We start from the raw sequence: 72,089 nt of genomic DNA, 5'->3' as shown, positions 1-72,089 counted from the left end.
TTTCAGTTCACCATTGAATGTAAGTTTTCCATGACAATTCTTCCGATGGAAAATCTGCATAAAACCTTAATAAACCCTAAGCCTTATTTATTCTGAACCAAAATCTCTATTACAAGACTAACTCCCTCTGAGATATTAAGACCGGAGCAATTTTCATGTCGTATCACTGAATAATGGTTCCTATGACTAAATCTGAAATCATTTTTTGAATGATATGGTTACATACTGTATGCGAGAATTTTCGTATAAGGCATTATGTGAGCTAAATAATAATTTTGAAATTATAAAACATTGTATGCGACAAAATCGTACGAGGCAACAAAAAGGCCAAGCCCGAGGATGTTTTCTTTATGTATTATGTATTATGTATTTATATATTTATGCCAAAACATATAGAATTTGCCATCGAGAACACTGGAGAAGTAGGGGGTCGGGGTGGGCAATATTCTTCCTCGCTGTATACAGGTTAACAAACCTAAAACCCCAACACGTTAAGGTTTCTGAAAATTATCTGTCATTGGTACACTGGAAAAATAAAAGGTGGGTGCAACTAAGTACTGATCGAATTTGACACATTTCTTCGGGAATTCCTTTGTCGACTGAATGTTTTAATAGATGAGCTACACTACACGGATATAATTCAAGGTATGCACTATATCACTCGATCTTAACAAATTCTAAATCGTACACACAGCGCAAGTGAGTTCCTGACCGTCAATATAGGGTCCACAAAGCCCACTTCCAGCCACACATGAAGCTGTTACCATGTAAAAGAGAGCCCCATCTTCGTTTCCAGCTGTACCAGGCACTGCTTCCATGTCACGATCGAAACAAACGAACTCAGTACGTGCGTGACCAAAAGAATCTGACATGAGGTAACCACTATACTCCAGGCGCCACTCGTCAGAAGGGCACTTGTTCCGCGCAGGGATCATCAATTTGGTAGATCGTCCTGAGGGCGCCCTGCAGACTGCACATTTTGGTGTATGGTCGTGGATACCCTGGAGACGACCGATGGCGTTTATTGTCTGATATTCGGCAGAGTACAGCAGACCACGAGTTCCACCAGACTGATGTTCATCATAAATAGGGTCAGGTGGCAAACACAGATAGTTAGATCCACTTCCTGGATGTGTGTAGTGAGCTCCTGCTGCAATACCTACAAATTGCATACACAACAATGCTTATAAGTAGGGGAAAGCAGGGTAAGTTGAGCATAAGGGCAAGTTGAGCCACCAGCCCCAGGCAAATAATGAATGAGTCAGGAATTGTGTTAGTGAAGTGTATTGATGACCCATTGCATAACCCCTAACCCCACCATATTGTTTTCAACTTTTAAACAAAGAGTACTTTTTTAGGGCTAAGGAAAAATACAAATTTCAGCCAAAAAAGAAAAAAGGGATGTGAAATAAACAAGTGCTTACACACACACGTCTTAAAACACAATAAAGACAAACGAATAACATTGTTAGTCCAAGTATGGATCTTCATTCTTGTAATAGTGTTTTACATGATGCATAAGAAATATATGGATGCAAAATTACCGCATTAAGTTTGGAGTGGGGTGAGTTGAACCAGCCAACATGGGGTAAGTTGAACCTTAAAAAGCCATCGATATGCAGGCAGAAAGTAGTAAATTTACATGACTGTTCTCTCTTTTTTTAGAGGAGTTATAATTTATAGAGGATTAGCAAGTGAAAAGACTTTGAATAAAAAAAATGATGGTTGTTCCTCCATACATTTTGTACATTGTTTTTGTAGCTCAACTTACCCCCAGAAGGTGGCTATACTTACCCCACAGATGAGGCATGTTGAGCCATTTGACATCTCTTTTTTAAAGGTGACAATGACTTTCAGTGTGGGGTTTAGAAAGTTACACATAGGTGTAAAATATTTCAAAATAAAGAAATTTTAAGGCAAAGTACTTATTTCTACAAGATTATCAAAGGGATGGTCCGGGCTAAAAGTATGAATAGCTCAATAAATAGAGTAGAATTCACTGAGCAAAATGCCGAAAATTTCATCAGAACTCGGATAAAAGTTATTGAATTCTAAAGTTTAGCAATATTTTGTGAAAACGGTCGTCATGAATATTAATTGGCTGGGCTGATGATGTCACATCTCCACTTGTTATTTTGTATTTTAGTATTTGAAATTACATGTAGGTTTATTAAAAATAAAATCCTCCAAGAACTAGAAAAATTTGATTGACAACTGATATAGTGCATAAGACATTTATTGCTGCAACTTATTTCATTATAAGGGAGACATATAATTACACAAGTATAAAATAATGCAAAAATTATGATTTTATGTAATAACATAAAACGGAAAGTGAAGATGTGACATAATCAGCCCACTTAATGAATATTCATGACGACTGTTTTCCCAAAATATTGCTAAACTTCAATAACTTTATTATTTGTTATCCGATTTCAATGAAATTTTCGGCATTTGCTCAGTGAATTCTACTCTTATTAATATATAAATATTTTCAGCCTGGACCATCCCTTTAATTATATCAATTCTAACATGCAAAAAGCAAAAATGTTAACTTTTCCCGCCTTCCCCTATACAGTTCAGCAGAAGATTATATAACATGCTATTCGATTATCTACTTGCCGTTGGAATGTGCTGTACTCTCTTGGCCAATGCCACTTATAGAACCATCTTAGTATTCTCTTCACTTACATGTAAAAACAAATTTTACATTTGTTGCTGTAAATCTCCGTTGAAATATTGTGACTGTGTTGCACCCCGTTCCCCTTTTTGAGCGGAATTGCACATTCTTATATCAATTATCATTGTTATTATCCGTAGTTATTGTATATTCTAATTTCCATTATCTTTTGAAAAAAATATTCTTATATTTGTTGCCATATTGCGTTTAACTCTGTCGCAAAATACAGTTACTGTTCCCCCCCCCCCATCGCAAAGCTTTTCGTCCACTGAACTGCGTGAATCAATGAAATTGAATAAAATGTAATAAATAGAACGTATTTTCAAAAATGTTTTCTTACCAGCATAAACCAGTTCTGATCCATCAACACAAACATCTCTACCCCATCTTATATACACAGCTCCACTACTATTGACATTGATTACTGTATTATTACCACTCGTGTTTTCACTGCTACCATCATTCGTTTGATCTACAGGACTCGGCATTCCTGAAGAGGGGGGAACAAATGTTTTGATATAATTATGTATATATATATATAATATATATAATATATATATAATATATATATATATATATATATATATATATTGTGAAAAAATGAATGAAAAGAACAATGAAAGGCGTAGCTTAAATCAAGGTTCCCCGGAGCTATCTACCCTTGGGAACACTGGTGAGGCCGAAAAGCATTTCTGCCGGGAATCGAACTCGGGGGCCCCCAGCTTTCAACGCCGGTGCCTTAACTACTAGACCACAGAGGCAGGCTATAGTGGCTAGGGCGCCCCCGATCCGATTGACCGTCAGATTAACATATTTTCGACCCCACCAATTAATTTTTCCTTTGTCGGGTGTAGATAAGTTTTAAACGATAACAAACGGCCATGCCTCGGCTGAATCAAAGCAAGTGCTTAGAAAGAACTATTATCTTTGGAATCGTTCTCTCCGTCAATATTTCAGAGGGTCAAAATTTTATACAAGCTCGACCCTCTAAATTTGAGGTTAAGAAAATGCATGAATAACACCACGTTACGATTATATTCGTCGCTCGCTCGAATACGATGACACTAAAACTACATTATGTCAAAATTTATACATCAAGGTCTACATGTTTTCTTTAAAATGTTTATAAAGCACAGACCAATCAAGTTTTAGTGTTGATTTTTATTCTAATTCTTGGGGTTGCTTCGAGTATGCCATCAAACCAATGTAAGGATTTTCTCCTTAGTTTCGAAGCTGCCTAAAATCCATCTCCAGTTGGCTCCAGTTATGGCCAATGCTCGCTAGTTCGGTGAAAACCTATAACCTAGATAGCATATTCCAATATTCGTTAAACAAAATAAATTATTACGAGATACAGCTGCAACGTAACGCGATTTCAGAAAGCAACCAGTACAATTTTTTTTTAATGTTATTATAGCGCATTTTACGTTTTTTATAAAATGGTTGCTGATTAGAATAGGGTTATCCACAGCATTAAGAACTCCATATGGTTTTTATATTCTATATAGAGGTCCTTGTACAAGCAAGAACCGGATCTAAAGAACTGTTTAGGACCCTTTTCTGCTCCTCTAAAGGTCAAGTCCAACCCAGAAAATTATTGATTTGAATCGAAAGAAAACAAAAACAAACATAACGCTGCAAATTTCGAAATCGGATGTAAAATAAGAAAGTTATGATAAAGTTTAAAGTTTTAATTTTCGCTTATTTTTCACAGACAGTTCTATGCGCAACTCAGCGATATGCAAATGAGAGAGTCGATGATGTCCACTCATTATTTCTTCTTTTTTATTGTTTGAATAATACAATATTTCACTTTTACAGATTTGACAATAAGGACAAACTTAATTTAACCATAAACTGTTAAAATAATGGTAATTGCACCTGTTCAGGAGAAATAAAACTTTTGTTTCATTTGACAAGGAGAAAATTAGAATATTTCATATTTCGTATAATAAAATACAAAAGTATAATAAATACATTCATATAATAAATAAATAATTCGTATAATAAAATACAAAAAATACAAATGTGGAGCGTTGTGGCCCAGTGGATTAGTCTTCGGACTTTGAAACAGAGGGTCGTGGGTTCGAATCCCAGCCATGGCGTAATTTCCTTCAGCAAGAAACTGATCCACAGTGTGCTGCACTCAACCCAGGTGAGGTAATTGGGTACCGGTAGGAAGTAATTCCTTAGAAAGCTGAGTGCGCTATGAACGCCTAGCTTAGCCTGGTAATATAGGAGCGCTTTCAGCACCTAACAAGGTGGATATGTGCGCAATATATAAAATATCCTATATTATTATTCAAAGAAATATGAGTGGGTGATGTCATCAGTCTGCTAATTTGCACACTGTTGAGGTGGACTTGTCCTTTAAAGAACATTCAAGGTTCCACATACGGGACAAAGATGCTGAGTTTATAATTAAGATGATATATAAGACATCTTTGAAAAAGCAGAGTGACTTTCCTCGCTCTCTCGATTATGACAGTAACCATGGGCGACAGTTGGGGGACAGGGGCACCATTCCACATAAGGAATATCAAAGTCTTTGATGAAAAAGTTCAGAAAATTAAATATAAAGGCCTGTGTCGTGTCATTCGAAATTACCCTTCATCAGTTGAGAAAATAGCAACGTGGCATTTAATCGCGGGGCCAAACGTTTTTACGCTCTGTTTTTCCAAAGCTTTTTTTCTTCTAATACTAGCCAAACGTGTTCCCCCCCCCAAGCTTTTTCCCCCGCAGTCATATTCTGGCGGCAACTTGTTTAGGAGCCAAAATGTGGAATTAAAGCCTGCAAAAAAAATGTATAGAGGGTGATTTTGCACACAGAGAAAACCTCGTTGACTATGGGGCGCCAAGTGTCCGCCAGTATATTCTGTGCAATTCAAGCAATTCCGTACACAAAATGTGTTTTTATTCAGACGAAAATCTTTTCGTCATGACGCTGTTTTATTTCGTACACGAAATTTATTTTGTGTCACACAAAATTAATTTTGTCTCAACGAAAAAAATTTCGTCTAGACGAAATGTAATTGCGTCCACAAACTTTTTTTGGCGTGCCATACTCCGTCCAATTCACGCCATTCCGTACACAAAAGTTTTTTTGTTCATATGAAAATGATTTCGTCATGATGCAATTTTATTTCGTATACGAAATTATTCTTGTCACACAAAATAAATTTTCGTCGAGACAAAATGTAATTTCGTCCACAAAATTTATTTCGTACACACGAAATGAATTTTGATCTAACGAAATGGCACCCCAAGTGTTCAAAGGAAAATTCTGTAGGAAAATTTGTGTTTCACTCCAACGAAATTCATTTCGTCATGATGCAGTGTGATTTCGTATACGAAATTTATTTTGTGTCACACTTATAATCAATTTCGTCGAGACGGAATAAAATTGCGTCCTCAAAATTCATTTCGTTGCGATGCGAATATCTATTCTGTCGATGAAATGATTTTGTGTCACATCACAAAAAATTCTGTCGACGAAATGATTTTGTGTCACATCACAAAAAATTCCGTCCATGTAAAATAATTCTGTCTCTAGCTCTTTCTGGCAGGGTATATGAGATCGTCGCTGATTGGCTGCACCTTGCTCAAGCCGATCTTCGATCGATCGATATCCGGCCGCGGGACGGTCACACTCACAGGTCGGCATGTTGGTGAACCTTTCCTGTTTAGCTTAGATTTCACGTTATCATGGTTATTCATGCCAACAAGAGCTGCAAACAACTTCTCTAATTAGTAGAATGTGGACGGACATTGCATTCGTAAGTTCAGCTATGTTTGAATTACGTTGAAAACAAAATGGGAAATCGTAGTGGTTGCCATACCTGCTACTTTCATTTGCAAGAAGCTGTGTACTGTAAAAATTATAGTCCCATGTATTCAAGTTTGTGTACTGTAGTCAGACAAAGGGGGGGGGGGGATTGGTCTTTTCTGCACACCTAAAATGGTGAGGAATTATACAGGCTGAAGATATTTTGGCCTAGAACTTAGCAAATAATGTAAAATTCATACAGAGCAAAATGCTGAAAATTTCATTGAAATCAGATGACAAATATATTTTTTTTTAATTTGAAATAACAAATTTATTCAACAGTTTGGGCATGTTGGGCGGGCTTGGCCGCAACTTGGCGCAAGTTTACCCAGCCTCACTAACCTCGTACCCCGGGGCCGGGGCACTTGAACAAAAAAGTGGTGGGGGTGTGCCGCAGGAGAGACAAAAACGGGGGCCTTGGGCTTGGAGCGGGAGTATTGTAAAAAGGAGGGTCCTCGGAACAGGGTTTGGAACTAAAATTTTGTGAAATGGGGGTCCTTGGAAGTTGGAACGGATCGATCGCCAGCGTGTGAGTACGTGCGTATGCATCCCTATGGAACGGGCATCCGTGATGCAGCTAGCGCAGCCTCCGCCGGGTGCGCTCGCTCAGAGACGATGGTCGGACAGCGCTCTGTGGCCGCTTTTCACCAAAATTGCAGCAGATCAATGCGACCGGAATGGCGTAACGAAAAATATGCGAAGCTTTGGAGCGAATTTCTTTTTTCTAGATAAGAACAAAATGCTTTGCCTTGGAGCAGCTTTCTTTGTTTTTTTCTCAATAAGACAAAAATGCTATGCCTTGGCTTGGAACGGAAATTTGGGTGTAAAAATGGGGGTCCCCTCCGCGGCACATACCCACTATGCATTATATACTGAGTGCCCCCCCCCCCCCGGGCCTCGTACTAGTGTGAGTGCCCTAGCCTACTCCACTTACACGTATTGCGATGTTTCAGTCTTGATTCAGGCCCTCTTCAAATTCAGCTCCTCTGTAATTATGCTCTCGCAGACAAAGTCCGGAGGGGGCATTAAGCGTTCCACCTGTCCATTGATTTGCCTGCCTCCCCCCCCACCCCCACTTGGTTTCAGTGCAATAAATTGAAATATATTTGATTTTTTTTTTTTTAAATTTAGGTGTGTTGGTAGATGACACTCTAGGCACCGTGCCTATTAATTCCTGTGTTAAAAAAGTGAGTGCACGCGAATTAAAAGTTGGACTTAAATTACTAGATTTTAACATGGAACTCCATTAAGAAAACTATTTTTAATTAGTCCCTAGATACTACTTCTTTTCTTGGGGTATTGAAGCCTATTCGTCCAGAACTTGCTCAACTTTTGCGACTAGCCTTGTCGCCATAGGGTTGTACACATCCTCGTTTAATACTGATTGTCACGTGACACGGCAATGTGTGTGTGTGTGTGTCGTTAGGCTGTTTGGCCTGTATTCAAGGCGTTCTATCCGTTATGATTTTATATTGAAGCAGAATACATCAGGTATAGGCCCATGTCAAGTCAAATCGATACAGGGATCGAGGAGGGGGGGGGGGTAGAGCAAAAAATTCCCAGTCACATGGTATGAAAATGATATTTTTTAATGATTGTTCATGCATTAGGGCAAACCCCTGTGTGGCAGGAGCATGATGAGTAAAAAAAATGAAATAGTAGAAAGAAAGAGGCCGAAACATATGGCACGTGGGAATAAAGTTGCTTTATATGTTCCAAGCGAATGAAGCAAGCGAGAAAAAACCTTTCGTGCAAATCTAAATTTGAGACAGATATCTTACCTTACACTTTTCCTAATTTTGGTTTCTTTAATTCCCTTCATTTTTTTATATCTTGGTTGTACGTAGAACATTCGGGGGGCATGCACTGGGCATAACCCTGGCTTGTGTACCCCAGTGCTAAATCAGCAGGTGGGTTTTGATATCTCTGGATCTTTAGCAATTTTAAAACTTTTTATAGTTGTAATGGATGAGAAAATCCCTGCAATCTGATTGGTTGAGAGCAATGCAAAAATTTTACTGGGCTGCATGAACGATATCCCGATAATCAAAACGCAACGATATCCACTGTAAACAAGCAATCGTCCGAAAAGGTCATTGTGATGTCATCGCGCATGTACTGTTACCGTCGCTTGTTTACGTCAAAATTTGAATTTCGATCAAAGCAGAATGAATCAAAGGATGCAAAATGATCTGTAAGTACAAATACGGTACCGTAATTGTCATTGGGATTAAAACTGCCCACATACTCGTTAGTTGAGAAGTCCAGACATACATGTACGATCTAACGTTAGATCTATACTGCCCTGGGCTGGCTGTGCACAGCGAAATATCCACTGCAGGCCCAGGCAGGCGCTGGCCCCGGCGCGGCCCGCATACACACACACAGCTACATGTATTGGAGGTCGGAGGCTGCCTCAACTGCTCAAGATATAGTCAATGCAAAGCTGTATCTGGCATTTTGGGTATAACAATATCTTTGTGGCAACATTATCCAGTTAAGCCCATATTTATGTTGTCCAGGGTTATCAAAGTGTCTGCGCTCTGCATTAGATTTTGGAATTTTCATGCATCGATCCGGTAAATAAATCATGCGTCCAGTAAATAAATCATGCGTCCGGTAAAAAAAATCATGTGTCCGGTAAATTAAATTTACCGGACGCATGAAATTATCATGCATCCAGTAAATCATTAATTTTTGTGGTTTATTAAAAAAAAAATTCCATTCTATAAAACAGATGATGCATGGGTTTCTTTCGTGGGTCAGTGGAACTGTGTGCATGTGGTTACCTTGTACACAGAGTTCCTACTGACCCACTCTAACGCATCATTTGTATATAGATGGCTACTATTTTTTATTAAATCGCGAGTGTAGACCTAAATGTAATTATAGAAAAACATTTCGTTAAGGTTTTTATTTTTTTGACCCCCCCCCCATAAAAGAAGGAAAAACAATTATAAATGAAGTTATAATATACACCCCTTTAATGATTTCGCTTTTTCTTCTCTCTTTTCCCCTCCTTTTTTTGGGGGGGACCTTTTCGTTTATTTCCCAGTCTTCCCTTTCTCCCCCCCCCTCTCTCTTTCTTTCTTTCTTTCTTTCCTTTTCTCTTATCTGGATTTTTTTTCCGGTGAAATCCACTAGGGATCAAGGGCCAGCCTGCATGCCCCTGCAGCGGTTTACGCCTCTGCCGTGGTATACGCATGATCTTAACCCTAAAAAGACTGAATCAGCCCCCCCCCTCGACATTTTTCGTGATAAATCCGCCGCGCAAATCTTTTTGACCGCGTTGCTCGCTGACTTTTTACTTTCAAGTCTCGCACAACTTTTGAGACCAAAATTGTGACCCCCGGGTACACACTTTCGAAATTACGCAACATTTCGTTCGTGCATGCAGACCCAAAATTACTCAAAAACGTGAATTTGTGTACAAATCCAATACAAATAGTGTTTTTAGCCAAAATTCATAAATGTATTATTATTTTTCCTTTTACTGCTTAAAATCAATTTATTTTATCTTTTTCATGGTCAAAATAAAGTCCCTGACAATTTCCATTGAAAAAACAATGAAAAACAAAGTCGAAAAACAATGAAATACATAAGAAATTTAGAAAACAATAGAATACATAAGAAAATAAACATGATGTTGAAATTTTTTAAAAATAAATTTGATCAGATGCCTATCTAGAGTAGGTGAAACAAAAATTAGCATTTCAGGGGCATTATTTTATTAATTAGAGCAAACTAATGATTTTACGCAAAAATTAGCATAATTAATGAAACATGAGATTTTTTGCATAATTTGATGTGATAATTTGGTAGATTATGCCATGGGTAATGTGTGCCAATTTTCGTCGCGATCGCGCAATCGACGTCCGAGATCATAAGGGGGCGCTGAATCAGCCCCCTCCCCAGTCTTCTTAGGCATCGAAATAGCCCAGTCTATTTAGGGTTAATCATGATTAAAACTAGAGGTAAATCCAAGATTTTCCAAAGTAGGGGGGGGGGGTGGGGTGAATTTTCTCAAGTACAATTAGACAACTCCCAAAAAAGGTTCTCACTTAAAAAAAAACGGTCATTTTGTCTCACGTAAAGTGATGGTCACTAAAAATGAAAGTCATTTCGTTCGCGTGATATTCGGCAAGCTCCCCCCAAAAAAATAAATAAGAAAAGGGAAAGTCATTTTGTCCATGTTATATTTGGCAACCCCCCCCCAAAAAAAAAATTAAAATTAAAAAAAAGGTTTTAACTGTAATAATGATCGAAGGTAATTTTGTCTTGCGTAAAATTTGACAAATGAAAAATAAGATTGTCACTAAAAAAATGAATGTAATTTTGACCCACATAAAATTTGGCAAGCCCCCCCCCAAAAAAAATGAAAAGGTTTTAACAAGCAAAAAAAAGGCTAAAAAGAGAAAGAAGAGACAAGAATATGAACGAAATATATCCCCATTACAAATAATGCTGTGATCATCATGAGGGAGGGGTCGCATAACTAATATAATTCCAAAATATTTACTATAAATCTCAATAGGGGGATCGTGTAGAAATGCTCACCAACAGTGAGCATTAATATAATCCATTTTAATTTCAACTAATTTTATAAAGTATTAAATGTCTTCCCACCAAATGAAAGTCATATCGCATAACTCCAATTTGTATTAAGGCGTACATTTACCAAAGTCTTGAGTTTGAAATCAGATTCAGAACAGCATTGTCCAACCGGCAACCCATATTTTGGGTAATGTCGCCTATGAGGTCCAAACATTAACATTAATCATTGGTACTAGGAGTGTGTGTGTGTATTTTGAGTTTTTGACAGACGTATATCAATCAGGTTTGATTATTTACGTCTGGGACCGACCTTTAATGTCACAATCCGAAAGACGTGATCAGGGCTCGAACCTCTGCATCAATGTGTAACTTCCCCACAGCTTGGAGTGGGTGACACCATAGGAGTGGATGACACCATAGTAATAATAATAATAATATTCCACATATTTATATAGCGCTTAATGCATCGGAACGACGTCTCTAAGAGACTAAGCGCTTTCCAGACTCAGTATTACCACGGTCATCAGAACCTTGTATGCCTGCGTACAATGTATGCACCTTCTCCACTCCCTGGGGAGCACTCCAACAAGAGTTCCAAGACTCAATTGCTAGGCATACTACATTATACATAGGCTTTCACATCCTACCAGGTACCCATTTAACACCTGGTGGAGAGTGGCAAAGTGGATTAACGCCTTGCCAAAGGACGCTAGTCCATGGCGGGATTCGAACACACGACCCTCTGATAGTACAGGCCAAGTTTGAATTTGGAGTCGGCAGGTCAAAACACATTAAATATGCAATTTAGTTTCCGCATGATAATGTCTTTTTTATGAGTTATGAAATATTCTACTTATTTGAACAAATTTGGGTGTGTAGGTAGATGATACCAATACAGGCTAAGTTCGAATTCGGAATATGCTGGTCAAAGATCACAGCTCATTAAATATGCGAGTTGGATTCCTCACGATATCTTATCAAAAGTCATCAGATTTTTTAAAATTTGGGTGTGTTGGTAGATGATGATGCACAGCATTTATATAGTGCCATATATCTGTTAAAGACATTCCAAGGCGTATTGGAGGAGCCAGCCAATCTGGGTCGCCTACAAGGGTGCGCACACAGAACTGTGACCCGCAGGTATCTCCTCCCAATTACTGGTTGGGGGTATCCGGGTGGACCACTACACTGGGTCATTAAATATGCGAGTTGGTTTCTTATAAAATAACATCAATATGAAATAATCACGTAGGCCTTATATAAAAAGTGCAAAGGCAAGCAATTTTTTTTCTTACTTTTTTTGGAACTTTTATATATGTATTTAGGATGTATTTTGTCCTGAAAATTTAACATTCTAGGCACCGTTTGTGATCCTGAACAAGATGTGTGTGTTCTAGATAATTACTGAGAATGCCAAGCACGAACATAATTTTTAATAAGTGTTCTAGCATGATCCTGTTAAGGACTGTTTAACCATGAGGATGGTACATATTTCAATAATGGGAATGCGAAGCACGAGCTGAAAATTGTTGACATTCCGACCTAAAAAAAATGGTCATTTGTTCTATGCACTAGATCATAAAATGATAGGTACGTAACTAAATAATTGATGCGAGTGCAAATTGGGAATTTGAGTGTGGCAAACTGATTCTGTTTGGTTCTGCTTGCGTAGACTGGGGCCCGTTTCTCAACACCGTTAAGTCTTCTAACTTCTTAACTAAATTGGAAATAGTTAGCTACCTGTTAGCGAACTGTTTCACGAATCCCTCTTTGCCAAGATCGGGGACAACTTGACCAAATAGTTATGACATCTCCAAACCTGTCATAACTTACTTCTTTCTTAAGGGTCAAGTCCACCTCAGAAAAAATGTTGATTTGAATCAATGGAGAAAGACCAGACAAGCACAATGCTGAAAATTTCATCAAAATCGGATGTAAAATAATAAATTAATGACATTTCAAAGTTTCGCTTATTTTGAACAAAATAGTTATATTAACGAGCCAGTTACATTCAAATGAGAGAGTCGATGATGTCACTCACTATTTCTTTTGTTTTTTTATTGTTTGAATTATACAATATTTCATTTTTTACAAATTTGACAATTAGGACCTCCTTGCCTGAAGCACAAAATGTTAAAATAATGTAATTCCACGTGTTCAGGGAGGAATGACACTTCATTTCACATGACAATGACGAGAAATAAAAATAATTCATATTTCATATAATAGATTACAAAAGAAATAGTGAGTGATGTCATCAGTTTCTCATTTGCATATCGACCGAGATGTGCATAACTGTTTTGTGAAATGAAGCGAAACTTTAGAATGCCATAACTTTCTTATTTTACATGCAATTTTGATGAAATTTTCAGTGTTATGGTTGTTGAATTTTTCTCTTTTTATTCAAATAAAGTTTTTGTTGGAGTGGACTTGTCCTTTATGTAGTGATATCATGTGGATAGACTGTGACATTCAAATGAGCCTCGAAATTTGAAAATTTTATTACGTAATAATTTAAAGAAAAATGAATTATATAGCAAACAAGTGGGATAAATCATTCAATAGTAATTGTAATGCACAGAAATTATAACAAGTGTTAATTTAAGGTAGTAAAATAATTGAATTGACAAAGATTCTACCACTTCAGGTCATCCATAATTGGACTCGTTTTCAGACCCTTATCAAAATTTTAATAAATTCTTCCTCTAATATACGCATAGCATTCATAAAATTGTGCGTTTAGGTATCTAAAGAGTTTAACAATCCATGATAATATATTTTTTGATGATGTTTGGAATCCTGAAAATCTGTTTGATTATCATCATGTTAAAGGCAAAAAGAAGCTGCTGAAAACTGCTTATCTAAAAAAAAAAAGAGCCAATGGAGTAAATTAGAGTCAAAAGGGGGCCTAAGCTTTCGATCCTAGCAGAATCTTCGTCGGAGGCAAAATGACAAACATATAAAGTGGAACAACCATGATATAGACCACAAACATCCAACAGCAACACTAGAAACCATCATGTTAGGAAGAAAGCCTTATGGTTTACTTACGTAAACTATTCAAATTTTATATCTTGGGATAAATATCTCAATGTCCACTTACATGTGATTTTTTTTATCATGATATGAATTAGTGTTAATTTCATTTCCTCAGAAATTTAATGCCCATGTCTGCATGTTTAAGTACTTTTTAAGCATATTTTGCCTCTATTTTTTGCAACTTTTGGAAAATTTGCTATTTTGTGACTAAGGCTACGTCTGGTATGTACTTTCCACCAATAGTATCAATATGATATTAATGGATTCTAGTTAATCCTTTTGGGTAATTTTGGAACTAATTCTGTGTTTGGTAGATAAATAGGACTAACTTGTCCAGGTGTTGAGAAACGGGCCCCTGCTGATGAGTAGGCCTAGAGTTTTTATGCCCCTGCAGATGAAGCCCGGAGGGGGCATTAAGTGTTGCCCCTGTCAGCCCCCCCCCTTGGTTTCCGCGCAATAACTTGAAAAACATTCAATGGATTTAAAAAAATTTGGTGTGTAGGTAGATGTCACCAAAATACAGGCTAAGTTCACAGCTCATTATGCAAGTTGGTTCAAAATTTATTTTTTTGATTATATTTATATGCGTATTGATTTCTGCATGATATTAAGTTCAATCATATTGAATGGATTTCTGATCGCGTTAACTGGGGCCCGGGTTGGCACGTTTTAACCAGTGTGTTTTAAAACACATTTTTTTTACTTGTGTGTTATAAATAAATCCTCTTTCTCTTCCCCCCTTTACTCTTTCTTGATTGCTTTGTCATGTTCCTCTTCTCCCTGTTCAATCTTGCACAGCAATCAATATTAAGAATATCATTTTAACAAACAAATCTATGTGATTAGCTCACTTTTATCTACAATAAATTCGTAAACATGGCAGGGCCACACAACATTCAAGACTATTTTTGGAATGCATGCATGGTTACGCAGTTATGATATACACAAGTGCATATTATCAGATCCCGAATTGCTTAAAAACTTGATTTCATGTACAACTCAATGTGAGTCATTGCCAAAATTTGTATCTGTATCATTATTTTCAGAAATTGCTGAAAATTTCTATTAGTAATAAATTTGAAAATCTGTACATAAGAAAAATGAAAAAGTAAAAAAAAAACATTACCAGTAACCTACATAGACTGGGCTATTTCATTTCCTAAGAAGACTGGGGGGGGGGGCTTTATGATCTGGGCAGTCAATCATGGGATCACAGCGATGATTGGCAAACGCATTACCCATGGTATATTCTAAAAACTATAATCAAATTTTGCCTAAATCTCATTGCTAATTTACGCGTAAAATCAAAAGTTTGCTCTAATTAACTAAATAATGCCCCTGAAATGATCACTTTTGGTTCACAGACTCAATATATTTCAACATCACACTTATTTTCTTATGTGTTTATTGTTGTTTCAATGGAAATAGTCGGGGACCATATTTGACCGTAAAAAAGTTGAAATTAATTGATTTTAATCAGTAAAAGGAAATATAATGGCACATTTATGAATTATGGCTAAAAACACTATTTCCATAGATTTGTACGCAAATTCACATTTTTCCAGCAACTTTTGGTCTGCATGCACTTCCAAAATGTTGTGTAATTTCGAAAGCACATACCAGGGGGTCGCAATTTTGGTCTCAAAAGTTGCGCGAGACTCGAAAAAGTGAGTGATGCTGTAAGTCTGTGAGTGATGCGGTAAAAAAAATTGTGCAGTGGATTTATTGCAAAATATGACAAGGGGGTAAATCAGCCCCCAGTCTCATAAGGGTTAAAAACATTATATAGGCCTACTGATTGTTTTTAATATACATTTGATCAGAATTCCTGAATTAAAAAAATAAGTAGTTCAAGGGCTATATTTATAGGTTTGAATTGAATTTGTATTTTATGCCCTAAAATTGGTATAATTGATTCAAATGAAATAAAGCATATTGATTTACCCGAAATGAAATTAAGCTTTGAAACCCAATGTATATCAATTTTTCCATTGTGCAAATTCTCCTCGCCCCCCCCCCCTCGATTGACAAGACTCAGGACACCTAGGGACAACACGTATATAATCATGTATTAGGAATGAAATGTCATATTACTTATAAAGTGTTTTTTTTTGTAGGCATTCAATTTCCATGATTTAGTAATTTGGGGGGAAATATCAACTTTTCTGTTCAAAATTCATAAACAAAATTGTGGTAATCTCTTATTAAAACATCAAGAACTGAAATCTTATTTTATTTAGTGTATAGTTTAATTGATTTACAGAAAATTGCATCATAAAACAATAAAAAAACATTTTGTACTACAATTCTGCGGGGGCATCTGTTTCCTTTGGACACGTCAAACTTTCTTAATTATGTGTAATTGATTCTATGACATGTGTTTACATTTGCTGCAGATTCCCATTCAGCCATTGGACTGAACCGGTACCAAGACCGGAACTGTAACACAGTAAGGATGGTCAATATGAAGCGAGCTTCATTGAATTCCTCCAAGAGCTCTGTACTCTGTTCTGATCATTTTGAAGATGCTTGCTTTGACCTGGGCAGACGATACGTCTTAAACAGGATGCTGTCCCAACCATATTTGATTTCCCGCCTCGTCTTCAGAAGGTACAGTGGATCTATATCATACATGCGTTCTAAAGAAATATATATTCTGTTTTATCTACCTTTGTTTTGATAGAACATTGCTTTAATTATTCAATTTTCAGTAGCAAAATAGAGATGAAAATTATCCTAATCAGGAGGATAACCATGGACCGGGGCCTATACTGTGTATTTACAGTAAACTACTAAATAAATATATTTTTTAAAATTTGGTTTAACTCATAATCCTGGGCTACTTTGAGATTGCATAGCCCAGGGAGGGGGAGGTGGGCTTTTTTGGTCCCCCTCTTCAGATCTTGCCTCTGATCAAAACGAAAACCAATGCACACATCAACATCAATGTAATCTGCAAGCATGGAACTAAAGGTTACAGAATTCATTAAAATTTATTGTTAATAAATTATTTATTGTTAATAAATTAGTAATGCTAATTTATGCGTAATAGAGAATTCTTTGTTTTAAAGGTTAATCTCTAAAGAATTCCCGAAATTCTATGATTTCTAACAAAGTTGCTCAAAAATAAATGGTAAATGACATTTCTAATCTTATGTATTTTATTGTTTCTATAATTCCATATGTATTTCTTTGTTTTGGGGCCTTATGTATTTTATAGTTTTTTTAATGGGATCTGTTCATGGCACTATTCTGATTATAAAAAGCAAAGATTTGATTATTTTCAACCAATAAGTGCAAGAATAATGATAAATTTGTCAATTATGACTGAAAATAGAATTTCCATTGGATTAAATGTGTATACAAAATAATATTTTTGAGCAATTTTTGGTCCGACATAAACTCATAAAATGTTGCGTAACTGAATATCCGGGTGTCTCAAAAGCTCTGCAGAATTGACCAAAAAGTAATCATGGTACCTCATTTCTCATTGTGGACTTATCATGAAAAATGTGGATGGGGAGGGGAGCTTATTAAGCCCCCCCCCCGGGGCTAGATAGGGTTTATATATCATGTATATTTTTAAAAAAAATATCTTGTTGCAAGTCACTGCAAAAGGTTTGATTTCTAAACGAATATTGTTCTTCATGGATAATCGAATATTTGATTGAAAAATTATCTTTGAATAGTTATCTTTTCATTCTTGTATCTGTTTTTGTTCAATATTCTTTTTTCTTATTTTTTTATTAATTCGTCTCCTACAGAATTCACCCAAACCAAGGTATTTCCCAAAAGACTTTTCGATTCAGCAAACAACCTCCCAGATACTGCAAAGACACCAGTGCCAAAGTCTTCAGCACCTTAATTTCTCGAAGACCACTCCTACTGAATACCAGAAAGTCCAAGAGGGGTAAAGTGGAAGTCAACAACAATAATGGACTGTATTAAAACTTGGAGAAGAGGCTGAAAACCACACAGAAGTCCTACCTTATACATTACTTGCTTTTAAGTTTGGACAAACATTGATTTGCACAACTTTACAACAAAAAATTTACGCTGTGTGGATTCTGATTATTTAAAATAGCTCAATGAAAACGTTTATCACTGGGCATGTAACAAAAATGAATTCATTGAATTTGAAGATGTCTTACAGTATATTCATTCTGATTTGAATGTCAGAAGAGAAAAAAGTTTGTGAAAAGTAGGAATGACGGCAAGCTGACAGAAGAATAGAATACATGTAGGATAGAACAAGGCCACAGTTATAAATGAGCTGTTGGATAGAGACAAAAAGATGAATTAAGAATGGGGGTGATAGAGAAATAGAGACAGGAATTGGGGAGCCTGTGATGAATGCCTGAGAAAGTAAAAATTACCATATTTTATTTTTTTAAGGATTTGAACAGTCAGGAAGAATGTGGTCTTTTTTCTGTTGTTATTTCTCAAAATACTGGTATGTTTTGTGTACAGAAAGGGGTATAATCCTTTGCAATAATCACTCTCACAGAAAATATTAACTAATCAAAAGAAAAGTCAAATATTTCACTGATTTACAATTGTTCGGTCACTCTCATATCTAAAGTTACCCCCCCCCCCCCATCATTTCAAGGTATTGGAGAGGTTGGGCAGGACATGGCTGTCAGCAGAAAAAAAATGCAGGGTGGGGCAAAACAATTTTGGGATATGTGCGAGGGAGCGAATGCGACAGAGCAGAATTTTGTGGGGGGGATATATGCGAGAGAGCAAAATGACAGAAGGAAAATGCAGGGGCCAAGAGATTTGAGGAATATGTAAGAGGGAGCGAAGTGACCAAGCAGAAGAAATGTAGAGGACAACAAATTGTTGGGTATGTGAGGGAGCAAAGCAACCAATTAAAAAAGGAGGTTAGTCAAAACGTTCTTGAATATGAGTAAGGAAGCAACTTGTTCACTTCCGAGCAGTAGGACTCGTTTTAAAATAGCTTAGGAAATATGTGTTTCCTAAGCATGGTAAACACATATTGTAGGCCTATAGTACAATTTAGGTGCTCTAAGAGTTAAATTCTGAATGAGCTGCATTTGCTGGTAAATCATGCGCAGAGGATCTTTGTCTTTTATCCATTTCTACACTTTTCTTTAGATTTCAGTTTTAAGGCGGGAAGGATCCCACCCTCCTGTGGATGCTAATATTTTGACTGACCCTGGGTAAATAGAATAATTACAAAAACAAAAATGATGTTTTAATATGAGATTTTTTAATGCCCCTTGAAAGTCCACCATCTTTCTCACTCTCTCCATCTTTCTTTTTATTCATTTTAACTTTCCAATTCTTTCTCTCTTGATATCTATAAAGTTCAGGTTCACCCTTTTAACTTGCACTATTCCAAGCCCCCAACCAATTGGCATCCACAGGAATGGGGGAGTGGGGCTTCCCCCTAGAAAATAAAGTCAAACAAAAGAAAAATGTGGAAAATAGAAATGGATAAAGACAAATAATCCTCTACGCATGTCTTACCTACCAATACAGTTCATTCACAATTTAATTCTTGCAACACCTAAATTCTACTATGAGTTTACCATACTTAGAAAATGCATATTTCCTATGCCATTTTTAAACAAGTCCCTATCGCTGGGAGTGAACGTGTTGCTCACCAGCACGAATTCGAAAATATTTTGATTGACCTGGGGCCCGTTTCATAAAACATTTGCCGCAGCGGCAACTCCCATTTTCTGCGGCAAATCTCAAAACAGCGGCAAATGACAATTTCTGCGGCAATATTTGATGCAGCTATTTGAGCTGCGTCAAATATTTGCCGCAGATACTTTCAGGGGCAAATGACAATTTCTGCGACAATATTTGATCTATTTGAGTTGCGTCAAATATTGCAGCAGAAACGGCTTTTTCATCAAAATATCAACAATTTGGAGGGCCTAACAACCATATTGCTAAAGTTTTTGATGATATTGAATTGATAAATTGCTTTTTGTCATTCTAAATAGAAAATACAGGTATTTTCACTCATTGACAAATAAAAGTAGATATTTATTGAATCACTAAATTTATTGAATTGAATTTACTGAATTTATTAAAGTCAAATTTATTTCATTAAATAGATACATAGGAACATCCATTGTGTTCCTGCAAATTTACACTTTAAAAAAGTATTTCTTTATCCTGTAAAAGAATGAATAATTGTCTCAGTTTGTCAAAGATGTTGCGTCATTGGCTTTTGAGTTTCAATTAGATTCATTTCATTATTCATAAGTGTTTTTTTTGCTGCTGTTGGTTTTTTTCTGATGTGTTTGTTGAAACTCCAGCTGAAGCTGTGGTTGCTGTTAACGTTCCCGGAGTGCTTGTTGGACACCTTGATGTTGTTGAGGTTGCCAGTGTGGTTTTTGCATCTCCTGCAGAAATTGTTGATGCTGCTGTAGTTGTTGCTGTTGGTCAATGTAGTGTTACATCTCCTGTGTGTTTGCTGCTGTTTTTGCTCCTACTGTGCATGTGATTGAAGTACCTGAAATAGTAATTAATTTATAATGCATATGAGCAAGATACTCCGGGGGGGGGGGCACTCGACCAAAAATGTGGTGGGGGTGTGCCGCGGGCGAGACAAAAAACGGGGGCCTTGGAGCGGGCTTATTGTAAAAAGGAGGGTCCTCGGAACGGGCTTCGGAACGACAAATGTTTGTGAAAACGGGGGTCCTTGGAACGGATCGCCAGCGTGTGAGTGCGTATGCATCCCCACGGAACGGTCATGCGTGCATGATGCAGCTAGCGCGGCCTCCGCCGGGGGAGCTCTGCGGCCGCTTTTCACCAAAATTCGACTCGTTCAATGCGATCGGAGCGGCGTAACGAAAAATATGCTAGCTTTGGAGCGGATTTCCCTCTTCTTTCTCGATAAGAAGAAAATGCTATGCCTTGGAGCGGCTTTCTTTGTTCTTTTTATCAACAAGGCAAAAATGCTATGCCTTGGAACGGAAATTTGAGTGTGAAAATGGGGGTCCCCTCCGCGGCACATACCCACTATGCATTATATACTGAGTGCCCCCCCCCCCCCCGGGAAGATACTAAACTTATTCCTAATTTCAATTTCATTGTTAACCCTTAATAGAGTGGGGGGGGGGGTGGAGGCACCTCTTGGTACTTTGCAAGATTTATCCAAATGGACAAGATCCTCAGGCACTCCCGGGATGACCTACCAGAATAGCCTCACAGTAAGGTGTATTAACAGGATTTTGTACTCATAACATTCAGTTGATTTTGCATGAACTCAATTCATCAAATGAATGTAAAGGGTCTACCAGTAAAAAAAATTCTGTGAGCTTTTTCGGGTAATCTTTCTGAGTCCTTTTACTCCTTTAATGAAATATTAATAATTAAATACATGATGAAGTGAGTTTGACAGTTATTTGACATGTTGCATCTTATGTGCTAGTGGTGGGGTCAATCATTATAGAAATGCAGAATATACATGTACATGTACCAATTTGGCAAGAGAAAGCAAGTCACATTATCGACCAATGATTGATATTGGTTTGTTACTTTTGCAGCTGAAAAAAAAATCATCAACACCTCAAACTAAGAGTTTAATTCTAAAATTTGGATTCCTGACAAAGAGCAAATCAAGAAGACAAAAATAATTCAAATTGTTATTATGACTTACTTTCTATGCCAAAATGAATCAGAATTATAAATAAGTTTAACTTACCTTTAAAATCACATTTCTCGGCTCTTTATCTGGCTCTTCAAACCCTTCAGTTGTTGATTCTGGCATGACTTTCTGATACTATTTTGTGTCCTTCTGGAACTGTGGACAAAACCTCACCTGAAGGAATAAATTAAAATTTTCAAAAAATGTTTGGCACTATAATTTTTTTTCTCACATGAATACATTACATGTATATCAAAAGAAAAGAAAAGGAAACTTCATTTGACTATTAGGTTTTTGTCAGGGGGGGGGGGGGTAAAGGGGTCAAGATGGGTCAATATGATGAACAAAAATGCAATAGTAAATAATATATAAGGATCAATCTCTGGTTGAAAAACGTCACTTCATGCAATTATTCCTCATAATTCATCTTGCACACACATATACACATAGTGAGGATGGGTGAGAGAGAGCGAGCATCGTCATCGTACATGCAAAAAGTATTAAATCCATCACTGATGTATAGATGGGGGCCATGCCCCCCAGTCAGACTGCAGGTCCCAAGAGAGTGGCTTCTTTCATCCAAATGATATTCATGACTTGAGATGTTTTGTATATTTAATGAGCTTGACGCGGACCATAACACCTTTTCATTCGGTCATTGCTGCTCTAACTGTGCATCGAATTTCATGAATTTGGTACCATTGTAAAGAAGAAGAATCATTCTTTCATGTCATATGTTTGGATTTATTCAAAGATTTTGTAATATAGGTTCAAAGTTTGATCTAAAATATGCTATAAAATAAATATTTTCACCAGACAAAAGTTGCTATTTTCACACTTTATTTGTGTTTGAGCCCAAATGATTTTTATATCATGATAAAGCTGAATATGTATGCTTTGAAACGATATAGGTTTCAAAATAAGAATTGGTTTAATCGGGTCAAGATCACACTTTTCATTTGCCAAGTACATAAAGCAGTTTGAAAACAAGAATACTGCATTCTGATTGGTCAAATAGACCACCCAGTGGCAAATTCCAACGGTTCCAGTGCCAGGGTTCGTAGGAAGGTCACACTTCCCATGTGGTAATCTCCTCAAATACCCTGTGCCTGTTGTTCTGTGAACCTTATCCAGCCAATCAGAACTCTGGATTTCATGCAAGTACAAAATTACAGAAATCTCGTATTGTACCTTAGTGGGAAAAGTGTGATCTTGACCCGATTAAAAGGTGCCGCATATCAAGAGTGGCATTGTGAGAAAGAAAAGAAGTTCAGCTTTATGGTGATATGGATATCATTGAGGCTCAAAATAAAAAGTTTGCACAATGTGCAAAAGAAAATGGAAGAAGAAAATTAAGTTTTGAGGCACACTTTCAGGCCAGAAATTTACTTATTTAACAAAATATTGTATACAAAATAAATGACCAATATGAAAGAGTAACTTTTACTCTATCTGATAGTGCAATAATATTTAATTTAACTTGAGGTTAAAAAGAAATGCCAGTAGTTGCAGTAAACACTGATTTCATGAGAAAGTCTGGCTTAATTGTCAGTATATCATCGAGGATCTAGATTTGGTAAAGTTACATAAACTGAACTTTGTGAAATCTTGAAATCTACGCTGAAAAATGTTCACACTGAAGATCACCAACACAGATAGGCACACGTGGGACAGTGTATTATTATTGCTGGAATATGAGCTTATTTTGCTTATTTCTCAGCAATTACACAATTTCTTCCAGAATCCTTTGGCACATATTTTTTATTCATACAAACAGACACTTGGGTGGTCATTATATTAGATTCTGTAAAAAGTCATTTTGAGATCGTTACCAATACTGGAATTTCTCTTTAAAACAGGTAAATTCTTAGACTCGAGAAAGAAAATCTCATGAATCACAAGATTTTGCAAGGATTCAGCCACGAGATGATTTGGATGTATCTGGACTTTTTGCTCATTAGCATAGGGACCTGCGGTCTGACTGCCCCCCCCCCCCCCAATGTTTAACGACCAAGAAAGAAAAGGAGAAAAAGAAAGAAAGCGAACGAGAAAGGGTGAAATAGAGAGTATTTACTGGATATTATTACGTCAAAATCTTTCCAAATTTTGATTTCTGTATTAAAAAGTTCTAAAATTTTGCACACTCCCTTCGCTCTCTTTGGAGAACTTTTGTTCCATTCGCCATATTTAGCCCTCTCAAAATATTTGGCTCATTACGCCACTGAATTCAATTGTAAGAATTTTATGTTTGCTTAATGTAGACTTAATCTAACCCTAATAAGACTGCCAGGGTATTTTGGAGGCAGGAAAGATGGGCGGAAGGGGAGTGGGGGCCCTCAAGATTGACCGTTAATTGCGCAATTGTGAAGAAATGCAAAATGCCTGCCACAGATGAAAAAATTGTATATTTGATCATTCTAAAATTATTTAGAATTATATGTTTTACTAAATCATGCATGAAATTAGAATTTGGCTGGAAATCTATAAACACAGACCTTGAAGTTTTTGTTCAGACACATAAAAATTAATTGATATCACATACCTTTCATATGTATTTTTTTCCTTTCTTAAGTATTTCTTTGTTTTTTTTTTACTTTTTTTATATTGTTGACAAAATTTTCTGATCATAAGCACAATGAAATTAATAGATTTTAATCAGTAAAAATAAACATTAACCGGTACGATACAATTATGAATTCTGGCTAGAAACAGATTTTGCATTGGATTTGTCCATGAAATCACATTTTAGTGCAATTCTGACATGTGTACTTACACAATGCACAATGTTGCATAATTGCAGAACCGGGTACCCAGGTGTCACAAATTTTGTCTGAACACTCATAAAAAAGGCTTTATAATGACGCGGCACAATCTTTCACGTTGTGGATTTATCGTGAAAATTTTTGGGCTCCCACGGCCTTTTTAGGGTTAAATCAGATAGCACATCATGATGGGTTTTACTGATATTCATTCTGCAACCCATATTTCAAAGACTATCCATCATATCTGACATTGATTTTTACCTGTGGCAGTATGTTAGTCTCTGCATTTCTACAACTGTGGCCAAATATTCTACTACTAGTTCATTAGATGGGCCCATGGCATTTTTCTTATTGTAGGAGACTGGCAAGCCCTGGCTTTGAAGTTCCTGGTATATCCTTCTCCAGCTGCAATATCTGGTCAGTTGAGGACTTGGGGGCTTTGTGTCAGGAGTGGTCTTGGTAATGGCGGTGGCAATGGTGATGGCAGTGACAGAAGCAGACTTGGTGGTGGTGACTGCAATTGCAGCATTGTTGATGGTGGTATATGCCTCATCACGACCAACATTAGCTCCTGCTGCCATGCTGCTGGTCTCCATCTATTATGTTTTAAATAGAATAAAACATTAAAACAATTGATTATTAACACATCAACTTCAGAACACTAGCATATTGATAATAAAACTTATAGATTAGCAGTCAAAGCATAAAATGAACTTCCACAGAAGAGTACATGTACCTTCTAATAGAATTTCAGACCACCTTGAGGATGTTATGCTCAAAGCAAGGTTTTTATTTGACAACATTGGTCAGAGGGACATGGATTTAAATGTCAGAATACAACTGGTATCATTGGTTGATCAATCATACTGTACAATACCCCATTTAGATATATGTTGCTGTTATCTTCCACTTTACCCCTCTTAGATTTTTGGCATTGAGTAGTAGTCCCAGGGAAGGTGCTGAAGACTTTGGTACAGGTGTCTTTGCAGTATCTGGGAGGTTGCTTGCTGAATCTAAATGACTTTCTTTCGAGGGTTTCCCTGGTTTGTGTGCATTCTGTACGAGAAGAGTGAATAAAAAAAAAAATTAAAAAAAGAAGAAAAATTGAATAAACCGAGATGCAAGAATGAAAAAATGACTTTAAATTTGTCAAATTAATATTCAATAGTACATTTAGAATAATATTTGTTTAGAAATGAATCCTTTTCAATGGACTTGCAGCAAAATAAACATGTTTAAATATTCATGATGATTTATTAACCCTATCTGGCCCCAAAGGAGGAAGGGGGGGGGGTCTTAAAGGGATGGTCCAGGCTGAAAATATTTATATCTTAATACATAGAGTAGAATCCACTGAGCAAAATGCTGAAAATGTCATCAAAATCGGATAACAAATAATAAAGTTATTGAAGTTTAAAGTTTAGCAATATTTTGAGAAAATAGTCATATCATGAATATTCATTAGGTGGGATGATGTCACATCCCCACTTTCTGTTTGGTTCATAAAATCATAATTTTTTCATTATTTCATACATGTGTAAATGATGTGTCTCCATTATGATGAAATAAGTTTCAGCAATTAATATCTAATGTACTAAATCAGTTGTCAATCCAATTTTTCTAGTTCTTGGAGGATAAAATTTAATAAACATAATTTCATATAATAAAATTCAAAAGAACAATTTGAGATGTGACATCATCAGCCCACCTAATGAATATTCATGACGACCGTTTTCACAAACTACTGTTATAAACTATCAAATTCAATAACTTGATTATTTGTCATCTGATTTTGATGAAATTTTCGGCATTTTGCTCAGTGACTTCTACTCTATTTATTAAGCTACATGTATAAATATTTTCAGCCTGGACCATCACTTTAATAAGCCCCCCTCCACATGTTTTGCAATAATTCCACAGTTAGAAACATGTCCTCATATTTTTTTTGTTGGTCAAGTCTCGCAGAAGTTTAGGGACCAAGTTTGCGGCATCCGGATACGCAGTAATGCAACAATGTATGAGTTCATGTCGGACCTAGAATTGCTCAAAAACATTATTTTTCTTACAAATCTAATCCAATGGAAATTCTATTTTAAATCATAAATGACAAATGCATCATTATTCTTGCACTTATTGGTTGAAATTATAAAATCTTTGCTTTGTCTAAAAATATTATATCTATATTTTGATATTAATAGATGCTCTAAGATCTTATCTTTGAAATGGCATTTAAAAAATAAATTCATGCTTGAGCGAACACGGGACGTTTTATACTTTTAGACTTTTGGCTAATCAGCAGACTTATAATATATTCATTATCTTTGCCATAATTTTCGAAAAATGCTGTCAAATTTCACTAATAAATTTATTCATTTACCTGAATTACATTGGTTTTAATTTGAACTTCTTTTACCTTTGAATTTTCCTTCATAAGTAAGAAGAGACTTTCTTGTCAACCCAAGTGAGAAGATTTGCATTTTTAATTGGGAGAATTTGTAATCATTCAAATCCTTTTTATTATGTGAAACAAATTATGTTATGGTACCTTTGATAATAATTATGTGAAACAATTTATGTAATGGTACCTATAAAAGACATGAATCCTATTTTCAAGGGGTCATTGAATCCTTCACCAAGTTTAATTATGTGCTTGACAGGACAAACAAGAAAATATTCATGTCTTTCAATGGCAATGGTGTATTGAGTCAATTTTGAAGGAGGAAGATATGGCAGATCAGGTAAAATGCATTAAAAAGTTGTGAAGCGAGCAAGCAAAAATTTCCAGTTTTTACTAAAATATCCAATTTTGTGATTTTGACATAATATTCAGAATAATATCATATTTCACTTTCTATGTTTTCTGTTATTTTTCTTTCCACTTTTTTCCTTGGTCATAATTTTGTATTGGGAGGGGGGGGGGAGCACCCCGAGCCCCCACCCCTCAGTATGCCACTGTTCAAAGGCATCATTACCTTTGCAGAACACAATGAAAGGATTCGAAAAAAAACACGCTCTACCATAATTTGGTTTAAAAAAATGTTCTTGCCTAAGGAATATTCAAAACTAAAAGAGAACATATTAAAAAGGAACAACACCACAACTATCCAAATAAATAAGTAGATTTGGAAATGAATTTTGACTGCATAATTCGAAAATTATGGCAAAGATAATGAAAAGGTTAAGAGGAATTCTGCTGATAGCAAGAAGTCCGACCATCATATTATGCCATTTTGGCGCAAGCTTCCTTTTTTACCCCAGACAAAACAAAAATTTGTGTTTGCGTAAGCACGAACAAAACCAAATTATTTTAATAGCATTTGAAGGATAAGACTCCATAGCATGTATTGACACCAAAATATTGAGATCATAATTTGAAACAAAAATTTTATAGACTTTTCAAATCTATCCCATTTTTTCATACGCACTGTAGAACTTGGGAACTTATTTAGAGATTTACTTAACTGTACAGCAGAGAATTCTCTATTTATGCATAAAATAATTTATCAAAAATGAATTTTAATAAATTATGAAAAATCAGCAATACACCCTTAGCTTTGCAATTTCAAAGAAGCTCATGCTAATTATGTAGGGCTAAACCAAATTTTTAATTTGTTTGATCATTTAGTAAGCGTTAACTTAAAATACACAGTCCCCTGGTACACAGTATAGGCCGAGGTCCATGGTGACCCTCCCGAATAGGATAATTTTCATTTCTCTTTGGCTACTGAGAATGGAATATTCAAAACATTGTTCTGTCAAACCAAAGGTAGATAGATAATACAGAGATTATATTTCTTTAAAACACGTATGATATAGATCTACTGTACCTTCTGATGACGAGGCGGCAAATTAAATGTGGTTGGGACAGCATCCTGTCTTAGACGAATCGTTTGCCCAGTCCTGTCAAAGCAAGCATCTTCAAAATGATCAGAACAGAGTTCAGAGCTCTTGGAGGAATTCGATGAAGCTTGCTTCATATTGACCATCCATACTGTGTTACAGTACCAGTTCAGTCCAACGGCTGAATGGGAATCTGCAGCAAATGTAAACACATGTCATGAAATCAATTATATATAATTAAGAAAACTCTAGGCCTACTCAGCAGCGGCCCGTTTATCAACACCTGGACAAGTGAGTCATATTTATCTACTAACCACAGAGTTAGTTCCTATCTTTAGGATTTTTTACAAGAAATAATCCATTAATAACGTTATATTGAGATTGGTAGAAAGTACAAGAGATGTAGCCTTAATCACATAATAGCATAATTTTCAAAAAGTTAAATCATGATAAAACTTGCAATTATTGTGATAAATCAGGAAATACATCCAATCAAAAAAATAGCAGAGCCAAAACTAGAACAAAAGCTTCAATCTCTGTTAAAGGGGAATCCAACCCAAATAAAAACTTGTTCTTAGGGGAATAAGAAAAATCAGTCAAGTTGATAGGTGAAAGTTTGAACACTATCTGACAAATAATAAGAAAGTTATTTTTTTAAAGTTGTGAATATTGGTAATCCCTAGATCCACGAGACTGCAAATTGGCCACATATGTGATGTCACAGTGATGTAAGGCAAGGACTACTCTTCCATGTACTCCAATACATAAAATGGCTAATATGTCATTTTTTCAAATGTTTTACTTCAAATTTTTATTTTTCTTTCACATGAGGACATAAAACAATATACTACCAGGGTTATATTTAGATTACTGCCCCAGGGGAAGGGCAGTTAGGAGAAAAACACAAATCCCTGATAATTAAGTACATGGCCTATGGGAAAGTTGTCCTTGCCTCTTGTCATAATTTACTTACCCAGTTGCCACTTTGAAATCTACATAATCATAGGGATTTCAATTTTAAAGCAGCCATAACTTTCTTATTGTTGGTCCGATTTCTTTCAAACTTTCACCATTCTGTTTTATCTAATTTTCTCCTTTCCAACACTATATTTTATGACCAAGGCTGGATTCCCCTTAAGTGTAAAGGCATCCGGCCGAGCATTGTTGGAGCGGTCGTGGAGCGGAGAGAAAAAAAAATCATCACTGCTCGCTACCGTTTACCATTTTCAAGTTCGATTTTAGTTTTTTTTGTTTTCGATTTTTTCCCCCATTTTGAGAGAAAAATTCTACCCTCTTTCCCTACCGCTCCAACAACGCTCGGCCGGTGTGACCATGCCTTTATGTTGGTTGTTCAGCTGAATTTCGTTGGCTTCACTCACCAAATACAGAAAAAGATATAAAAATACTCCTCGAGACAGAGGGCTGCCAGCTGTCTACTAAAGGCAAAACATGCATCAAACATAATTAAACCATGCAGACTTGGGGATTAAAATGCCGAGAAAAATGAAATCATCACTAATTCATTTTGAACATGACTAAAAAACAAGGCAAAAGCAATTTTTGTCTCGCCCACTTATGAAAATAACCAGAAATATTGTGATTTGCGAGGGCACGCAAGAATTATATCGAAACTTCATTGTGAAATTACTGGGATGGAATAACACTTGTCATACCAGCCTTGCACGTAAACTTTAATATTGACCTGAAAATGACCTTTGACCTTACCATGTGACATCCGACTGCAGCATAAGTCTGCAAGTTTGGTTGAAAAGTGACTTACGGTTGCGGAGTTAGGTGTCATAAGAGAGTCTTGCATGTAAACTTTAACCTGTAGATGACCTTTGACCTTTCCATGTGACCTCTGACTGCAGCATAACATGCAGGTCCCCCAAGTCCATCTACCTTCCAAGTTAATTTGGTTGAAAAGTGACTTACGGTTGCGGAGTTAGGTGTCATAAGAGAGTCTTGCATGTAAACTTTAACCTGTAAATGACCTTTGACCTTTCCATGTGACCTCCGACTGCAGCATAACATGCACGTCCCCCAAGTCTATCCAACATCCAAGTTTGGTTGAAAAGTGACTTACGGTTGCGGAGTTAGTTTTCATAAGAGAGTCTTGCATGTAAACTTTGACGTTGACCTGAAAATGACCTTTGAACTTATCATGTGACCTCCCACTTCAGCGTAACATGTGCAGGTCCCCCAAGTCCATCTACTGTCCATGTTAGGTTGAAAAGCGACTTACATTTGCGAAGTTAGGTGTCCTGCATGTAAACTTTAACGTTGACCTGAAAATGACCTTCGACCTTACCATGTGACCTCTGACTGTAGCATAACATGCACGTCCCCCAAGTCTATCCAACATCCAAGTTTGGTTGAAAAGTGACTTACGGTTGCGGAGTTAGGTGTCATAAGAGTCTTGCATGTGAACTGTAACGTTGACCTGAAAATGACCTTTGACCTTACCATATGACCTCAGACTGCAGCATAACATGCAGGTCCCCCAAGTCCATCTACCATCCAAGTTTGGTTGAAAAGCGACTTACGGTTGTGGAGTTAGGTGTCATAAAAGTGTTGCATGTAAACTTTAACGTTGACCTGAAAATGACCTTTGACCTTACCATGTGACCTCTGACTGCAGCTCAACATGCAGGTCACCCAGGTCCATCTACCATCCATGTTTGGTTTAAAAGCGACTTACGGTTGTGGAGTTATGTGTCATTACAGGTTTGTGACGGACGGACAGACGACATTTGGATCCCTTAGTCTCGCCTTCACCTCTGGTGGGCAGGACAAATATGTCATACGGACGTTGAGATATGCCGCGAGAGCTTTTCTCGAAAGGGTGGGTTGAGGAGGAAAGTCAAACAAAACACACCTTTTCGGGACAACCGGGGGAACTTTCCATGAAAGGCTGCATGTGTTTAATATTTTTTCTGAACCAATCGTTTCTATGAAAATTAGTCTTGAAATAACAATATAACAGTAATATAGACACTAGACAGAGGTGCATAGATGGGGGGAGGCTTGGGATGCTCTCCCCCCCCCCCCCAAAAAAAAAAAAGGGAAAGAAAAATGAAATATAACATTTTCTGAATATTTTTATGTCAAGCTACAAAATGTGATTTTTTTTAATGAAAAGCTTGCTCGCTCACAACTTCTATTGAATTTTGCCTGATATGACACATCTGACTCCCTCAAAATCTTGGGCTCATTTTGTCTCTGATTATTAGGAGAAAAAGAGAGCTTGCAGTTTTTGTGATTCTGAATAAAATTTCATATTAATGAAGTAATTCTGGACACAAAATAATTACACAAAGCCATATGGAATTATGAGAAATAGTAAACAAATATATCAGGCTTTGAGAAAGTAAAGTTGAATCATTTATCCGAGGTTGGTCTGACAATTACTTCCTGAGGGGCGAAGCCCCGAGGGAAATATAGTAGTTTTGCCAGTCCAACCGAGGATTAATAATTCCCACTATGCTTTCGAATGAAACGCCTGATATATTTGTTTTTTATCCAACTTTTTATAATTTATAACCAAAATCTATATGATGAGCTTGCAAAGTCCGGTTACTTGAGTTGAATTACCTACTTTTCTCTGAGCCATCGTGCTCAGCAGAACGCAGATCAGTACCTGTGCCGACACATCGCTGGACTTGCCGGGAGAGAGAGCGCGCTGGCCGGTGTGCCCGAGAGTTTAGCTAGATCCAGTTTTGTGAAATAATGATGTCAGACCTCGATATACTAGTATCCAAAAATATATCGAGGTATGACGTCAGAGTTGAAATATATTCGGTCACATGATGCTACTTGAACCAATAGTACTATACATGATTTACTCTATGTAGGATATAATGTATTCTATTCTATAGGCGTAAGTATTTGCATAGAAGTGTGATGAAACAAATCAGTGGCGAAGTGAGCCAAAGTTTTGAAGGGGCTAGATATGAATAATTGGGCAGATCTTTTTTTTGTGAGCGAGCAAAAAAAATAAAAATATTTAACTTTATAAATATCCAATGAAAGCATAATATTCAGAAAAAATATATTTCACCATTTTCTTTTCTACTTTCTTGGTCATAATTTATTTTTGTAGGAGAGGAGAGGGGGCAAGCGCCCGAAGACCCCCTCGCCTCATCTGTGCACTGAAGAAATTACTTTGAAACTGACTTTCCTTTGCAAGCTGCTGGATAATCTTTATATAATAGTTACCATGCAAGGACGGCTGCACTGCCGAGACTATTGAAAATAAATACATGAAAATGCACAAAATTTGTGTTTTCCCTTCTTTCCTTCCGTTTTGTTTCACCTGCATAGGAGAGTAAAATTATATTATAGGCGCTGTTTTTCTGACGGTGGCGGCATCAACACCAAATCTTAACAAAAGGTTGTGTTTTTTAAATGAAAACTTAGAAACCTAGTTCATGAAATTTGGGCATAAGGTTAATCAAGTATTGCTAAACGTCCTGCCTGAGTTTCAGGTCACTCAGTTGTTGTGTGTCCGTACAGGTTGTGTGTCCACACGATCAATGTTAGAAAGTCATTTGAAAAAAGTTAGAAGCGAAGTTTCATCAAATTTTAGTACAAAATGTTGGGAAATATAAAGAACAAAATAGAAGATGATAACAAGTATTGAATTCATATTTTTAGTGTAATCCAAAGACAAAAAGGAAGGCTTCAAAAAGATTGTTTACATTCATAATTCCGAAGCTTCGTTATTCCGAAGGTTTGGATATTCCGGAGGTTCGTTAATCTGAAAGCGAAATAAGGTTCGTTGTTCCGAAGGTCCGACAATCCAAAAATTGAAATGACGTTCGTTGTTCCAAAGGTTCGTTAATCCGAAAAGGAATAATGAGAGTCATAATTCCGAAGGTTCGTTAGTCCGAAAAAAAATGAGGTTCGTTGTTCATTTAGTTTTTTCGGATTAACGAACCTCATTTCGTTTTCGGATTAACGAACCTCATTTCGTTTTCGGACTAACGAACCTTCGGAATTATCACTCATTATTCCTTTTCGGATTAACGAACCTTCGGAATTACGCCACAAATGTTCGGATTAACGAACCCTTTTTCGATTTAACGAACATTGTGGTTCAGGCAATAATGAATTCACGTGTTTTGGAATTACGAACCTTCTGAATTACGAAGTGTAACCAAAAGATAACATGTCCGGACACTGGACCCCCTCCTATATTAGTTTTGTTTTTAAAGATCGTGATGTTCCATGAGTTTTATATTTCCCCATAAAATCCCACCTTTGTCACTCGGAATATCAGATCGACTTAACGGACACGATGTTCAGCCAGATGGAGCGTATAGTAGTGGTGGTGAAGTGGAGCCGGCACAAACATCGCTCGAAGTAACTAAACTTGTACTAGTAATGAGTGGGGCTAGGACCTAGGCCAAACATACTTAGGCTACCACAACAGGCGATAGGCTTTCTTACCCCTCCAAAGATAACTTCTTAAATTGGAGATAAAATTTTACCTTCTAGGGTGACCTTTTCTTGGACTTGCCCTATACCCTGTACCATGAACCGTTTTGGCAGTGGATATCTAAGTCAGTGGGTCGCGCATGGGATCTCATTCTTACTTCTGGTGTCCATACCACATGATTTTTCTGTGCGCGGTGGCGCATCTTTGGGCCCGAGCCGAGATAGGCCTCGACTCTAACATTAGAGTCTACGGACAAGCCCAACTCATAGTCAAGGGTTCATTACATGCAGAAACAGATCTAGAGGGGGGGTTGCAACCCCCCCCAAAAAAAAAAAAATCTGGGGACCATTTTTTTTAAATCTTATCTTTTTTAAAAAACTTGTAATTTTATTTTATTCTATTTCTATGTAGTATTCATTTAATTTATTATTATTATTTATTTGGGGGGAGGGTTGGGCGAACAAATGTCACATAGTCCTTTTTGCCCCCCATCAGCATTTTTGAGGACACGGGCCACCGCGGAAGTGACAATCTAGGCCAGGGTTGCTGATTCTCATCCCCAAACAAAAATCCCCCCATTAAAAAAAAAAAAAATGGGGGATTGCAACTTAATTTTACAAATTTTCATGGGGGTTAATTTGGCAACGACCTCTATATCAAAAATAGTGGTGTTTTAGATGCAAGGAAACGCCATTTTCACACACAGATTTTCAAAAATTTTCCCTACGTGGGAGGGGGGACCCCCCCCCAAACACCCTCGCTTGCTCCGCTTGCTTGGACTCGGTCGCTACGCTCCCTCACATACCACCCCAACCCCCCCTTTATAAAAGCTGGATCCGCCCCTGACATGCCACAGCGCACAGAAAAACCAAGCCATTACTTAGAAGTGGTGTGTTTAATGCCTTATGGACGTGGACATCACTTGCAGAAGTGGGATCGCAGCAAGCCAGCATGCGCGACCCACTAACTCATTAACTGTCAATTCGAAATCCACTGCCAAACATGGTTCAATGGTTTAATTTACCAGTATTAATACTAACCTCGCAATGCGTGTGGGTGCCCAAGCTAAAGCTGTTTTTAATAATCTAAAAATAAAATCACGTCAATCACTGACTCAGTCTCAGACAGTCAATAATTATATACAATTTGTCATCCAATGAAGTTTCCAATTTCAACATGCATTTTGCTCTGAGTCAGTCTGAGTATGAATTTTACACCATTTATCAAAATCTAGGCCTAAATATCAGCCTGTATAATTCATTACCATTTTAGGTGTGCACAAAAGACCAATCCCCCTGGCCTGGCATGGGCATGGTCGACTACAGTAGGACCCTACACAAACTTGAATACACGGGACTATAAATTGCACAGCTTCTTGCAAATGCAAGTTTGGCAACGACTAACGAATTCCCATTTTGTTTTCAACGTAATTTTGAAGTCGAAAACATAGCTAAACTTACGAATGCAATGTCCGTCCACATTCTACCAATTAGAGAAGTTGTTTGCAGCTCTCGTTGACATGAATAACGTGAAATCTAAGCTAAACAAGAAAGGTTCACCAACATGCCGACCTGTGAGTGTGACCGTCCCACGCCCGGATATCGATCGAGCGAAGATATCGGCTTGAGCAAGGTGCAGCCAATCAGCGACGATCTCATATTCCCTGCCAGAAAGAGGAGACAGAATTATTTTACATGGACAGAATTTTTTGTGATGTGACACAAAATCATTTCGTCGACGGAATTTTTTGTGATGTGACACAAAATCATTTCGTTGACGGAATAAATATTTGCATCGCAACGAAATGAATTTCGAGGACGCAATTTTATTTCGTCTCGAGGAAATTGATTATAAGTGTGACACAAAATAAATTTCGTATACGAAATCAAACTGCATCATGACGAAATGAATTTCGTTGGAGTGAAACACATATTTTCCTACAGAATTTTCCTTTGGACAATTGGGGTGCTATTTCGTTAGATCAAAATTCATTTCGTGTGTACGAAATAAATTTTGTGGACCAAATTACATTTCGTCTCGACGAAAATTTATTTTGTGTGACAAGAATAATTTCGTATACGAAATAAAACTGCGTCATGACGAAATCATTTTCATACGAACAAAAAAACTTTTGTGTACGGAATGACGTGAATTGGACGGAATTTACCATCGGACATTTGGTGCGCCATTTTGTATGGCACGCCAAATGAAGTTTGTGGACGCAATTACATTTTGTCTAAACGAAATTTATTTTGTGCATTTCGTCGAGACGAAAATGATTTTGTGTGACACAAAATAAATTTCGTGTACGAAATTAGAAAAGCGTCATGACAAAAAGATTTTCGTCTGAATAAAAACACATTTTGTGTACGGAATTGCTTGAATTGCACAGAATATACTGGCGTACACTTGGCACGCCATAGTTGACGGGGTGTTTGGAAATAATTTGGTCACGCATGTGTAAAGCAATACATTTGACCCCCGGGCATTTATATTGTCCCCTCCCTCATGACTGACGCTACCCCTGACTGTTTTTATTACGGGTAAAAAGAAAACTATTTCCAATACTAAGCTAATATGGAATTAGGATATTGCACATAACGATTGTATCTTTAGTATTTTTCTACTGAAATAACACTATTTCCTTTCTGGTTCTGGTAGCTATGATGAAACGAAAAAAAAGTGTATCAAGTTTGTCATAACCCCGAAGGTAACATTATCAATAATTATTAATATTATCGTATAATCAATTATTATCTTTATTTTTATTACCATCAATCCTATCATCATCATCGGCACCTCAGTCACATTTGCTCTCCGGTGGCCGTGCGGCGAGTTGAATTTTTTGTTCAAACCATAGAAATGTTCGGCGGTTCGCGTGGCCGAGCACAGCATGTACCCCTCCCCCCCGAACCCACCGCATTGCAATAGACCTCACACAAAAATTTGACAAATAAATATCAATTATCATATGGCAACAATGACCCTGCCCACATTAGAGTAATCCGGATATATTTTGTAAACCTTACCCTAAAAGACCCCCGCCCCCTCCAATAATGATAGGCATCTTCGCTTTACTTTCTGATATTGCTTTTGTTTGCCAACCGCTAACAGCATGTTATTATGATATATCAAATTGAAATGAAGTAGGCATGATACATTCGATTGTCATAGTTATTGGTAACACTCACTTGGATTGTTACCATGGCAATAAAGACCCCCACCCCACCAAAAATGATAGGCATCTTCGCTTTACTCTATTATTGCTTCTGTGTGCCAACTGCTATGACAAACGGGAAAAAAAGTTACAGCTAGGTTCTACCAAATTTTCCACAAAAATATGGTTACCATGGCAACCGTGTCTCCACCCACTCCAAAATCATTAGGCGGCTTTGCTTTAGTCTACAAATGTAGACCAACATCTGCAGTATGTGTACCTCAGCTGATTCAACGAGTCTGCATAGCAGACTAGGTCTACTGAGGCTGCAGAAATGGCTCGCTCCGCTCACCCTTTCAGGCTGGTTTGCAGATCCCACCTCACGAGTCATTCAGAGTCTGCATAGCAGACTAGCTTTGCTTTACCATAATGGACCTTCATGCCACATTTGAAGATGATCGGAGAAGAAATACAGCTGGTAGAGCACTCACAAGGAAATCTCTGCCGCGGCGCGATGAGGCCAAATCCATAGTATCCTCCGAACTCTGCATGTTCGGGAGATTATGAAGCTGGTAAAAAAAATGTTAAAACGGCTTCGACTAGAGCAAATATGACTGAGGAATTAACAACAGTTTGACTCCCGTCGTCCTCATTATTCTACCTGATAGTTGGCCATTACACGAAGCGTCCCTCCCATCACGACCGTCTCTTCCCGGTAGGCCAATGTCTCCTGGTGGTCCACGGGGACCGGGAGCTCCTTCTGGACATAGAGAACACGGACCTGACATTTAAAAAATAATATTCAGTTATGCAGATCAAATTTACATGTAAATGTATTTCAATTTACTTGATCTGATTGAGACTAAAGGCCCGGTCCCCGACATTTAGGATGGATTGCGCATAAATTGAGGATAAAATTTGATTACAGACGCTAAACATCCGCAATATTCGTAAAGTATGCTGTTTTAAGACGGTTATTTTTCGCACATGCCCGTAATCATCCGCAAAGGCACATTTTTCCGTTCCCAGGAGTTTTGGGCTGCCCAAAACTCCTGGGAGCGGAAATCATCCGGTTTATATGCGCAATATATACGCAATGCATACTCAATGTATGCGCTGAATTTTCGCAGTTATCCTGTGATATCCGCAACGGACATGGGATTGCGGATAAGTAGCGGACTGGGATAGAATGCGAAACAAATGAATAGCGTGCCTAATACGACTTTATACCAAGCTATAATAATTTATAAAGAATGCTTACAGACTGGTCACGAATAGTGCGTTTGTATTACGACTGTTTCGCGAACAATTTGCGAGTACACAGCAAACATTCATCGTAAACCCAGATTACTATATAAATGTAACAGAAAATGAAATTTGACCGTCATTTTTTGTGTAGAATATAGGATGTTGCCATGGATCATCACGGACATTTGATAGTTGCAGCCATCCAACAACATAACAATCTTCTCTTCCAAGTTCAACGTTTGATCCAAATACGGAAAAGAAAGCGAAGGAGAAATCAAAGAGCTGTCTGGGTGAGACCTTGGATTGACAGAAGATCCACGTGCCTTCCAGAACTTTATGAGAATGCCCCCAGACATGTTTGACGAACTGGTGAACCGGCTCACTCCTCGACTGCTCAAGACACAGACCAACTTCAGAGCGAACTTAGAGCCTGGACTCAAAGTGGCCATAACCCTACGCCATCTTGCCTCTGGTTCAAAATACAGGGACATGCAGTACGGTTGGAGGGTCCCTCACAGCACAATCAGCAAAGTTGTCAGAGAAGTATGTACAGCCATATCAGAAGAGTACTTTGATGAACAGATGACTTGCCCTACCAACGATGAAGAATGGCGTGAAATTGCCAATGACTGGTTGCAGAGGTGGAACTTTCCTCACACAATCGGCGCGATTGATGGCAAGCATGTGGCATGCAAAGCTCCCCCAAACTCAGGCACGGAATATCACAACTACAAGGGCTTTTTCAGCATCATTTTAGTTGCCCTGGTCAGTTCTGACTACAAGGTTCTTTGGGCTGACGTATCAGGAAACGGTTCCGCATCAGATGCTCAAATATACAACCAAAGTGAGCTGAAGCAAGGTCTCGAGAACGGCGACATTATGGGTTGGCCAAATCCAGATCCCTTCAAGTTACCCAAATGACACCCAAGATGTCCCATACTTCATTGTGGGCGACGATGCTTTCTATCTGAGAACATACCTAATGAAGACATACAGTGCAAAGGCCCTGACCAGGGAAGAGCGTATCTATAATTACAGGCTGTCGAGGGCCAGGAGAGTCGTCGAGAACACATTTGGTATCATGGTGCAGACTCCCTGTGCCTTAGCTCCCCTCGTAGAACGCACACTTCTGGAGCACATATCGTTCCCTATCTGTAAGCTTTTTCGGAGCCTGTCCCGACTTGACGCGGTGAAGTTTAACATACCAAGTATGCATAACCCGCCACCATCCCTGTAGATGCTCTGATGTTATCTCAAGCTCAGTGGCTTTTTCTTCCCACAAAGCTTCTTTCTGTTTGTGTCTTTAACCATCCTACTTCCCCTTCTCCACAAAAGCTCATTTTCTGCTAACCATTCGAAGGCATTATCTTCTTGGTCGGGTTTGAGGGAGAAGCTCTTTCGTGGCCTCTTCTCTTTCTTCTTTTCAGCTTTGTCATCTCTAGGCTGACTTGGACCAGGGACCTCATCGGCGCCAGGGAGGTCTTCTGGAGGTGGACTCGGTGACCTTGGGGATTGTGGAGGAGGTGGTCACGGAGCCCTCTCTCCAACTTTGCTTGTCTTTTGTTTCTCCTTTCCTCTTGATTTGGCTCTTGTTGACATGTTGCTACTTTCTACAATGTTGATAAAGATAATGACGCTGAAGAGTGGAGTGCTCTTCTTTTATATGGTCTCGATTCAAATGTATCACATTCGCAATGCGACCGTTGTTTCCGCACCATGTGCGCATTGCATTCTATATGCATACGTAATACTTCCGCAATAATCGTTTAGCATCCTATTTTTGTCCGCAATACATGTGTTATACTTCCGCATTACTTTCGTTACATTTTCGCAATGTCTGCAATACATTCCACAATTTTACAAGCAATATCCCTCGTAAAATAGCATTCGCAAGGTAATTCGTTTTTATTCGTGATATTTCCGCTTTTAATCGTAATTTGTTCGCTGTACATCTTTTATGTATCCGCAATTTTAAAGCGGATTTTTATTTTTTTGCCAAATTTAATGCGGATGACAACGAATGACCGAAATTTGTATTCGCAATTCATGCGTAATTCAACTCCCCCCCCCCCAGTGGGACCGGGCCTTAAAACGTTTGAATAACGGAAAATTCACATGTTTAACGGATAATAAAAGATTTGCATTATTAATACAGATTATAAATACAGGTTAATGATTCCTTCCATTATAAAACTATGTTTTATGGCAGCAATAATGTTCCCATATGTAACACACGTAGTTCCGACAAAATATATTAAAGGGAAGTTCACCCTGACGAAATTTTTTTTGAAAAATACCCAGGAAAAAAATAATAAAATACGGATGAGGATTTGAGCAAAATCCATGTAAAATGCATAAATTACATTTTTGTTTAATGATTCACGATGATGACTAAGTGTGTTCTTTATTCGGGAGCGGGTGTGAAATAATTTGTCGATTGATAACTTTTCAGGGCAAGGCAATTTCCTTGGTCTGGGTGAACTTCCCTTTTAACTAAAGTATCTTCCAATACACTACATGTATTGCACAAAATTGACTTCATCATCGTGGCAAAGTTTACACCAAGGAAGGTACAAGTTTGCTCATGAATCAATGGTAGCACCTTTTGGCATATTTGGGGTGTAAGCTTGCATCATGGGTGAGAAAAGGTGCAGTAATTCACCTTATTACTATTCTTTGTACCAATAAATGCTCGACTGCATCCTGAGAAGTGCAACATTTTCACTTTTAAGGTGCATAATGGACTTTACGAAAGGTTCAAATTTGCATCTTTATTGCATGGTTCATCTCTGTACCATATTAGGGAGCCGAAAAAAGGCATCATCTGAGTAAATAATTTTATAAATGAAAACTAATAATCCTCTCCATATTATTTATTCCAATTACCTTAATAATCATGTTTCTGAATTGTTTTGGCTTCGTAAAATTAAGTTTAAGTTAGATTTTAACTTTCTCGTTATGTCGTTTTTGTAGTTCATTTTTTATAAGCATCAAGCATTGAGGTTATTATTGCCTACATTTATTCAGTTAACTTTTACAACTTAAGTCCACCATTGGAAAAGGTAGGTGCATATTCAATATCCCGTTATAATCTATTGAGTGTGATATACGCATACGTGCATTTATCGCGAAGGACTATATCAATTAAGATATAGACAGAAATAAAGAATAAATAGATCTCGAATAATGGTTTGTTCCTCTCTCTCTCTCTCTCTCTCTCTCCTTACCTCTGTCTATCTACCTTGCCTCTTTTTTATTTTATTTTCTGGTATATTCTTTTAACAAAATCTGTTATCTTGAAATTAAGTTTTGTTGGTCTAAGTGTGGAGATTTAGACGTAAATTTTAGCAGGCATTCTTTTTATTTCTACCTAACTTGGGAATTTATGTCTTTGATGTTGCTGTCTTATATGCATTGTTTTTTGATCCGTAAAAGACTTGAATGAAATGGAAAAGAAATGGGAAATAATGTAAAATGAGCGGCTATCAGATAGTCATGATTGGAATAGCGCCAGTATAACTTACATATAATTTTATATATGGGCGATTCCACACTAGAACTTCAAAAATATCATCAATTTAAACATGCTTTCAATAAGTCATAAGTAGTGTAATATTTTACTATGATACCTAAATTTTATGAAAATTATGAGTTTTAACCAAAAGTGAAGACAGATATAGTTTTAATTGGGGGGAACAATGTAATTTTAAATTTTCATTAATTTTGCTCATTGAATAGTCAAGTACAAACACCGCCTGAAAAAATTATTTGCAAAGCAAGAGAAGATTGAAAATATTGCAGGTCAATAGAATAATATATTATTGATGGTTCCAAATAATATCTACAACATTTTCATGATCCATAATAGGGGCAGCCCTGATTTTTCCGAACCTATTTTTGGCAATGTCCCGGACGACACGTGACAATGCAAAAGTTTTACCTACAATTTTATTTCTGATGATGCAATTTCATAAAATTGGTTTCTCTTTGTTTGACCCATGGGTGATCGATTTATCCCATAAGGATCTAATTACTGCCCTTCATTTTTCAATAATTGTCCTATTAAAAGTTGTACCGTACGACACATGCTGTGTCGTACGGGACATGTCCCGTACGACACACAATATAATAATGCATTTAATTGCAGGATTTGGATTCAGAAACCATAAATAGTAAGCATATTTAAATTCATTTAATTGATTTAACATAAAGTGAACTGAAAAAGTACTTTGTTTATCTCCATAGAACATGAAATAGGTGATTCTAAACATTTTTATTGATTTCATGTAGGCTTATTCTTTTGTGAATCCCTTCAGCTAAACTGGTGATTTTCACTGATCAGAGCAGCTAGGTTAATTTCTTTTCATTGAGTATGAAAAGAAAACTTTTATAATTATTTCAACCTAGCCTGGAAGATTATTTCCTCTTGCATGCTAATGTGGAATTATTATAATATGTAAAAAAAATACATATCAATCATCATGATCATCTATTTGGACTTCCCTTGATGATCACTATGTTTTTATATACAGTATTGAAACTCCTTACTTTTTTCAAGCTGTAAAAAAAATCTGGAAAATAAGACAAACCATATGGTTTCATTAAATGCAGATGGGTTCGAAAAAGTAGAACCGCATTTCTTTAGAAAAAAAAATTGTGGAATTACAAGTGACAGTGTATCATGTAGATATACATTTTATATAAAAAAATATAACATTTTAGCCCCATAATTTACACAAAGTTTCATTCATTTATTGTTTAAATAGTGTTTGGAAATTATCAATGAATTCCCTAAAATATAACTTCACACAAACCTCAAGTTTTTCAGCTCGTAGAAATGCTGTGAACACTTGTACATTTCCTATCATGAAAAAATTATAACATATTGCTCCCAATTGTATATATTGAGGTTACTTAATTATATTGTCCTGAATGACTACTTATTAAAAGATTTTTCATAAAAAAGGAAGAATTTAGGGGCAATGGTCCTTCTAATTGATAAAAAGTTTTTTTTTTCATTCAGGCTGCCCATTAAACACACAAGTGCCTGTACAACACACAAGTGTCCCGTACGACACAGAAGTGTACTGTACGACACACAATTGTCCCGTACGACACATTATTTTGTTTATGATATATTGACAGAAATATTCAGCTAATTAGCAGTTTCTAACCTAATGAATGTCTTAGTTTGATAGGATTATCATTATCATCAGCCAAATATTGTGATTGAAGAAGCCAAAGTGACATAAAGGAAGAAAGTTTGGCTTCAATTTAGAGATGTCCCGTACGACATATTTTGAATGTCCCGTACGCCACAATGTTCTCGAAAATTATAATTTGCTTTATTTATTCATGAATGTTTATTTTGCTTTCTTTTATGTGTTTGTCCATGGGTAATTGAGTGTCAATTTGAGTTCAGTTTCTATGAAATTTATCTGCCCAACTCACAGACTTTTGAGTACAAACTTGAGGTTTCTAAAAAAAGCCAGTTTTTCTGCGTCCGTACGACACATTACTATTTTAAATCTGTATTGTACAGGATGTGAATTCAAGTCATGTTAAGTCTTGGTTTTTCTAACACTCTGGTAGTACTTGATGATCACCTATAGTTACTGGAATATTTTTTGTTTCTTCTTGTCAAAAATTGTCAAATGTTCTCTAAAGGTCCCGTACGACACGTATGGAATCACCCATATATATAAATTCTCTTCATTAAAAAAAACTTGTAAGTTAAACTTTTAAAAGACAATATAACTTTCATGTTAATCATTCAATTATAAATACGCTCTATTTCTGGGCTGGCTATATTTGGAACATGAAAAGTTTGAATCAATAACGGATCCAGGCGAGGGTACATCCGACCCGTGCCCACCCCCGAGGGTAATAGCAAATATTTGTAAGGTGAATATGTCGTTCATATACTCAAGTCTTATTTCCTGAACGAAATGACATCAATTTTGTAGTGAATCCCATGTTTACTTGCATGTCATTTTGTTCATTGAACAAAGTGACCTCAATTTTGGAGTGAATACTTTATTTATCTATCATTGACATACAGTGCGTATCAAAAAAAGTTTACACTCAGAAAAAATCCTGTAAAATCATACATTTGTAACATCCTGAAGATTTTTCCACATTTTAACATTGGTACAGGTCCATTTCAGCAAATAACGATATAAATGTCGACAAATATTTCCGCTTGAGTTAGCATCACTTAACATTGAAATGTTAGTGAAAAATGATTTGAGCAGAACTTTGAAATAGTAATGCGAATAAAAGTAGATCTTAATCATGAAGAACATATGAAATTTAGCAGAAAAATTGATTTGAAGTATCTTTATCTTTAACTTGTTTTCTTGCCTAAAACACTTCGAAGAGTGCCATTGAGCCCCACCTCACTCTTCCACACACCGAGGCTATCGTGACGATATTTATTTTACACATGTGATTTTACACATGTGATTTACATGAAATGGCTTAGGCTTGTTTTTCATTTTGTTAATCATTGTGTAGCTTGGGAAATGTGTGGAGAAACAAGCATTAAATGAAGAATGAACTGTAAACCCACTATAAATTATAAAAACCGAGTGAACTTTTGTTCAGATTCAGTTATATCCTCATATCCAACTGGCACAAAAAGGGTAAAGGTTGCGCTTACTAAGTTTCAAAATTTTAATTTTGGTGGCAAATTTTGTTACAAAATGCTTGAATGTATCCGTTTTATTTCAATTGACTAAAAGTGAAAGGGAAATGTATGAGAATTGTGTTTCGCAGGGTAAGTTTGATTTCACCCTTTCCCCTTGACACAGCGTGAAAACGAGCATTTCTGCGCAAATAGATTTCTGCAAGCTTTAAAAAAATGGACAGTGCTCACTCAAGTGTAGCATATTGTCAAAACTTTTACTTTCATTAGATAGATGAGACCCAGACCCAAGGATATATGTGAAAAAAATACCCACATTATTTTTTTTTTATTCCCAGGGCTTTTTCAAAGTGTATACTTTTTTGATACGCACTGTATATTTTGTTTGCTTTCAAATTTTTCCTGTAACAAAATGACCTCCATTTTGTAGTGAATAACTTTTTTGCTTGTCAATATTTTCATTGAACAAATACTTTGCGTAAAATTTACCAAATATTGGGAATCTATTTACCTAACAACATGCATGTTCCCAATTTACCCAATAATGTGTAAACTTTTTTTAGAGTGTATCAAGCCGTTTTAGATCATTAGAAGGCAATAAAATGTTGCGGGACTATACATACCATTGATCGGACCGTCTACGTCAATAGTGAGACCAGAAGCAGTAGCAATAGTGGTAACAGAAATCATCCAGAGTAATAGATTGGTCATCTTGAATTAGAATGTCCTGGATTCCGATGTCACAGCTATGGATTTGATGCTCCTGTTGGAGTTAGAGGAATTTGTTTACGTCTCGCATTAATTAAAGATTCAAAAAGATCATTGGAGAAGTAACTCACTCAACTCAAGATGGTTGAGACAGAAATTTTCGAGTCAATGATAATCGTGGGTCTTTATTTCGAAAGATTAGTAGACTTGTTAACTGCAAAAAAAAGGGTGAACGCTGCATTTTTTAGTACAAATGCCCCACTTGGCACAAATGTTCCTTGAGTCAAAAGAAAAGGATTCATCCAAAGAGACACGCTGTTTCTATGCAAATAAGCAAGTAATTTGCATCAATTTGCATATTAGGTCGATATAGTGAAAACAAGAATTTAAGAATATATATTTAACCAGAATTGCCCTAAAAAAGACTTAGGGTAAGCATGGTAAGAGAGGGAAGAAAATTGACATAAAAAGATTGGGATATCCTTGTTTATTATTACCTAATTTACATAAATTATGCAAATTTCAATTTAAAACAGGGTATTTTTTCATGAATCCTAAACTGTTTTATAAAAAACAGCAATTAATACACAATGTCAACATTCTACATGAAAGAGAATATATTAGCGAAAACATCGATATGCTTCATGACAGTATTAGTGTCTTAATTTGCATAGAAAGTGGGCAAATATGTCAAAATGTATGACGTGATATTGCGCTAAAACAATACCAAAACAACCTCTATATCCAGTCATACTCATGAATCGGACAATAAAGCGATCGATGGTATGTCATTCGAGATAACACAATCTCAACACAATAGCTTCCATCGGCTTCTCGTATCGCTTTTGTTGGTGTATCTGCCACACCGTAATCTATGGTATATACGGGCAAAATGCATTTCGGTATCGGTAAAACACTATTTTGTTTATTTGTTTCTAATATGTTTTCTTGGAAAATTTACAGGAGACATTGATTTGCAGGTTACTGCTTTAATGAAGCTCTGGCACATGAATCATGACGAATGTACCCCACCTCAATCCATATTTTAACTTTGTTAAAATATCTTTTGGAGACCCCGAAGTGGCAAAACTGCATTCCCCCTGGCATTCCCGCTACTTTACAAAACCAGTTTGACTTGTATTATCGACTTGGAAAAGACAGATGTATGAGACATCAGTTAACATGTTTCCTGAAGATAATTTTTTTTTTTAAACCTACGTCCACGGGAGCCCTCCTAATTTACCCCATCCCCTCTCTGTATTTCGACACTAAATAAAAAAAAATATCGTGTTTTAAAGCCACCGGCAAGGCAAATTGCGTTTTTGGTATAATAAAGCAACTTTTATATCTATGTTTCATATTTATCTATATTAATATTATTATTATTGTTGTTGTTATTATCATAATTAGTGTTCTGCTCTAGCACAGTAGAGGCTATAACTCAACAGGAGCATGCTTAGGATTCCCTTTCCCTTTTGGTTTTATGTATTAAAAATAGTTTGTCTTTAGAACTCTTAAAAGATTACTTTTGTTTGTATTGATATCTTGGAATAGATTGAGAAAATACTCTACAATTGACATGTTGAAGAGCTGTGGTACAATGAAGAAAAGCCACACGTAAGTTCCAAACTACTGAAACCCCTTTGATTCCACTCTATGTTAAATTTAAATATTTTTAGAGCCCATTCGGAAAAAAGATACATTTCTACTACACACAGTAAAGCCTCTTTACTTTCTCCTCTTGAAAAGAAAACATAGAAGGCATTGTTTTATATCGCATAAAATAAGTTCGTGTACATGACGGTGGCCTGTCGAAGTTGCCCAACCCTTTATTTTGTTTTGACAATATATATTTAGAATATCGTCTAAATGAAGCCCTCATCTGGAAAAGGGCACTTTTTAAAGGCAGCATCTACATTATAATAGAGGAGGTCCCCCGGGGGGGGCACTCGACCAAAAAAGTGGTGGGGGTGTGCCGCGGGCGAGACAAAAAACGGGGGCCTTGGAGCGGGCTTATTGTAAAAAGGAGGGTCCTTGGAACGGGCTTCGGAACAACAAATGTTTGTGAAAACGGGGGTCCTTGGAACGGATCGCCAGCGTGTGAGCGCGTATGCATCCCTACGGAACGGTCATGCGTGCATGATGCAGCTAGCGCGGCCTCCGCCGGGGAGCTCTGCGGCCGCTTTTCACCAAAATTGCAGCTCATTCAACGCGATCGGAGCGGCGTAACGAAAAATATGCGAAGCTTTGGAGCGGATTTCTCTCTTCTTTTTTCTCGATAAGAAGAAAATGCTATGCCTTGGAGCGGCTTTCTTTGTTCTTTTTCTCAACAAGGCAAAAATGCTATGCCTTGGAACGGAAATTTGAGTGTAAAAATGGGGGTCCCCTCCGCGGCACATACCCACTATGCGTTATATACTTAGTGCCCCCCCGGGGGAGGTCCTGGTACTTGGAAGCGGGGGCTGAAGCCCCCGCAAGATTTTCCGGAAGGGGATGGGGTGTGCTGCGTGTGTTATTCTCCATAGACAGCACCCCTGGAATTCCGGAAGATGTGATAAAACGAAAAAAAAACGTTACCAAAAAAACCTCATTTTGTAGTGCAATCCTTTTTGTTTATTTGCTTGTTAAATTTCTTGATTTAAATTTGAAAAGAAAAAAAAAGGTTCAATGTAAAATTTTGGTCCCAAGAAATTGAACAAGTTTCAGCCCCTCTTCCCAGTGCCAGGGCATCCTCTATAAAACACGATATTTTTTTATATATAAAGTCGAAATACGGGGAGGGGATGGGATAAATTCGGAGGGCTCCCGTGGGCGTAGGCTTAAATAAACAAAAAAAAACTTCCTTCAGGAAACATGTTGACTGATGTCTCATACATCTGTCTTTTCCAAGTCGATTATACAAGTCAAACTGGTTTTGTAAAGTGGCAGGAATGCCGGGGGAAGCAGTTTTGCCACTTCGGGGTCTCCAAAAGATATATATTTTAATAAAGTTAAAATATGGATTGAGGTAGGATACATTCGTCATGATCCATGTGCCAGGGTTTCATTAAAGCAGTAAACTGCAAAGCAATGTCTCCTGTAAATTTTCCAAGAGAAACAAATAAAACAAAATTAATAGTGTTTTACCGATACCGAAATGCATTTTGCCCGTATGTATCATAGATTACGGTGTGGCAGACACACCAACAAAAGCGATACGAGAAGCAGAAGGAAGCTATTGTGTTGGGATTGTGTTATCTCGAATGGCATACCATTGATCGCTTTATTGTCCGATTCGTGAGTGTGACTGTGACATAGAGGTTGTTTTGGTCTCGTTTTAGCGCAATATCACGTCATACATTTTGTCATATTTGCCCTCTTTCTATGTTTTCGCTAATATATTCCATTTCATGTAGAATGTTGACATTGTGTATTATTTGCTGTTTTGTTTAACAGTTCAGGATTTATGAAAAATACTCTTGTTTTAAATTGTAATTTGCATAATGTATGTAAATTAGGTAATAATAAACAAGGATATCCCAATTATTTTATGACAATTTTCTTCTCTGTCTTAATTACCCTAAGTCTTTATTTCCAATTTTAGGGCAGTTCTGGTTCAATATATATATATATATATATATAGTATATGAAATACTTGTTTTTACTACATCGACATAATATTCAAATTTATGCAAATTACTTGCTTATTTGCATAGATACAGCGTGTCTCTTTGGATGAATATTTTTCTTTTGACTCAAGGAACATTTGTGCCAAGTGGGACATTTGTACTCAAAAATACAGCGTTCAACCTTTTAACACGTCTACTAGATGAGAGGGGGAATGAAATAGAAATGGGTGTATTTCTTGAATTTGGTTACTAATGTTTTGGGTATACTTTCCCTTTTTTCGCGCGATGTTATCTTCCATGACTCGTAAGGCACCACCAGCCTTAGTCAAGGTCAAAGGGAGAAGATATACCCTCTTCTCTTTACCAATATACATATACTCTTCTTATTTGTTTTTTCCACCAATTGAAAATCACAGAAGAAATGTTAAATTTTAAAAAGCTTTCAATTCAATTTCAATTTCGATTCATTTTATTTCATTTTCAACAGAACAAAGTAATGAGGTCAAAATAGTAACGATGAACTTGTACCGACAAAATAAATCGAGACATGTACAGTATATGATATTTATCTATAAGTAGAATAAAACAGTATAATATAAAAGTAAAGTATCATAACCATTATAAAAAAAAAATCTGAGAAAATGGAGGGATCCACTAAAAGCAGTGCTTGTATTGTGTGGACCCCTCGAAATAATTATTTTAGAATTGCCTACGAAGACAGACACGAAAGTGACAAAACAGAGAACAGAAAAACAAAAAAACAAAGAAACAAGAAAATGGAAACGCACACAAGAGATATGAAAATAAAAGTGAAAAGAGAAAGATGATAGAGCAGGACTTCAACGAGCGGATAATAACAAAAAAAGAAAATAAGTTAAAGAGGCATGAAGTGGTGAATTTAATGAAATAATTATTTAAAATTGAGGAAATGGTGACCTGTATGATTTCAGAAAATTATTTTTAAGTTTCATGTTAAAAGAACAGAGGGATGGGCTTTTAATGATATATTCAGTAAGGGAGTTCCAGATCTCGGACCATCGTATAATTTTTTTATTAACAAAGTGTTCTTAAGAGGTAAATGGAACTCATTAGACTGTCTCGTAGGGTAATGAAATTAACGATTTTGAGGGAACTTTGAATCAATTACGTGAGGAAGTGAATTGTGTCAGCCTGGCTATTGAGCCAGGCTGACACTTGCACGACTTTTGGCCACGATTTTGTCGTGGCAAGTCGTGCCATTTTTGGTCACGAACTGAGAGGCTCCCGCACGGTTTACGACTTGTTCACGCATGGTTCACGACAAGTTCACGACGAGTTCACGAATAGTTCACGAATGCGTGCCCGTCAGTGTCCACATTGACACGAACTGGCACGACGAGTTCACGCATAGTTTACGCACTTCCCGCATTGGCACGACGAGTTTGCGCAATTCGGACGGTGTCGTGCTGAACTATTCGTGAACACGACGTGAGCTGTTCGTGAACTATTCGTGACAGTCGTGGCATGGCGCGCACTGCCACGCATCCTCCCGCATCGTCCCGACGAGTTCACGAACAGTTTGCGCATAGTTCACGACCCGGTCGCTAAATTTTGTCGTGACCAAAATTTTGAACATTTCAAAATTCTCGTCCCGACATGGCACGCAGTCACGACGTGTCACAACGTGTTTACGCACACTTCACGCCAGTTCACGACTAGTTTGCGCACTGGCACGACTTGAGTCGTGCCAATGCGTGACACAAAATCGTGCAAGTGTCCGGCTGGCTTATGTTTTCATGATTTGGTCTTCGCCTTGATGGCCGGTGTAGATTGTTCAGTGGGCGCCAAAGATGACATGTGACATAATTGGAAAATGATCGGTTATGTCAGATAAGAATCCGGCGAAGGCAGGGGTTACAAAAATATTGTCTTATTATATTATAAAAAAAAAACTGTGGTAGTTTTAACTATCATTGCAATTTAGTTTTCTTATTCTCTTTGTCTTTGTCTTTGGCCTCTAGATCATATAGCATAATAAAGTACCGGTACACAAAAATTTGACGGCAAAACGAGCTCGAAAAATGCAGGTTATAAAATTTCGGTACCTTTATTTGAAGCGTGCCGAAAAGTATGAATGAAAATGACAATAATTGAAAACGTTTGTTATGAGATTGACTGTGTGATAGTAAAATATGTGTAATAGAAAATAAATGAAACTGAATAGAGGCCAAAGAAAATGACGAAACAGAAGTAAGACATGCATTGAATTTGATACAGCATTATAGTCAACTATGCAGAGACTGAATAACTCTAAAGAAATATGTACGGGAAGGCGGGGTAAGTTGTGACACTTTTTGCTTTTTGCATGTTAGAACTGATATGATTAATGATCTTGAATAAAAAGTACCTTGCCTTAATATCTAATTCTTTTGAAATATTTTAAACATATATTTAACTTTCTACCCCCACACTGAAAGTCACTGTCACCTTTGAAAAAAGAGATGTCAAATTGCTCAACTTGCCCCATCTGTGGGGTAAGTTGAGCCACCTTCTGAGGCAAGTTAAGCCACAAAACTGTGTACGAAATGTATGGGGAAAGCCAACTACCATGTCAGTTTTTTATTTCAAGTTTTTTTCAGTCGCTTATTCTCCATAAATACCAATATCCTCTAAAAGGAAAGCAGTCATGTAAACTTGCCCTTTTCTGCCTGCATATTGAAGGCTTTTTAAGGTATTTTATATACATTACCATAAGAATTACCATGGCTCAATTTGGCCCATGTGGGTTTGCTCAACTTACCCCAGTCCTAACTAAATGCGATAATTTTGCATCCACACATTTCTTATGCATCTGTCATGTAAAACTACAACAAGAATGAAGATCCATACGTGGACGAACAATGTTCTATGTTTTTATTATAAACCCCTCTAAAAAGTTCTGCAACTCAAGTTTGAGTGCTAATAAATTTCTTAGTGTGCCATCATTGGAAAGTATGATTATTCCTCTTTACGATCATGTGTCATTTGTAATGCTAGTGTTATCATGAAATACACAGACATGATAATACACAGCAATGTTAGAAATGAAATGTTGCAAAATGCGTCGTTTCCAACAGCGAATTTCCATTTAATTGTTTCGAGGATGGACCGAGTGCATTCACTGTCACCTGCATGGTATAAATTCTATAGAAATGGAGACTCTTGTTAGAAATCAATGCATTTTGCAACATTTCACTTCTGACTTTTCTCAATGTTCAGGGTGATTGCATATTTCGTGATTACATAATCACAAAAAAAATGGCATGTCATTGTAAAGAGGAATAATTCAGCTTTCCATTGATACCAGTTTCATCTTTTATACTTCATTAACCAAAAAGATATCATCCCCAAAACTCAGTTGCAAAACTTTTTTTTGAAGGGTTTATTTAAAAACGCGTGGGTGTAAAAAGCACTTGTCTACTTCACACCTTTTTTTCCCTGTTTGGCTGAAATTTGTATTTTTCCCTCTAAAAATGTACTTTTTGTTTCAAAGTTGAAAATAGTGTGGTGGAGTTAGGGGTTATGCAATGGGCCATCAATATGGCACCACACTGTAAAAACTGGTGTTAAAACTGACACTAATTGTGTTAATAGGACCACACACTGAGGTTAAAATTACACCCTAGAGATTGAACATAACATCAAAGAGTGTAAATGTAATAACCAAAGGTGTTGTAATAACACCTATAGGTGTAAAACGAACGCCACCATTTTAACACCGGTAAAAATAACTGGTGTGGTCCTCTATGTACACCGGTGAACACCAGTTTTTGCTGTGCACCATGATATCTGGCTCATTCATTATTGTCCTGAGGGTGGTGGCTTAACTTGTCCCTATGCTCAACTTACCCCGCCTTCCCTTATACAGGAATACACATACAAAGGCACATATGGATTGTACACAGCAAAAACTGTGGTGTTAACCGGTGTACATAGAGGACCACACCATTTATTCTACACCGGTGTTAAATTGGTGGTGTTAGTTTTACGCCTATAGGGGTTTTTACAACACCTATTGCTGTTTCATTTACACTCTTTGGTGTTATGTTCAATCTATAGGGTGTTGTTTTAACACCTCAGGGTGTGGTCCTCTATTAAGACCAGTTGGTGTCAGTTTTAACACCACAGTTTTTACAGTGTACCAAATGAACAGGGTTCCGTAGACACTGCATCTAAGTGAAGGATCGCAAATGCAGATACAGAGACGGAGACGGAGATATAGTGACATTATTAAGAGTGTTACAGGGAATGAGAGAATACATCGAGAGGGAGAGGTTGGAACGAGAAAAAGGGGGAGAAAGGCAGCGCATTACCTCACGTTCATCATCGAGTCCGCAAAACCCCGTGCACTTGACAATAACAGTTTGTATTTTTGTATACCTAATTTAGAAGAATGAAAAGTAACATTTCCTGATTATTTAATTTAGTTGAAATAAGATGAGGACAGGTATGCATTGAATTGCTTGATTTGGCAATTACATTCGTTAAACAAAACAGACAGTTAAACCAAGAATCCTTAGGATTGACGTAATTATTAAAGAAAAAAAAAGCCTTTACATTGAGACGAAGGGGCATGCAAAAAAAGTAACGTCCGAAAGCTTGGATACTGGCAATACTATAAAGAAAGTGGAACTGCAAGACAATTCGAACATAAAAAAGGAAGGCATGTAATGACTAAAGCCCGGACTGAAACTTTCAGAAGCTTGAAGGGGGGGGAGATAAAATGTACAAGCGGCATGCAAAACAGTTCGAACATGAAATACAGAGAGCAGCAAGAAATTCAATATAAAAAGGAGTACTTTAAATGGCAGAAAAATTCAATAAAATGAAATAAAATTACCTCCAGCATGCAAGGCAATTAAATCAGAATGGCCAAGAATTTACATTGTGAAATGTGAAGTGATTATGCAAGAGAAAAGTTGAATTTGCTGAAAGGTATAGGTAGAGAAAACACAAAGAAAAAGCATGCAACAATTAAGATCTACATTCCGTACGCCTTACCTGGAATTTGATGTCCTGTTAATCATTATGCCAGATTTTAGGGCGTCCCTTGTTAAAAATAGCTGATGATTGTCGTTATTGAAGAGGAACTGAACATTAGGAACCTTTAATTTTGATAATGAGGAAGGAATTCGGGTAAAAGAACTGGTGGACCCCAAAGAGTTGTCATTTACTTGGTATCAATAGAAATTCAGATATAAAAGATTACCAAGAAACAAGGCTGGACTTAAATAAGAGCGTATCGGAATTGCAAATTAGCATGACTTGTATGTGAGGAATAAAAGTAGTAAGAGGTTATCCACCCATTGTTAACGAATGGATGTAATTAAAGTTTGACGACGAATTGTCAATGCTTAAATCACAAGAATTTGCCTTAAGATAACAAGGAAAAAGGGAAGTTAGGTGGAGTCCAGAAATAGGGCACACCTTATTACTATGGTCGTTAGAATTTGGAAATGAAAGGAAAAGAAAGCAAACAAAATATGTTTTCTATCTTTAACAAAAGGCAACATAAAGGTGCGACTATTGAAGTCATTTGACATTAAGTCAAAGGTTATGTACATTTGAAAAGAAACTAATGCAAGGAGAGAGACGAAAAAGAGGTGAAAGCCGAAACATCAGCTCTGGAATGCTATCCTCCTCAGATAGTATACATCAGAGGTAGTTCAGTCTATGGATTTTTCAAAATAGTTGGGGGTCGTTTTGATCGCTTTAGGATGCTTTACCCTAAACGTATATCTTTATCATAAACGTGATAATTGTAATTGAAGTTTATGGAGATGAATTTTGATACAAAAGGTATCGAGAATATGCATTGTTTATTGATTTTTATGTAATCATTCGAGTTAGTATGACTTGCTACAGTTGGTTACTGCTACATAGTAAATTAATACAAGTTTTGGCGTTTGCAAATCGATAGAAATTTGTGGAATGAGTGTATATATGAATATGAATTATGTTACTTTGTATGGATATTGAAGCTTTGAATTAAAGGTATACTATTGACTATTTTCAGAGGTTATTACGTTATGGTTTAGCCTTAATATCGTGTGCATTAGCATTGTTCAGACAAATACACTTTGTAAAGTGCAGCGTCTCACTCTCTTTAAAATAAGAAAAAGAAAAAATAAACAAAAATGTTCCCCAGAACCTTTCTTCAACCCTAGAAGAACCCGAACAGGTCCTAAACACTGGACAGAGAAAGGTTCTATATAGTATACCGTGGGAGATGGCGATGGATTCGACGGGAGTTGTCTGTCTGAATAATATTTCCCAGGAAACGTCACCTTTTCTGCTACTGGTATAAAAACGAAATTAAAATAAAAACACAAAGTACATTTCAGATATCATTAAATGTATAAGATTTTTTTAATGCAAAATTAGAACAATTTTTTTTTTAATGAGTACATCCTTTAAAGAGAAATCATGCAGGCAAATAGTGTAGTTTCGAAACAAATTAAAGGAACACTGAAGTAATAATTTGCATTTTTCAAACGTTCAGGCAGGAATATATATATTAAATGATAAACATTTACCCTTATCTGTTTTTACTAGCAATTGACATTAAAAAAAAAAATCTTTGAAAATTGCTATTTAAGACAGGAAAGGAGACTTTTAGCACCTCTTCTGAATTTAACAAGATATAAGTGATATGCAAAGTACATACAATATCATTTTGCAGCAGGGTAAATAAGGGTACAAAATTTTAGACGTTTAATATAATGTGTCATTTTACTTGCATTATTTGTCTGCAGTTAGTAGCAGGATAGTCTTTCCATGGAAAGTTTATCAGTAATAATAGAACCATGCAGTAGGAATGTTGTATTAACAGTTATTTGTATGCACATGCACACGTAATACAGTCATCAATATAAAAGAGGAATTGATTAGAATATGAACCTTAAAGGACAAGTCCACCCCAACAAAAACTTGATTTGAATAAAAAGAGAAAAATTCAACAATCATAACACTGAAAATTTCATCAAAATCGGATGTAAAATAAGAAAGTTATGACATTTTAAAGTTGCGCTTCATTTCACAAAACAAGTTATATATATGAACGAGCCAGTTACATCCAAACGAGAGTCGATGATGTCACTCCCTCACTATTTCTTTTGTTTATTGTTTGAAATATGAAATATTTTTATTTTCTCGTCATTGTCATGTGAAATTAAGTTTCATTCCTCCCTGAACACGTGGAATTCCATTACCTTAACATTTTGTGTTTCAGACAAGGAGGTCCTAATCATCAAATTCGTAAAAATTGAAATGTTGTATAATTAAAATAATAAAAACAAAAGAAATAGTGAGTGAGTGACATCATCGACTCTCTCAATTGGATGTAACTGGCTCGTTCATATAACTATTTTGTTAAAAATGAGCGAAATTTTGAAATGTCATAACTTTCTTATTTTACATCCGATTTTTATGAAATCTTCAGCATTGTTCTTGTCTGATTTTTCTCCATTGATTAATCAACATTTTTCTAAGGTGGACTTGACCTTTAAACATGTGCCTACACGTATGAATACAGAGGAAAAGGCAGGCTTAGTGATTACTTTGTTTTCCAATCAGACCGTAAAAGGTGCTTTTTCCAAGACGATACTTAAGTTTTGCACACGTTGTAGTTTAGAAAGAAAAGGTACAGGATTTCTTTTTTCATTTTTCGACACTTCAGACAGAAAAAAATGTAAATGAAATGGTATTGTCAGCATGTCACCAGACTTATTTAGCATTTGACTTTGAAAACCTATATTAACTTTTTTACGAGTTACTATTCACTTTTGCAAGGTACAAGGTTCAAGAATAAAAGATGTAAAAGTTGTAGATTTCTTCATACCGATAGCTTTCAGCCGTATTATCAAGTTTACAGGAGAGCATGCTCCTCATATCGGCCATGGAGTGAAGGACCTTGTCTGAGCCCGGGTCGGCCAACAAGCCGGGACTTTCATTTCAGAGTCGCTTGGCATATCTAGTGATGAAGCAGAATGAAGGTTGAAAAGTTTTGGGGTTGGTTCTTCCCTTTACGTTTGGCTTTAGGTTCGTTTGTTTTTCGTAAATAATATTGTAGGCAGGCGTCTTAGACGATAGATGATTACTCAAATAAACGTGCTACCATATTGTAGATAACAGTTGTATTTCAAGTGTAGATTAAAGCATTTCTCATTTAGGTTTAAAATTCGCGGGCAGGAGCTCTCCAGCGACATGTCCGTTCACTACGGAGGCATGACGCAAGATCCTAGATTAGCTTAGATTATCTCTGCGAAACTTTTGCTGAAACAGTATTAGCCTAAGAAATAGATGTGATGTGGAATTGATAAGACTTCACTGTATAAAATGAAGTGCTAATTTAGTGCTTGTATAGTGACTGCACTACGAGTGCCTTTTTTCAAATTTAAACTAGAAAATGAGCACTCGTTGTGCAGTCACTATATACAAGCACTTTAAGTGCTTCATTTTTTACAATGTTGGAGAAATGTAATTTCCCTTACCTATACTGAGCTTCTCTCTTATTCACCCTGCAGTACTCCTCTGGCTCTTTCTTTGAAATCCAATTTACTTTCTGATTTGTTGAGAGGAAGTGATTGAATATATACAAAGAAGAAGATACGTGGAAAAGTACTGCGTCATGTTTGTTAATGACCTTTCATTTCTTTCATTAAGATAGGTAGATTTCAAAGCAAGAAATTACGTATGAATGCCTTACATAGCGGGATGAAGAAATTGATTAGACCAGGTGACTGGAATAGCACATCAATATAAAAACTCTATAAAGGTATTTGTTGCATTATTTTCCGCTTTGAATGTATATTAGAGGATGCTGTGCATTGTACTTGGCAAACTGTAAAAAAAACCAGTCATTCGTGGACGCATTATTTTCTTGTGGATGTGAATGAAAAACAAAAATTCAAAAGAATAAAAAATCAAGGCATCGAAGATGGTGCTTATCTCATTAAATTTTAAACCTGTCACTTTAGTACAAATGACCTTCCTCTGATCATGCGCAGAGTGGAACTACGAACCGAGGAGGACTACAAGCCCCGCCCATAACTAAAGGGTAACATCCATCGATTCATGCGACTGTTTCGTTGTGCTATCGACAATTTAGGACAGTCTAAAAAAAGGGGGACATACACTTTTCTGTTAACCCTTTCACAGCCACCGCTTGACTCCATTCCTCGTCAAGCGGTGGCTGAGACGAGACTAGGCTGCAGACGACGAGCATTGACGATTCCCGAGTAAGCGCGAGAGCGAGCGACATTGACTGAGATGAGTCCTCGCACTCACTTGGCTTTTCGCGAACAGTCTTTTCTTTTTTTCTAATCGGTAGATATTTATGTGACATAAATCGTATCAGGACATCTACCCCCCCCCCGGATATCCACCCCCGGAATTCCACCCCCTTAGGACAAGTATCCCCTAGACAAGTACCCTCTGTCAGTGGCGGACCGTGACCCAGAGGAGACAAAGCATTGGAGCTGGGCACGGCATTTTTCACAAACAATACAGTGCCCCTCCCACGGGGGGGGGCACTCGACCAAAAAAGTGGTAGGGGTGTGCCGCGGGCGAAGCAAAAAGCGGGGGCCTTGGAGCGGGCTTATTGTAAAAAGGAGGGTCCTCGGAACGGGCTTCGGAACTACAAACGTTTGTGAAAACGGGGGTCCTTGGAACGTATCTCAGTATCTCTGTGAATGCGTATGCATCCCTATGGAAGGGGTAGTCGTGCATGATGCAGCTAGCGCGCCCGCGCGTTTCCGTTTTACACCCTGGCGAAGGCATTTTCCGGAAAAGTAGCCAAAAAGCGACTAGTGAAGAGTCTACGTCTACGTTTGTTTACATTATCAGCTGGGCGCGCGATCCAAAGTCCGCACCGAAGTTATCCGCAGAACATAGCAGCTGAGCTTATACTTTCCAGGTTCAATACGGATGTTTGCCTTACCGATTTGCTGATGTCTGTCTTTCTCTCTATCTGTCTATATATCTATCTCTCAATTTCTATCTCTATCTATGTAACTGCAGTATCTATCTATCTAATAATCTTCTCTGTCTCTCTCATTCTTTATCTAACATCTATCTATCTCAAATTCTCTCTCCCTCTATCCATCCATCTGTCTGTCTTTCTCTATTTCTCTCTCTCTACCTACCTATGTAACTACAGTATCTATCTGTTAATTTGTCGCTCTACTCTCTCATTCTTGATCTATCTGACATCTATCTATCTCTCAAATTCTCTATCTATCTCTCTATCCATCTATCTATCCATCTGTCTGTCTTTCTCTATTTCTCTCTATCTATTTATCTATTTTTTTAACTAGAGTATCTATCTATCTGTTAATTTGTTAATAATCTTCTCTGTCTCTTTCATTCTTTAATTATCTATTTAATATCTCTCTCTATCTATCTATCCATCTGTCTGTCTTTCTCTTATTCTCTCTATCTATTTATCTATCTATTTTTTAACTTATCTATATGGTAATATTCTTTGTCTCTCTCCCTCTTTATCTATCTAACATCTATCTATCTCTCATCTATCTATCTCTATCTATCCATCTGTCTGTCTTTCTCTATTTCTCTCTATCTATATATCTATCTATGTATCTATCTGTTAATTTGTCTATATTCTCTGTCTCTCTCATTCTTTATCTTTCTATCTATCTAACATCTATCTATCTGTCTCTCAAATTCTCTCTCTCCTTCTCTAGCATCTGTCTGTCTTTTTTCTCTCTTTCTCTTTGTCCGTCCATATTTCTATCTACAACATCTCTCTCTCTCTCTCCCTCTATCTATCCTTCTCTCTCTCTTTCTCTCTCTCCCCCTCTCCCTCTATATTTCGACCTCTCTGTCTCTCCCCCTCTCTCTATCTATCAATCCATCTCTCCCTCTTTCTCTCTCTTTCTATCTATCCACCTCTCTCTCTCTCTCTCTCTATCTATCTATCTATCTGTCTGTCTGTCTATCTTGTCTCTATCTATTTATCAGTCTTCTATATCTATCTTTCGGCAGCTTCTAAGTGTATCAATCCATCAAACTTAAATTTGTCTTTCCATTATAAGTATCTGTTTATTTTGATTTTGTCTGTCATTCTATTTAGTTAATAATTTATTTTTAGAAAAAAAAACTCATAAACAACGCGACTGCAAAAGCATGTTCGGATTTCACTCCTGACTGCCGCTCTCTCTAAGTGCCGAGGAACTCTGATCAGTAACTGTGCAAATTGCATGCGGTGGTGGACTCGCCTGTGTCGCACGCTGCATGCAACCCAGCGACGTGTGTAGACTCTTCACTAGTCGCTTTTTGGCTTCTTTTCCGGAAAATGCCTTCGCCAGGGTGTAAAACGGAAACGCGCAGCGCGCCCTCCGCCGGGTGCGCTCGCGCTGAGGCGATGGTCGAAAAGCGCTCTACGGCCGCTTTTCACCAAAATTGCAGCAGATCGATGCGACCGGAACGGCGTAACGAAAAAAATGCGAAGTTTTGGAGCGGATTTCTTTCGTCTTTCTTCTCGATATGAAGAAAATGCTATGCCTTGGAGCGGTTTTCTTTGTCCTTTTTCTCAATAAGACAAAAATGCTATGCCTTGGAACGGAAAGTTGAGTGTAAAAATGGGGGTCCCCTCCGCGGTATACATACCCACTATGCATTATATACTGAGTGCCCCCCCCCCGGGCCCCTCCAATGCTTTGTCTCCTCCGTTTCACGGTTCGCCACTGCCCTCTGAATTGTGACGTTGGTGGAATGACACTGTATATCACTGAGATGGACACATTACTGATTGAACTCTCAAATATCAAGTTTATTTCACAACAACTCTGATTCCGGACGTCCACGTCGCATTCCAGTCCAGCTGACTCCCCTACGCTTTTTAACACCACTGCTCCGCCAAAATATTGAAAAACCCCACAGAAACGGCTCGCGCTAGAGTCAAACACGTTGACCACACACGTTTCGTCGTGCACATATCTTGATTTCGTTCATGGTCATACAAAAAACCCTTATGATTTCAATTATATAGCTTTTTAAAAGCGTTTAATTTGTAGGGACCTAATCGCAGTTATGGCACCCCCAGACATTCAGATGCATGAAAAAAAAGAACTAGCGAGGGTTCTTAGCTGCAGATAGACCGTAGATTTCTTTTCATCGTCGACTAAAATTTTCACCTCTCTGATCTGTTTTTTATTGCTTGGCTCTTCTTTTATTCCCCCACCCCTCTTAAGGCCCAGTTTTGATTTTTTTTCACCGTCACTTTTTTTTCCAAATCAATCTCCTTGTATCTACTAGCTCTCACCCTTTATCTCTATTCCTTCCCACTCCACCCCTATAGCTTCTCCTCTTTTCTGGCACTTTTCATCTTTCTGGCACAGCTACTATTGAACTTTGTCCAACAGGTGCACAAATAGCTGCAAATGTGACTCTGTATACGTGATTCTGAAAAGCTACTTATTTAAAGTTGGGAAAACATCAGACAAGTCAATACTAGAAGGCCTATATCAGTGGCGTACCTAGGATATTTCACAGGGGGGGGGCAAATTCGTCCGCCCTAAAATTTAACAAGCAAAAAAAAAAAAGGTCTTCAACCACAAATATAGGATTTCGTACCGGAAAAAAAAATTGACGAGCAAAAAAAAAAGGGCTTCAAGCTCGTCAGGGGGGGGCAGGGATACGTCCCTTGCATGGGTTGTGACTCGTCAGGGGAGGGGCAGACTGCCCCCTGCCCCCCCCCCCGTAGGGACGCTAGTGAGGCCTATATACTGTAGAAAAAATACTATAAAGTGCCCTCATGCACACTTTCTTTCAGCAAATTCAATTCGCCATTTTTACATCTTCATTTTCAATACAAAATCAGCTCAGTTACAAACTAAAATGGTTTTTAGAACCCTTTTCCGTAATATCAACAATAACCCTAAGAAAATAATGTGGTATCGGGATGATTTCAGGTGGTTTTGGATAATTCATTTTAATACACCGGGTTCATAATACACATCTCACGCCCAGCTTTGCTTTCAAGAGCGCACAGATTAGACTTGCCCGCGAGTCGTTTCTTTCGTATTACTGGGAATTTTGGCGAAGCTTTGGAGCGGATTTCTCTCTTCTTTTTTCTCGATAAGAAGAAAATGCTATGCCTTGGAGCGGCTTTCTTTGTTCTTTTTCTCAACAAGGCAAAAATGCTATGCATTGGAACGGAAATTTGAGTGTGAAAATGGGGGTCCCCTCCGCGGCACATACCCGCATACCCACTGAGTGCCCCCCCCCCACCCCCGGGGTTAAGTTTTTGAAATGTCATCATAACTTAGAAAATATATGGACCTAGTGCATTAAACTTGGACATAAGGTTAATCAAGTATCACCAAACATCCTGCATGAGTTTCACGTCACATGACCAAGGTCAAAGGTCATTTAGGGTCAATGAACTTTGGCCGATTTGGGGGTATCTGTTGAATTACAATCAAAACTTTAAAAGTTTTTTGATCTGATTCATGAAACTTGGACATAATAGTGATCAAGTATCACTGAACATCCTGTGCAAGTTTCAGGTCACATGATCAAGGTCAAAGGTCATTTAGGGTCAATGAACTTTGACCGAATTGGGGGTATTTGTTGAATTACCATCATAACTTTGAAAGTATGTTGGTCTAGTTCATAAAACTTGGACATAAGAGTAATCAAGTATCACTGAACCCCTCTGAACATCCTTTGCGCATTTTAGGTCACATGACCAAGGTCAAAGGTCAATGAACTTTGGCCATAATGGGGATATCTGTTGAATTACCATCATAACTTCGCGAGTTGATTGATCTGACTTTTGAAACTTGGACATAAGAGTAATCAAGTATCACTGAATATCGTGAGCAAGTTTCAGGTCACATGATCAAGGTCAAAGGTCTTGTGAGGTCAATGAACTTTGGCCACATTGGGGCCGGTATTTGTTGAATTACCATCCTACCTCTGTAAAGGGTATGGGTCTAGTTCATTAAACGTGGATATAAGAGTAACCAAGTATCACTGAACATCTTGTTATTTATTATTATTATTATTATTTATTTGGCCATAAAAACATACAAAAATTGTACAATGCAATTATATAAATACAATTTGAAATTGAATAATTAAATATAGATAAAGTAGAAATGAAAAAGAAAAGAGTAAGAAAACGCTTTTTCCGTGGGCCAGGGCTCGCAAAAGTAAAATTCAGTACTATTGCCCAGAGGCATGCGAGCCCTCATGGAAAAACCGTTGAGAGAATATTGCACATTCGATATATAAAATTGCACATTATTAAAATTCAAATAAAACACATTGACAAACATTCTAAAAAGTATGTAACGCCAGGCAAGATACAGTACAAAAAAATAAAGACGGGTATTAGAAAGAATTTGAATACCCATGCCGGACTGATTAAGGAATGTTTGTAATGCTTAACATAATATAGCACAAAAATAACTTAGATTTGTGTGAGGTACTAGAGCCCGAAAAGCAACAATGAAATGAAATAAGGAGGAATGCCCTAGACAACAGCAAGAGCATGCCTCCACATTCCTATTAATAGCATGTGTACTCGCCAGGCTCCAGCACCTAATACATAACACTCATAAAGACAACAAATAGTAAAATTGTGCGAGTTATAGTAGTTTTCAAAGTCAGCACTGCTGCTATGTTGAATCGCGTGATGCAGGTGAGATGGCCAGAGGCATTCCACTTGTTATCAAAGGAATTCTCATTCAAATCATAACACGTATTATTGTACCCCGGGGGAGGCATAGTGGATATGTGCCGCGGAGGGGACCCCCATTTATACATTCAAATTTCCATTCCAAGGCATAGCATTTTTGTCTTATTGAGAAAAAGAACAAAGAAAGCCGCTCCAAAGCAAGCATTTTCTTCTTATCGAGAAAAAAAGAAGAAAGAAATCCGCTCCAAAGCTTCGCATATTTTCAATACGCCGTTCCGGTCGCATAGACCAGTTCGTAGTTACTTCATGGGCTATTTTGGTCAAATGACCTTTCATTTCTTTCATCCTGATAGGCAGAGTTCAAAGCAAGATATTACGTAAGCTTGCCTTACATAGCAGGATGAAGAAATTGAATAGACCAGGTGACTCGAATAGCACACCAATGAACACTTAATGAAGGTATTTGTTGCATTCCTACTTTGAATGCATATCTTAGCATGTTGCACATTGTACTTGACAAACTGTATACCAGTCGTTCGTGGAAGCATTGTTGTTTTTTGTGGATGTAAATGAAAACGACAATTCAAAAGAATATATGAATAATCAAGACATCAAAGTTGGTGCTTATCTCATAAGATTTTAACCACCATGTCACTTTAGTACAAATGACCTTCTTCTGATCATGCGTAGAATCTTTTGATCATGCGCAGAAAGGAACTACGAACTGGCTTATTGATCTGCTATCCAATAAGCTGCAATTTTGGTGAAAAGCGGCCGCAGAGCGCTGTTCGACCTTCGCCTCTGCGCGAGCGGACTCGGAGTCCGTGCCGCCGATCTAGCTTGCACGCATGCCCGTTGCCCGTTCCATAGGGATGCATACGTACTCACACGCTGGCGTTCCGTTCCAAGGACCCCCGTTTTCACAAACATTTTTAGTTCCGAAGCCCGTTCCGAGGACCCTCCTTTTTTCAATAAGCCCGCTCCAAGGCCCCGTTTTTTGTCTCGCCGGCGGCACACCGCCACACCCCTACCACTTTTGGGGTCAAGTGCCCCCCACCGGGAATTGTACAAGATATAAACTCAAAATACGAAAGGTCGAGTTCACAAAGAGGAAACCTTAGTCCATGATGCATGTACAACGTGACTCAATCAATCTAATGAATAATGGTTTGTTGCAATCTCAATGTCAAATCTCTCAAAAAGTGATTATTCATTTTCACCCTGTAAGAGACTGTTGGACAAACAACATTATGCAAGATGAACGGTTGTTATTGAACTCCACAATAACATACATATACCGTATATCAACAGATGGAACTATCCTTGCTAGGCTGAACACTTTTTTTTCGAACTCTGACAACACCTCGGCAAATGTTTTTTTTTTAAAGAATGAACATATTTCATTTTTATTACTTTATATAAATCAAGCATTTTATTCTCTCTCAGGCAAACAATTTTAACTTACACATAAAAATGAAAGCAAATGCGAAGAATAGATAAAAAAAAAAGATAGGAAGAAGGATAAAGGAGAAAAAGAGAAATGAGACTTAAGAAAATACGAAAATACGTGGAGAAGATCAAGTATGTAGAAAAAGTGAATTACTACAATTACATTTAAACAAACTAAGATGTAAGGAAGTGTCACAATCTTTGTGAAAAACACTAAAGTACGACAACTTTAAATCACAATCTATCGAAGAATAACAGAGACTAAATCTTTACCCCCCCCCCTTGCTAGATCGTAAATCATTAATATTTGATACACATAAAAAAAAATGACTTCGCTTGTCTTGCTTATAAAGTAAACGTATACCCTGAAATAGTGAGTGGATGTGCATATAACTGTTTTGGGAAATTAAGTAAAACTTTAACATGTCAAAACTTTTCAGTGTTTTGGTTGGTAGATTTTACTCTTTTTTAATCAAATCAACTATTTGTGGGGTGGACTTATCCTTTAATAACAACGATGACGAACATAAACCAAATATCTACGGCCTTCGATGGGAAGTTTGGTGAAATTATCATCCCCTTTAAAGGACAAGTCCACCCCAACAAAAACTTGATTTGAATAAAAAGAGAAAAATTCAACAAGCATAACACTGAAAATTTCATCAAAATCGGATGTAAAATAAGAAAGTTATGGCATTTTAAAGTTTCGCTTATTTTCAACAAAATAGTTATATGAACGAGCCAGTTACATCCAAATAAGAGAGTTGATGACATCACTCACTCACTATTTCTTTTGTATTTTATTATATGAAATATGAAATATCGTTATTTTCTCGTCATTGTCATGTGAAATGAAGTTTCATTCCTCCCTGAACACGTGGAATTCCAGTATTTTAACATTTTGTGCTTCAGGCAAGGAGGTCCTAATTGTCAAATTCGTAAAAATTGAAATATTGTATAATTCAAACAATAAAAAACAAAAGAAATAGTGAGTGACATCATCGACTCTCTCATTTGGATGTAACTGGCTCGTTCATATAACTTTTTTGTTGAAAATAAGCGAAACTTTGAAATGTCATAACTTTCTTATTTTACATCCGATTTTGATGAAATTTTCAGCATTGTGCATGTCTGATTTTTCTCTGTTGATTCAAATCAACATTTTTCTGAGGTGGACTTGACCTTTAATCAAAAGCCTTTAGTAGTTATGCGTGACGCGTCACTTCGGGCGTCACATTCTGCTTTTACTTCGGGAACCACGTAGTTTCAATCATCTCCTCTAATGGCTGTACATATTTGTTCGATGTATCCCAATTCTTAATTGCATTTACAAAAAAGGGGAACTTCAATCTGAAAATATTAGGATTTTAACATAATAATCTGACAAACAAAACAATGAAAATAATTATGATCAAATTGGACAAGGGAAAAAAGGCGTTATATCATTTCTAATGTTTGCATTTTTTTCGGTGAACAGTAATGTTGATGGCATAACTTAATGAATATTCAATGAACAAACTTATGATGTCATGTAATCACTTGTCCTTTTGTATTATATCACGTGAATTTAACTTGAAATATCATTATTTAAATTTGAATTAAAGTTTATTCAAATCGCGCTCTCTTGCTTAACCCTATCTAGGCCGGGGTAATTTGGGAGTTCATATGGCCGGGGGGGGGGTGCCTTCAAGGCCCCCCTTTGAGATGTCGACCGCGCCGAAAATTGGCACGCGGGTTGCCTGGGACATAATCTACACAATTATATAGTGATTCATTTCATATGAATCGCTATTAAGTGATTGTGCTAATTTATGCATAATTAGTATGCGAAATCATACTTTTTCCTCTAACTCCCAAAATAAAGCTCCAAAGTTACTCATATTTGGTATAGGAACTCTTTGTGGTGTTCTCAGCAAGTGTACATGAAAAAAATTGCGAGATCAAATCATTTTCTTATGTATTATATTGTTTTTTGCAATTTCTTATGTATTTCCTCGTTTTTCATTTCATTGTTTTTTCAATGAAATTTGTTGGTGACTCTGCTGAGATCATAAAAAGCATAAAATAAATTCATTTAGACCAGCAAACCTAAAAATAATCATACATTTATGAATTTTGGTTGAAAACACAATTTGCATTGAATTTGTACATAAAGCCATTTTTTGTCTGACATGCACTTACATGTTGCGTAATTTTGGAACCGCGTACCCGGGCCACCCAAAATTGGTCTCAAAAGTTGCGCAAGACTTGAAATTAAAAAGTCAGCGAGCGGCATGGTCAAAAAATATTGCACGGCGAAAATATCGCGCGATTCGTGGAGGGGGGGCCTCTGAGGCACCCCCGGCATAGATAGGGTTAAAATACACATCTTCCAAATTGGAATACAAAAAATGCTCATGTGGATACCCAACCTGAAAATTCTTACAAAAAGTGCTTAGAATATCAAGCTTTAATGGATGTCAAAATTGGGCATTTGGAGCGCACTTGTAAATAACGAATGAGTTGTGTATCTAAATAAACAAATTAATTAATATAAGCACTGTTTAACATGCAGGGCCATTAAAGAAAAGGGCATTTTCGTGACTAGAAATGAAGCTATGGGCGGCGGAATGTATTTTCGTTTGAGGGCAGAGTTAAAAGGATAAAAAGAGACTTTTTGGTGCAAACGGATATTTTCAATTTATATCATCTTTAAATTGATTTTTGATTGATAAGATATATATTTTTTGCTCTTCTCGTCTGTGAGCGAGCAAAGCGAACAAGCGGTTTTGCAAAAAAATGTCCGAGGGTATGTCTTAGGGGGTGGATGTCCGGGGGGTAGATGTCCGGGGAGTAGATGTCCGGGAGGTGGATGTCCGGGGGTAGATGTCCGGGGGTAGATGTCCGGGAGGTGGATGTCCGGGGTGGATGTCCGGGGGTGTACTGTCCGGGGGTAGATGTCCTAGAGGGTACTTTTCCTAGGGGGTACTTAATTGTCCTAAGGGGGTGGATATACCTCCCAAAATAAACTGGTCAAAATGACTAGCTGAGTATAGTCAGCCGCAGTAGGTTACAACTGGTATTTCTAGTACAATTCCTTACTATATAGTCAGAACTGACGGTGTTCTAGCTAAATATAACTAAAATAATCAATAATGAATAGAAGAGTAGTTGCACTCAGCTCGCCCTTTCATCTCATTTGCTTTAAGAGTGTAAAATCTATATACGATTAACATGTTCAAGCCGAAGTTCCAGTACCAAGCCCTATTCTTATCATCGTGGACAAAATGCCCTAAGACTTGGAGAGAAATACCAGACCAACTTCCATTTGAGATCCTTATACTCTTGATACTGTAGAGTGGCCGAGTGTTCTAAGGTCCACCTCACAAAATCAGTCATTAACAAGCAAACTCAAATCATTTCAAATTGAACTAAACTCAAAATGAAGTCCAGTGATGCTCTGATGTGTTAGCCTGAAATCCAGACCCCACGACATTGCCTTTACAAATCGTCACACGACTAGCAGAAGGGCACAAATATCTTGCCAAGCAGAAGGGCGCACACACAAAATCCTATCTAACTTATAAAATATCAACTTATTTTATACCAAATTTACTATGCATGTTCCATTTCATCCCTTTATTCATTCATTTAAGTTTGGTCTATAATAAGTTAATATTTTATAGGTTAGATGGGATTTAGTGTGTGCGCCCTTCTGCTTGGCAAGAAATTTGTGCCCTTCTGCCAGCTGTGCGACGAAATAATATATTCAAATATATAAGAAAATAGTGTCACATGTTTATTTCAACCAATAGAGAAACAGAGAATTGAAGAACCTAGAAAAGTGGATGAACGAAGGGTGAAAGGTGAACCAATGAGGATGAGATATGATGATATGAATGAAGAATAATCCTCTGAATATAAATGAGAAAAGGACAAAAAACATGTGGAGCTGCATGGAGTTGGAATGGCAAAGGAATGATGTGATGAAGAAATTAAGGAATGAGAGAAACAGGTGTGTGACAATGGCATAGAAATGGTAGTGAAGAGAAGTATGGAAAGCAAAGAGTGAAATAAACATTATTAAACATAGAACCCTTACAATACTATAAATATTCCCAATCACAAATTAAATAAAGACCCCCAACTCGCATCGGATCTTAAAAGCCAGGTAATCTTTGAACAGGACAGAGTGTGGCTTCAGTCATGTCAGCCCTGATCCGGGATTTTAACGAGTCTTATAAAGAAGGCACTTAAACGATACAGAAGATCCAAGTGTGCCGGTGATATCCGGGGAAAAGACGATATTTACTTCTGTAATGGTTCTCTAATTTCGAACCCATTTGAGTCCATCATGTTTCTTCTTTTGTCATGTAAACAGGGACTTTTTGTCATACTGTGACCCGGATAACATTATTTTTTTTCTCTTCATATACTTTGAACCCAATGCCATTTGGTATATTAAATGCGCCTCCTTGGATGGAATTACATACTCATCGATCCTGATCATATATCCAAAAAGTAGAGTAAACAAAACACTTATATGTGGTATCAAAATCATCAACATCAACTTACTGGTTAACAAGCTGATAGTCATCACAACTTCAATGAAACAAATTGATGTTGGATGTCATTGCTCCTATACAAGCTTGTTCTTTGCGAATGCAAGCTTTCGTCCATTCCTGAGAACTTGTGTACTGTAAAAATTCGGATGTTAAAATTGCCACCACGGTGTCCCCAAAATGATAACAGCACCCTGCATGCATGAGGTGTTAAAATTACACCCTAGCAGTAGTTGGAGCACAGAATTGTGTCCAAAACGTCTTTCAAAGGGGTGTACTATATATGGGAGAGACTAAAAGTCTGTTGGGAGCAAGCGTAGTGAGCGACCCTTACAAAAGGTTGCTTCAGTCTTGCATTATATTAAAGTGAAAAAAATGGTCAATTATCAATAACGAAATGAAACTTCGGAAGAAGAGGGAAATCAAAATAGAGATAGGTATTTCAAAATTAACATCCGGGGATTAAACAATCGAGAATTGTTCAATGAAAAATTATTTATTCACCGGTAAAAGGAGAATTGAAGAAGATTGGGTCATGACTGTCAGGAATAAGTGCAGGGGCGGACATGGCCCTGGGAAGCATGGATAAAAACGTACTTTCAATTTGGAAAGGGGAACCTTTTCTTTTCAAATTTACTTGAGCACCCCCCAATAAAAAAAATCGTCCCAGGACTCTTGGGCGGATCTGACTTTTTCCTAAGGAGGGCGTTTTGGCCAAGAAATTTAAAAGCAAATAAAAAATGTTCGCTATAAAATAAGGTAATTTTGGTAGCAAAAAAATTGAAAAGCAGAAAAAAGGGGTTGGCTCCAAAACGTATTGTTTTAAAAAAAACTGATTTTACAGAAAAAAAGAGAAGATTTTGCAAAAAGCAATAACAGAATCATTCTGTAAATTCATAAAACAGGAATTTTTCTTCAATTTAACAGAACAAGTCTGTTTAAAAAGGGGAAAGGGGTGTTTAAGGAAATTTGCAAGGTTCCATACACAAAATACCAATTTCCTGTAATTTTACATGATATAATGTAAGATTACGCATCTGGTAAGATTACAGGTGTTCTCGAGACTCTGCTGCATGAACTTCTTTTATTTCAAGGATAAATTTTCTAACAGTGTCATTACTTGTTTGTTTTACTTTGCAAAAAAGGGGGTGGGTGGGTTAGACCCCATACACCCCCGTAGATCCACCAATGAACATGAAGGGTGCACTAGCTACGAAATAAATTAAGAAAAACACAATAAGCCCCTACATTCAAACCCCCAAAACGTGTACAAAGCACGGAAATACAAAAAGATAACGTGAATATTGTATCAAGTGTTGAATGAATGGTATTGATTTTATCAATGGCATCAGTATGTAACTGTTTGTGCAGTTGACTTGAAGTGAAGGGTAGCTAGGCCACTTAAACTTACAATGACAGAGGCAAAAATGGCAAGGGTAAAAAGTACATTTCTAATACCTAGCACAATCAAAATATCACAATATCCCTGTTACAGCATAATTTGGTAGATTACCATATGTGCCGTAACATAGTTACGGCTCATTTTAGTAACTGTGCGTATTCTGGGGGAAGGTGGGCTTTGGGGGCCCAGGTCACCGGGTAGGGGAAAGGGGGAGCCAAAAAGAGGAGGACTAAAGAGAGGGAACGAAAAAGGAGGAGAAAAGGAGGGAAAGAAGAAAAAATGTCCATCCATCCATCCATAATTTATTGTTCGAAATAGACATGAAATGAAATACTCCGAAAATTTGCTTTGCCCAATTGATCGTGGGCTCGGCAGCCACCGTGCAGCGCCAGATCGACGAGGCTCTATCCCTTTTAATTGTTGAACGCCAAACAGGGTAGCAGCAACTCCCATCTTTTAACGTCTTTTGGTCTGACGCGGCCGGGTTTGAACCCCCGACCTCCCGGTTGTGAGACGGACGCTCTACCAACTGAGCCAACACACCGGTTATGTCGAATGTCGAAAGATGTCGAAAGAAAGAGAGAAGGAAAATAAAGGAAGAGCGAAGGGGGCGCCGAATTGATGTCCGTCCTACTCCTAGAGGCACCGAATTGATGTTCGACTTAGGGGCGCCGTATTGATGTTCAACCTAGGGGAGGGAGTGCTGAATTGATGTCCGACCTACGGGCGCCGTATTGATGTTCGGCACAGGGGCGCCGATTGAAATTCGACATAGGGGCACCGAACTGATCTCCAACCTAGGGGGTGCCGAATTGATGTTATACCTAGGGGCGCCGAATTTATTTTGAACCTAGAGGGGCGCCAAACTCATGTTTG

General features: G+C 37.3%; 2 protein-coding genes and 2 long non-coding RNA genes across 7 annotated transcripts; 1 reads left to right on the top strand and 3 right to left on the bottom strand.

The window, feature by feature from the left end:
* Positions 1-355: 355 nt before the first annotated feature.
* On the bottom strand, positions 356-3,169 carry LOC121425265. Its single transcript, XM_041621289.1, has 2 exons — positions 3,021-3,169; positions 356-1,159 (listed from the first exon to the last, which is right to left on the bottom strand). Exons 1-2 carry the CDS (start codon positions 3,166-3,168, stop codon positions 678-680), a joined length of 630 nt encoding a protein of 209 aa, XP_041477223.1. The 5' UTR covers position 3,169; the 3' UTR covers positions 356-677.
* A 3,097-nt stretch (positions 3,170-6,266) lies between these two features.
* Positions 6,267-18,507, top strand: LOC121425714. 2 transcript variants are annotated; one of them, XR_005971524.1, is made up of 3 exons: positions 6,267-6,456; positions 16,496-16,709; positions 17,864-18,507. It is a non-coding gene; the product is annotated as an uncharacterized LOC121425714 (long non-coding RNA). The 2 variants fall into 2 exon arrangements; XR_005971525.1 differs by lacking the exon at positions 6,267-6,456 and adding an exon at positions 8,075-8,700.
* A 2,049-nt stretch (positions 18,508-20,556) lies between these two features.
* On the bottom strand, positions 20,557-35,375 carry LOC121425713 (THAP domain-containing protein 5-like). Of its 3 annotated transcripts, none has more exons than XM_041621881.1 (6): positions 35,232-35,375; positions 28,319-28,524; positions 25,407-25,547; positions 24,753-25,087; positions 21,787-21,903; positions 20,557-20,592 (listed from the first exon to the last, which is right to left on the bottom strand). In XM_041621881.1, the coding sequence occupies exons 2-5, from the start codon at positions 28,475-28,477 to the stop codon at positions 21,900-21,902; spliced, it is 639 nt and encodes a 212-aa protein (XP_041477815.1). In that variant the 5' UTR covers positions 28,478-28,524; positions 35,232-35,375; the 3' UTR covers positions 20,557-20,592; positions 21,787-21,899. The 3 variants fall into 3 exon arrangements, with proteins under 3 accessions (XP_041477815.1, XP_041477814.1, XP_041477817.1); XM_041621880.1 differs by lacking the exon at positions 35,232-35,375 and adding an exon at positions 33,824-34,076; XM_041621883.1 differs by lacking the exons at positions 25,407-25,547; positions 35,232-35,375 and adding an exon at positions 33,824-34,076.
* Positions 35,376-37,592: 2,217 nt separating this feature from the next.
* Positions 37,593-57,777, bottom strand: LOC121425234. Its single transcript, XR_005971482.1, has 3 exons — positions 57,649-57,777; positions 45,446-45,585; positions 37,593-37,709 (listed from the first exon to the last, which is right to left on the bottom strand). It is a non-coding gene; the product is annotated as an uncharacterized LOC121425234 (long non-coding RNA).
* Positions 57,778-72,089: the final 14,312 nt, after the last annotated feature.

Source organism: Lytechinus variegatus, chromosome 12 (assembly GCF_018143015.1).
Source record: "Lytechinus variegatus isolate NC3 chromosome 12, Lvar_3.0, whole genome shotgun sequence".
NCBI classification, from domain to species: Eukaryota; Metazoa; Echinodermata; class Echinoidea; order Temnopleuroida; family Toxopneustidae; genus Lytechinus; species Lytechinus variegatus.
Note: the sequence above shows the minus strand (reverse complement) of the source record. Positions and strands in the feature narration are given on the sequence as shown.

What these genes read in the sequence shown, in the direction of transcription:
- LOC121425265 (XM_041621289.1), bottom strand. Translation starts at nt 3,168, where the DNA reads ATGCCGAGTCCTGTAGATCAAACGAATGATGGTAGCAGTGAAAACACG. An exon ending in ATCAGAACTGGTTTATGCTG is followed by an intron (nt 1,160 to 3,020) that starts GTAAGAAAACAT and finishes TGCAATTTGTAG; the next exon opens with GTATTGCAGCAGGAGCTCAC.
- LOC121425713 (XM_041621880.1), bottom strand. Translation starts at nt 33,869, where the DNA reads ATGGTACAGGGTATAGGGCAAGTCCAAGAAAAGGTCACCCTAGAAG. An exon ending in AGAAAAGGTCACCCTAGAAG is followed by an intron (nt 28,525 to 33,823) that starts GTAAAATTTTAT and finishes CATTTGCTGCAG; the next exon opens with ATTCCCATTCAGCCGTTGGA. An exon ending in TGCCGCCTCGTCATCAGAAG is followed by an intron (nt 25,548 to 28,318) that starts GTACAGTAGATC and finishes CTTCTCGTACAG; the next exon opens with AATGCACACAAACCAGGGAA.